Genomic DNA, 59,359 nt, shown 5'->3' on the forward strand with positions numbered 1-59,359 from the left:
CTCTGGCCGGCCGATAAAGGCAAGCCAGAGGTGGGGGTCCTGTCCTCGTCAGGCTTCACTCCGACCGGCCGGTGAAGGCAAGCCGGAGATGAAGACAGGGGCCTCCCCCGGGAGCACTCGGTTCCCGCGGGGTCGCTACTCCCCGACACCCCGCCACAAGGTGTCCTGCGGGTTGACTGATTGCACGGGTGGAATATCTATTGTCACGTAAACAATAGATATTCCAACCGTGGGCGATGGGGTCGTCACATCCCTACGCCCTAATTATAATTATAATATATGTAATTTTATATAAAAAAATGTGATATTGTATTGTTATGTATTATTTGTCAATACGATAAAAATATATGCACCTTCATAAACTTTATAACCATTGATTGTTTGCGTAGGTAACTTTAACTTCTTCAATGTCAACGTCTTCCATCACCACACTCTATAGTGTCAGAAGCGTAAAGATCTAATAATTAAAAGAACATTTAAAAATCCTTAAAAAATGTTAGTTTCTAATCTTATAAACCACGATCATGCATATTATGATATCATCTACTAAATAATATGTACTTACATCCAAACTCAAAACATTAAGCATAGCTTAATAATAGCTTATCAAGCAGTGGACAAAATCCCAAAATACTAACATTCTTACGCTTCAACTAACACACACTAACACGTCAAAGTTAGATTTACATCTACCCTCAATTTCCAAAAATAACTTTTAAACCTCGTCAATAAGGTGCATAATAGAAAATCAAGAATTTCAATTAGAAATACAGATTATCACTAATCGTCTGATGGATTTGTTTGATATCAGACCGTCTAGGCATCATCAGACGTCTGACCGACGCGATGGGATCCCTGTTTATTTTATTCATTAATTAAACACGGTTTAAACTTACATTATTCAATTGTGTTGAAAGATTCTAAAGTTGATCCTGATGACTTCAATTTTAAATACAGTAGAAAATATTGCGTTGCGAATACACGTCATATTATCACGCGTACCTACGGCGTAGGTCAAAGATGTTACAGCTTTTTCTATAACGTCGTGACATCAAATACATACATAAATACATTCAGTAAAAAATAAACACAGAGAGAAGGGAAGCGGTGATAATAAGGGCGGGAAGATGATAATAATATATGTGACAACTCCTACCCATAAATAATACAAAATTACATTGTCTATTGCCAAAGACTACAGAGGCCATAACCATAATCCACTTAAAAGTTCCATACTACCATTATTTTAATTACGAGCCTGCATATTAAATTAATTATCAACATAATAGTACGGGGAAAGTCATTACTCAACCCTTTGGAATAACACATTACGAAACTCGTAAACTGTAAACTGACTCTTAAATGAAGACAGGTATGCTATGTCCTATTTCTGTAGGAACTTTCTGATTACTGTATATTACACACATAACACGGGATTCTTACTGCTTATTGTGTATAAGAATTAAAATAAATATACAACATTTGTATTGTGAAGCGTAAAAAAAATCCAAAAAAACAGTATAAAATAACAAAAGAGCTAGAGGTATGTAGATTTTAAAAATACACAACATATTTTACGAGCTTTTTAATCGCCTATTTCTTATGTAAGAATGTAAACAATAAGTACATAATTATAAAAAAATACATTGATCGATAGTATCGAGGCATGAGCGTTTGGAAACACATGATTCAGATGTAATTATTCATAAATATCTAAGAGAGCTCTTAGATCTTTTTTTTATATTGTCCTAAAAATATGAATAAATATAGTATTGGAATCATTAACATACTTAATGATACGTAAAAATAAAAATTCTCATAAATATTTTTCATGTATTTCTACGGATTCAATACAATGTAATTACAAGAACATAGTAACATGTTATAATTTATAAATATAGAAATAACATAAAATATCCAAACTCGTCTTAATTCCAAACCGTCAAACTCCAAAAACCGAACCCTTCAAAAATAATTATTCAGAGCCTAATCAAACATTTACTTAAAATTTAAAGTACGGAGTTATAGTTTGGCGCAGATATCCCAAATCAACTAACCCCATTTCGGTAGTTGTCGCGTAATTTCATAAATTTAACAGTTTTGTTTACGTCTAAAGCCGTCTAAAACATTCGTTTGGTACGTCGGTTATAGGGTCATTAGAGCCTAATGTTCATGTGAGAGTAAACTATTGTCTTGGCTGAGATTGTCGTTTTGGAGATATTTATTACTTGCTATGTGTGTAATTTTCCACTTGTGTATTCTCTTTCGCGTCCTGGAACTGAAGATGTATTGTAATAATAAATGTTATGGACTAAATAAAATCTACTTCTCTTATTATTGATAAATGATTTTATTATTAAATGTGATGATGATGATGGCACTTGTTATGACAATATCTCGTGATATTCATTTAAATAACTTTCCATACACTATTTAACTCTATGTTTTTTTTCTTATAGAAAACAGCGTATATCCTTCTGCATAATTCTATTTATTTGTACTTATTTCCAAAATGATCTATTCACCCGCAATAACATGACAAAAAAAATAATTTCCATGTCTTATTATACTAGCGGTCCACCCCGGCTTCGCCCGTGGTACATATTTACGTTTTCTCTACATAAGAACCATCCTCGTACTTCAAGGAATATAATAAAAAAAAGAATTATAGAAATCGGTCCACCCGTTCACACGTGATGCCGTGACAACGCGAAACGGGTTTCATTTTTATGTACATATATGGATGTATGTATTACTAGTATTATATACTAGTCATGCTACTCCTACTACTCACATAACTTCATAAAATGTTCCTAAACACCTACGAATAGTTTTGATAGCAAATCTTACTTCTCGAATTCAACTTAGTATAATAATATCATAAATACAAAAGTGAGTATTATTTATATTGACCCAAAAATCTAGCCAACAAATAACAACCTATTCCCTTATTTCTGCGCTAAACCCGATACGATATTTTACAAAACTCGATTTCGCGGTATCGCTGACACCAGATGGCGTTTTCCACAGAGCCATTAGTAACCGACACTTATTTCATGATGCTCACAATATCGGAAAATTAATTTTTGCGGTTCGCAGCTTGGTCGCGCGGAAAATCGTTTATAAGTATTTCTGTTTATTTTATTATTCAATCCTTATTGTCGTAATTATTTTAATTAATAATTCGTTTGATTTAGAGTAATTTAATTGGACACAACCTGGACGCAACCGACTGATGACTTTGAAAATAATTACCTTAAAACATAACAAATAAGCTTTTCAAAATATAAATAATATTTATCCCAAGGACCAAAATAATATACAGTCTGCTAAATATTTGTAGGAACGTTGAAATTTCAATATAAAAAAAAATACTTATTTTAGGATTATGAGAGCCCAGGCGGGACTCGAAATTCAAATACATTTCAAATGTTCAGCCAGCATCAACATAATTTGCAAACTAGTCATGTGCTAAAACCTCCTAGCCCACAAGCGTACAGAGCATTGCCGCACCGCTCGGGCCCCTCTGCTGCTGCGTGCGGCGTTGTCAATTTGCACGTCTCCTGTGTTTACTACCTATAATGTATGTGCTGAAGCACAGACAATAGATCTTAATGTGTGCTGAAGCCTCCCAGTCCGCTAGCGCACCGCTCATTGCCGCACCGCCCCTCTGCTGCTGCGTGCGGCGTTGTCAGTTCGCTTGTCTTATTTGTTTTCTATACAAAATTTACTATTGCTTGCTATGTTCATGATATTCGATGTTTTGATATGAATTTGAAGAAGACGTTACAGGTAGGTACAATAAATTAGTTTTAAATCTCGTTAACCTGAGTAGGAGCAATTATGTGTATGTAGGTATGTTTATTTTCATAAATACGTTTAATATACGTTAAAAAAGGTTGTACAAATAAATAATCACAAAGGATAATTCAACCTCAAGTGACCCCACATAACGTAAGTAACCAAGCATTGCTCGTAACCAACCGTTCTGTGTCTAATGCACGCAGCGGGAACAATCTAACTGAGACAATTATGTTACGCACTCCGCATTTACTTAAGTCTGTTAAAAATTCGTTTATTTTTTTTCTTTGACATATTTGTGTAAATAAATAAAAAAATGGAAGCAAGCATTTTTTTAAGCCCGCACTGGTAATGGAAAAAATAATAATTCTTAAAAAGCGTCCGGATGAGTTCAACATCCTTTTCAGGATCATCTCTTAATTTAACCTGTTATATAACCTGAATGTTTACACTGTAAGGTCAGACTCACACAGTCGGAATGCATATCTTAATGCAGGTAACGCAGTCTTAATTGTCCGTATTTATGCAAAATGGAACCACTCGACAAATTTCGTTTTTTGATTTTATTGAAGAATACTCATCCAAAAGTGGTCTAAATTCTTATACAAACAAGAACCACATGATTTTTACGTTGGAAACAAGGTATACTAAAAGCAGAAAGGAACCACCAGCAACAACGAATAATACCATATTAAGCAAAACCGAACCAGAGCACCACGGGACTGTTTTGTTCAAACAAATAAACGATATTACTATCATGTCATTTTATACAAAACAGATCCACACCTACTTGGTACCATTATACATTACACATATTTCTATTAATAACAATTATTTTTAATACACAAAATGGAACCAGGTTTCTGTGGTATGGTTATGCGTAAAATAAATAAATAATTTAATTGTAATTTTTTATTGCAAAATAAAACCACAAGCATTCGGTTCTATTATGCATAAATAAATATTGTAAAACATTCTGAAAACCATCATCGCTATATGGAACCAAATGCCTTTACTTGTTACAATGCTTCTCATCTTTAAACAACGTATTTCATTACTTAAGTGCAAAACTCCGATTTTTTAAGTAAAACGTCGAATATCTGTCAATATAGGTGACATTCAGCGAAGTAGTTCGAATACGCGACGGTGTTTTTTTCCTCCGCGAAGTAAGTTCTATTGTTTTTGTTAATTACCTTTAAAATTAAATGTGAAAATGTTTAGTAATAAATAAATAAGCAAGCAATGGGTGAGAAAAGCATTGGAGACGAACACCGAAGATAATAATGAAGATACAACGGGTAAGTAGTTTTATTTAATGCATATAAGTACTTATTGAATCTGAGATGCAGGTACGCTTTATCCACTTTTGATTCATTCCCGATTGTGGTGTGATTTTAAGAAGATAGTTCATTAAGTAAGTACAAGAGGAATCCTCTGTGGATTTACGTATTTTAACGACAATGTCGTTGTTCACGAAGGCGAGTCGAATTAAGAGTCATTTTGTTACGATTCATCTGTCATTGTGAGATGAAACTACTAAAGTCTAAACCCTGTTTTAAAAATAACTGTCGATGATCTAGGTACCTACCTACTATTTTGGTAAAATACGTTTAGATGTATTTCTGATGCCGCTGTAACAACAAATACTAAAAAACAGAATAAAAAAAGACGTGTGGCACTCGGGGACTGCCGCGGTAAAGCTATTGCATAGCATGCCTTCAAGCCACACCTCCGAGCCCGTCGGAGTGAGGTTTTTTCGTAACGGAATTTCTCGATTCGGTCCCCGCGCTCAAGGCCCGCGATAGAAGCTATGCAATAGCTTAATAAATATTTAAGAAGCTCCCATACAATAAGCCGTGATTTTTTTGGCGTTTTTATAGATAATGGTACGGAACTCTTTATTGCGCGAGTCCGACTCGCACTTAGCCAGCTTTTTGTACATGGCGCATGTACATACAACATACTTAGTCGTCTAGTAGGGACACGGCTTTATAAGAACTAATAATATTTTGCTGTCGCCATATACCTACCTACGTATAAAAGCCACGCGGCTTTATTATTTTGATTTAAAGCTTTTTTCTTTTTATTACAGAAGATAACGAAGAACCTTATACGTCGCTGCCTCTGGAGAAGCTTTCTTCACCTTCTAGCGATATTCAGTGCATATTACATCTCATTCCACAAGATGCACAGTTTTTATAACGGTCTCATTAGTGATGATGCAATAGAAGACCACATAGATGGACTAGACACGGTGGATTTCGAAATCCAATTTGATGATAACGTCGAATAAACGTCCTATATAAGTATTATTTTATGTATTTTATTAATTAAAGCTTTAATTACGATATTATAAATACATAGTTTCATTTATATCATGAAATCCCTGGGATGTGGTTCCTTTTTGTATAAGAGAAAACCTATCAATTGATAAATGTTAAAAGGAACCACATGCACATTTTCTTAATTATCTAGAAAGTTTAAGAATATTCAGAGCAAATTTATATACACATACTTAAATAAGTAATTTATCAATGAATTTAAATAAAATAAATTTTAATTTTACTTCATCTAACAGAGCTGCAAATGTTTTTGTAAATCCTTTGATATCTCAGAAGTGCGTTTTTGCTGGGTGGTTCCTTTTTGCTTAAATACGGACAATTATTCAGAGTCTTAATTCAGAGCCTTAATTCAGAGTCTTAGTCCAGACTCTCAATTCAGTCTTAATCAAGAATTTAGAGCACTCATAAATATTTATTTACAATTTTATGTATCATTTCTTCATTTTTCAGATCTATCTGAGAAAATATTGTGCTGACGTGCATTTTCAGATTCTGAATTCAGAACGCACGTCTGTGAACATAACATTCACACCAGAACTAAGATTATGAATCGTGCTCCAAAATGTATAGCAGTAATGGCAATGGTTTTATTTTATTTTTTTATTTATTTACGTAGAGCTGCTTCGCGAAGCAATTGTTCCAAGAGACTGCTCGCTCTGCGGAGTGCAGAGACCCGCCTTTTCGCCATTTGAAATTGGATTAATCCTGTTGTTTTGTGTGTGTACTGAATAAATACGTATGTATGTAGAAGAAGATAGGGCAGATTCGGAAAAGAATGTCACTTCTACTCCTTGCACCTATTTCTCAGAAAGTGTACCTATCAAATAAATAAATAAACACTTTATTAATACAAACATTTATTCAAGGCGCCGCAAAATGAATATGAAAAAGTCTATACGCGCAATACTCCATCAGCGCCAAGCACAACGGATACGACACGCGTTTCGCTACAGTAGTAGTCACAAAATACGCCAACACGCCCGAGCCAGCTGTATACCAACCCCAAACCCTCTCATATTTGTGAGCATACATGCACAAAGACACGATATTACATGCTATAATCAGATTTCCAAGATGTACATTGTCGCTTCCCGCCAACGCCAGAGTGAACGGAATTAGACCAGAGACAAGATGGATGCTGCTGCTGTGGTCACCGCGATACAAGTCCGCGTTCAAACAAGGAAGTGCTAAATATTTGGACGCCGCGTAACTGAGAGCGTAGGCTGATTTGAAATCATTGTTGAACTTCCCGCCTGAAAAGTTTACCACATTTAAAAAACAGTTCTCTTTTCCTTCTATAACAAATAAGATAAACCGTAAACACTTAATTCTCAGTATGTTTACAAAAATTATATTGCCATACTAACTCTGGTAGTGTAAAAATCCCAATATCCCGTGTACGAAGAAGTTGGCGTGCATACCCGCGTGCGTGTAGCCTCCGGTATGCATGCGGCTAAGCCCTTGGCCGGCAACACAGCACAGCACAATATGCGCAATAGACGCGTTAACATCGTCATTATCACTCATTTCAAATATTCATCAATAAAAATTAAAGCACAGGGCTCTAAATTATAAAAAATAAAGTTAAAAAAATCATGACAATCTCATTAATTTTCAAATGGATTAAATGTCGAAATGTCGTTTTTTTTATCTCTACATATGACATAAATGACATAAATTTCAAAACGAACGATTTAACTTTCGAAAATCTTTTGAAAAGTGGATTAGAATTATTTTTAATATCTATTGAATTTTAAATATACATATTTCTATGTAATTATTATAATATCATTAATTACAGTAATTAAGAATGAAGGATAAAATCCTTCTAGCTAGATGTAGATTTAGAAAATACCGATATTTTTAATCTATAACATTGTCTATGATTTTATCGGAACTGTATGACATCTCTATTAAAAAAAGTAAACTGTCTATTCCATCGACAAAACAGGCTTCCATCAGCTTCCATTTTGCTGTTGAAGGCGTAAGAATTCTATGAAAATAACGAAATAAATATAATAAATTGCAGTGATATTCTACAAACGTGGTTTGAAAATAGATCATAAAACGCAGTAACAGTTAAATATGGCAGCCAGTGATTCCGGGACGGATGAGTCACTTTACCCCATTGCGGTTCTGATTGACGAGCTTAAAAATGAGGATGTGCAATTGCGTTTGAATTCAATAAAGAAGCTGTCGACTATCGCCCTCGCCCTTGGGGTAGAGAGAACTCGGTCTGAACTCATCCCCTTTCTAACTGAAACAATCTACGACGAAGATGAAGTCCTTTTGGCTCTGGCTGAACAGCTAGGTAAGTACAAGTACCTCCCGTATAAAAATACTTTTTGAATCCTTTGTCACGGAAAATTTAACTTTTACTCAATACGACTCGCACTCAAGGTTTGTGCTTTTGGGTCAATTACATGAACATGTAAATTGAATTGTATGTATCATTGGAATACTATTTCTAATGTAAACACAAAATTGTAATGGTAATGCAGATAAAACATCCATTTCAAAACATTCCTGTAATCAATGTAAACAAAGTTCAGTTTTTGACTGTCTTATCTAATATAGATTTTGAAAATCAATTTAAAAATGAACTAATTAAAATAATAGAACCAAGATATGCAATGTATAAATTAAAAATGTTCTTGATTTTCTAAACTAGTAACTACTCAATTAAAATAACTTGCACTTCTACATTATAACATTAACCAAAAATGAAAAATTTGTTTAGGGAAAGTTCTGTGTTATTGATGTTTACATTAGTCTATTTTAATCATAATTACATACCTAGTACAAGACAAAGTTGCCTGCACATGTCTGTCTGTCCCTATGTATCTGTTATAGTCAAAGTCCGATACACAGTCTCTTCGCGGAAGGACTGGTTTATCCTAGGTTTGGCCAAAGCCATCAGGCAATCCCCGAAATACATTTCAATTTCGCCCTTTGCCTGAAGTATTTTTAGTCAAATCCAGGAGCTCCTAACTTTTCAGTCAAACGTCGAAAGTAAATTATTCTGTTTCGGTTTTGGCCTAGTCAATCCTAGAAGCGACTGCAATACTCGGTCAAACGTTGATCTGAACATGTTTAAACAGGTTCATAATGTCTCTCGCGGACCGCGGTGTTCCGACTAGGAATGGGTCGTCGACGCATTTTTCATCAACGAGACTAGACCGTTAAATGTCGTTCATCAACTAGTCGATCAACTAGTTAAAATCTTCGACTAGTCGATGTGTAAACTGAAACGAATTGACACGGTCGTAAAAATGTTATTTTTTTATACTTAATCTTATACAAACTAACCTCCGTATATTTTCAAAGCATTTATTTATTTATTTTATACTTTACTAGCTTTCCGCCCGCGGCTTCGCCCGCGTTGTCTAAAACCTAATAAATTATATACTTAAACCTTCCTCTTGAATCACTCTATCTATTACAAAAAACCGCATCAAAATCCGTTGCGTAGTTTTAAAGATTTAAGCATTCATAGGGACATAGGGAAATAGGGACAGAAAAAGCGACTTTGTTTTATACTATGTAGTGATTGCACATCGTACAAAAGGTGGGCCTAATGCCACACGGCATTCTCTCAAAGCATCTCAAATATAAAAGTGAAAATCACGTAAGCTGACCAATCAGGTGTCAGAACTGGCAGAGTTAAGCGGTTCTTAAGACTTGAAAGCTGCTTAAATGATAAAATGCTTCCAAATATACGAAGATAAGACACTTCATACCTATATCGGAGTTTGACTCGTCAAACCCCGATTTAATAAAATTGTGTTTTGACGTTTGCCTGACCATATTAGTCTCTCCCAGGTTTGACGAAAATTGTTTAGTCAAAGGCCGAAAATTTACATTTGTTTGGGCTTTGACTAAGTCATTCAGTCTGACCTGAGGATTGACCAGTCCAACCTAAGAGCGCCGGAGCTTCGGAGTTTGCCTATAACATATCTATATAACTATGCAACAGATTAGATAGGTATCTATCTTTTAAAAAATGCATTTATATCTATCTGTTGACCATCTGGTACAAGAGGAAGATATAATAATTGTTAAATTTTAGACTTTGGAGGTGCAACTTAGTAATCTGTTATCCAACAAAAACTCCACATATCAACTACTGAGAAATAGGTAGAGGTAGTTTAGAAATAGCAATTTTTGAATGACCGTCAAGACAAATAACATCTCAGTCTCCCCGTGACCATGCTCACTGTAAAGTGTTTGAAATGTCGGGAAAATAATATAATAAATAAATCGCGTTTAAAATCCGTCAAAAAATCTTTAATTACTAAATGTCTATTATCACAAGATTAGGCATTGGTTCTTTGAATTTAAAGAAAGATAACTGAGAAGAAATTGAAATTGAAAAAAAACTTTTTATTCACCATCCACACCTCGACTCTAACCAAAAAAAAAATGTATGCGTGTACACACGTAAGAAGTGAAACTTCTTTATGACCTTAAAAATGTCACGAGTATGGCGTAACGCAAAAATGTCACGCGTACGGCGTAACGCAAAAATGTTACACTAAATTTTTGTCCAACCCCGATAAAGAAGTTATCACTTCAAAATTACAGGCAACTTCATAAGCCTTGTCGGCGGAGGTGAATTCGCCCACTGCCTGCTCCCGCCTCTAGAGTCGCTCGCTACTGTAGAAGAGACAGTGGTTCGCGATAAGTCTGTAGCCTCGCTCCGTGCGGTGGCAGCTCATCACTCGCCGCAAGCGCTGGAACAGCATTTCGTGCCGCTGGTGCAGAGATTGGCTGGCGGGGACTGGTTCACGTCGAGGGCCTCGGCGTGTGGACTGTTCAGGTGAGATAGTATAAGAATGTTGATGTTGTTTATGTATGTAAATGATTGATGGATTATTTCACTATTTAATAGTAAAGAAATGATTAAAGTCAATTTATAATAAATATTATAATTTGTACAATTTAGGGCCGATTTTTCAATGCTTGGATAAAACTTATCCGTCCAATAAAGTATTACACGATAATATTAAAATGTCAAGTAAACTGTCAAATACGGGCAATTATATATATAGGCCTTATAGACTACAAGCCCGCATATGAAAAAAATATGGGTCAAATGAACCACCAGGGGTCATATCCAGAACGAAAGAAGAGCAAAAAATAATAAGATTCATCACTATGCCGTCACTTGTAAGCTGTCCAACTGAGTGCAGATGAGAATTGAAAAGTACAGGTAGACTCGGTAAATTTTGGTCATATATTTTTGTACGGCATTCTTAACCATCGATGGATCCATTAAAATAATAAGAAACCGCTCAGTGCCGTACAAAAATGTTGGTCCACCAAGTCGGAATTTTAATTTCATTTCCGAGAGTTACCGGGGGTAAATTTAGTCATTTGACCATGTACGGCATCTGTGTCATACTATTGCTATACTGCTTTTAATCCATTATTCCGCAACGCCGTACAAAAATCATGGGGACAAGGGGAAAAAATCGAGAGTTGCAATCCCCTCTCTTTCCCCACTCCAGGGGGTCATTTGACTAAGTACGGCTTCGGTTCCAAAACATTATCTAGCACTCAAAAGTACTATTAAAAGCAATGCCGTCAAAAAATAATTGTTCTTTTAAATGTATACCAATAATCATCTTAATTTCATCGAATTCTTGATATAAAGAGCTGTAAGGTCATTTGACCCTGTACGGGAACTTTTTTTTTAACATGATATTGTAAAATTCAATTGTTGTATAGTATTGCCGTTCAAAAGAAACCGTTCTAAAAAAAGTTATAGAGAAATGCAAAACCAGAAATTTTGTTAAAGTTTAAACATCGCAGATTAATAAAATATAATAGTTTTCTACACTTTATTCGTTGTTTTAAATAGTATTAACATAGATAAATTAGGAAAAAACGATGCCGTACATTATTGTGCAGACCACATCTTTTAGGCTGATGAAAGCGACGAAAGCTACAATTTTAAGGGTGCTTTATGGCCATTTGATACAGTACGGCATCAACATATTTTTACCCAACTACGGCAAAGCAAAAGGAGGGTTATGGTTTTGACAGGTCATGTATGTATGTTCATCTATTCCCTCGTAACTTCTAAACTACTTATCAGAATTCGACAAATAACATATCATTAGAAGCATCTGAATTGTTCACTGGATAACCAGCGACCAGCTAGCTAAAGGCTATATGGGGTTTCACAAAATCTAATGTGGCGCCCTCTAGCGGACAAAACATACAGAGTAAAAAAATAAAGTTAAGATAAATATGCAGTGTTTGGTATCATTTGAAAGCGCTTTACTTGTACATTTTGAATATGTATATAATACTAGCATTTGCTTGTGATTTTACCTGTATTCATGGGCTGATTGCATATAATTCACATCTTTTCGTTCATAGCTTTTTTATTAGTTCATCAATTTAACGGAGTCCATTCCACTTGACTCCGACTTTCCAAGGTGATAATTAACCACCTCGAGCTTCTTAATATTAATGTATATTTATATTTTATTATCAAAATATAAAGCAAACATTTCGTTATATGGATTTTTTCTATTTCAGATTTTTCCCCTTTGAACCAACGAAAATGTACGGCACATGAAAAAATATTATCTATGCATAAAATACTTTAAAAATAAATTTATTTCGTGTTGTGTCAAATGACCCCCTGGAGTGGGGAAAGAGAGGGGATTACAACTCTCGATTTTTTCCCCTTGTCCCCATGATTTTTGTACGGCGTTGCGGAATAATGGATTAAAAGCAGTATAGCAATAGTATGACACAGATGCCGTACATGGTCAAATGACCAAATTTACCCCCGGTAACTCTCGGAAATGAAATTAAAATTCCGACTTGGTGGACCAACATTTTTGTACGGCACTGAGCGGTTTCTTATTATTTTTAATGGATCTATCGATGGTTAAGAATGCCGTACAAAAATATATGACCAAAATTTACCGAGTCTACCTGTACTTTTCAATTCTCATCTGCACTCAGTTGGACAGCTTACAAGTGACGGCATAGTGATGAATCTTATTATTTTTTGCTCTTCTTTCGTACTAGATATGTCCCGTGGTGGTTCATTTGACCCATATTTTTTTCATATGTGGGCTTGTAGTCTATTAAAAATATTTCTAAAAGTTTAAATCCTTATTATTTTGCTGTTTATGTCAATATTGTCCAGATAAAGTTACTCGTGGCTTCCTTGTGCTCTTATCTTGCTTATTATTGCACCAAGGAAATAGGAAAATAGCAATAACATTCACAAATGTACACATTGAAAATATTAAAAGTACATAATATGTCTGTATGAAGCAATACAGACATATTATTATAATTTTTGTTATTTTAATGAGTACTTTTTGTGTGATATATTGATAAAACATTTGACTTAATAATTAATGATGGTATATAGTTACTGCATTCAGTTTTTTTATGTTATTGTAATGATTTAAATGTTGTGTGCAGTTTTAATTGGGTTTTAATCTTAATATTGATTAATTTAGTAAGTTGATGTAAATGTTTTTGGATTATATCCTGTAACTGTGCCTTATATAAATAAAAAAAATAAAATAACTCAACCTACAGTGTGTGCTACCCGCGAGTATCGGTCCCTGTAAAGGCGGAACTACGTGAACATTTCCGCACACTGTGCCAAGACGACACGCCGATGGTGCGGCGTGCGGCCGCGTACAAGCTCGGCGAGTTTGCAAGAGTCGTGGAAGTCGAGTATGTAAAGAGCGACCTGATACCGATGTTCGTCAATTTGGCGCAGGTTAGTGACTGTGTGGTTTAGAAAAATTGTTCAGTTTTGCCTATCTATACATATAATAAAATCGTAGGAAAGTCAAAACTGTACATTGAATATTTTTTTAAAAGAATACATAATCCATGATCTATAATCGATATAGAAGCCAAAAACATAGTTTTTAGAATTTTTGTCTGTTTGTCTGTTTGTCGGTTTGTCTGTTTGTCTGTTTGTCTGTATGTTTGTCCAAGCTAATCTCGAAAAGTACTGCATAGATTGACTTCAAATTTTGCATGAATATTACTAACAGGTCGGGTGAGGCTTTTTTAGACATATTATCATGCTATCACCTCCAGGGGAGGAGCTGTGAACCTTTATTTTTCTTACGTATTCCGTGTATTACGACACCGTTCAATCTAAAGACTCATGTTTAAATGTTGTTTTTGAGTAATCCACGCTATTATCTAGCTTTATACTATAAAAACTACGTCATTTGCGTAATTTTGGCAGAGAAACAATTAAATAAATCTTAGTAGTATAAAGACAAATTTAAAACAGCGCCATCTATGAAGTGTTATAAAAATCATTGGAAATTAATAATAATCAAATGACGCATATAGAATTAATGTTGTTTAACAATATCTAGATTGACACTATAAAAATTATGCCATTTAATTTAGTAACTTGGGAAGAGAAACATGTAAGTTGTATAATGTTAATTTTGAAACAGCGCCATCTATGAGATTTCGTAAAAATCAAATCAATTTACATGTTAACACTACTGAATACACTGTTAAAAATTAATAATTTAAATATAATCATGTTATTTATTTAACTCTTTAACCCATATCTTCCCTTCCCTATAAGGTATATTTCGTGTAAAAAATAAATATACTACATTTTTTAAAGTGAGGGTAGATGTTTTATTTTAAGTAAAACCATGGTAAAACTAGACACCATTATCTACAGTTAATCTAATATTGATTATGTTCATTAGTTACAATTTTATAAAAAAACCGCATCAAAATCTGTTGCGTAGTTTTAAAGATTTAAGCATACAAAGGGACATAGGGACAGAGAAAGCGACTTTTTTATACTATGTAGTGATATTTATAATGCAATTGAATGCCATAAAACCATAAATATCAAATCCAATCTTTATGTTTTGTGAATTTTCACCATCATGCGTTCCCATAAAAGGTAAGTAGTTACTTATAGGTATTTATTTTTTATAATGATAGCAATTCATGTTTTTTGTTGGTATTATATTACACTTTTGACCGCCTCCTTGGTACAGTGGTTGACGCGTGAGCGTAGAACCGAGGGGTCCTGGGTTCGATTCCCGGTGGAGACGAAGAAAAAAAAAATGTCTCGGTCTGGCAGGACACAGAAGGTTGATCACCTACTTGTCCCTAAAGAAAATCGATCAGTGAAACAGATGTATGAATAATGCATCTGCCCCTTACCCCTCTAGGGGACACGGGACTTCACTTTCTACTATATTACACTTTTAGAATGAAATAATAAAATGAAGAATTCTTTTATATATGACTTTTACAAGATTTTGAGGTGCATTAAGAATAGTAGTTTTTGATAAAATTTTATTTGTAAGTAGCTTTTTTATAGATTTACAATTAACTTTTGATTTTTTTATTTACAGATTCAATGCTCATAAAATTATATCGCCTTTGGAAGACTATTTCTGCTGACAATTTTACAACACCACTTGAAAATTGATGATAAAGATAGTGGCAGCGAAGATTAAGTGGAAATTAGTAATCATCCGCTTCGTCAATTTTTGACTGAAGTTAATGTCCAACTTCCAATGGTTCAATCATTGGAAGTATCTCGGGAAATTTTGGAGGATATTTTTCAGGAAGGAGAGGAGGGGCAGCCAACCACATATCAAACTACTACGTTGTAGTACCGAAAAAAAATGTTATTCCAAATGAAACGTAAATTTTGCACTCACAACTGTACAAGTAATGTTTTTTTTTAATATTTATCGTTATGGCTATCGAGGTATCTACCTGCGACCGTACTGGGATCAGAGTACATGATATACAGTTCATCATCCAGGATTGCTAAGAGCATTTTCACACTGAAAAAGATGTTTTCTTTGAATCGTAGTTGCTTCATTTGTTTATTTTTAATCATTTTACATAAATGTTTTATATTTTATAAATATATCATTTTCATTATTTATAAATAAAATGGATTGCCGTCCTGAAATTTTAAAAAAATAATGTATACTTTTGCCAAAATATATATATATAAGCTCAAACTCATTTTTAGATAAAAATAACAAAAACAAATTATTTATTAAAATTTAGTAGATAAAATAAATTATGTAACGATTTTATAAGAAAACACAGAATATTTATTATGCGACGGTGATCTCTTCCAGAAAAAGATATTCATCAGCTCAATAAAATTGAATAGTATGTTGTTAGTTATTCTTTAGATTCACAATTGTAATGAGAATTTCCGCATTCAAGTTGTATCGTAGTTTAGATATATATCATAGTTTTGACACATTAAAGTTCCAACAAAACCCTCAAATTTTTGAGCAGAGTTGAGCAAGATAATTTGAAAAATGTGCCGGGTTAAGTATTATAGAAAAGGTTAATTCGTTGGTAATTATTATTTCTTCGTCATTTACATGTTGTTAGTAAAAATAAACTTCGACTACTGACGTCTGACGCGAAGTGGGGACAGCGACCAGCGTTGTCACTGTATCGCTCTTGCCACGCTGTTCAACAGACTTATTCGATAGTTCAATTTTATTTTAAGACCGCTGTGACAACCAACCCGTGAGACAACCAAACCCGGTCTCCCCTACTATCCCGAGAGACCGAAACCTTTACTGAGAGGGTATGACGTCTCACAGCTGATCGCAAACGGCATATTGTACTATCCCGTGAGACCGAAACCCTCACTGATAGGGAATTACGTCTCGATACTGATCACAACAGTCATATTTTATCTCGAGAATCTGAAACTTTACTCAATATGAAGACCGTTTGACAAATGATATAGGGTGCATCATACTATTTTGCGATCTCTTGAAGATGAACATGAACATAAGCAATGACTAGAGTAGGGACGCGAATATTACAATTATTTGAGACAAGAACGATTAATTAGTTTGTTTAATGAAAGATTAAGAATAATTGAAACTATTCGGTCTCTGGAAACGGACGAATAGCGAGAGGCCCGTCTTACTGCAGACAGATTTCGTCATAGTCTTAATAACTTAAAGGTAAACAATCTACGAATTCGGTGGTGCAAAATATAAAAGTGGGTTTGCTTATAACCTCACAATTTATTACAGATCATCTTCTGTATAGGCGATATTAACGTAGTATGTTCTTTTGTAATGCTTTAAAGTGGAGTAAGGAGTCGGCTTTCGTTTGAAGATACACTGGAACCTTTGAAATCACTACTTTTAGAGGAACATACTGTGCAATCTAAACTGTTATTAGACAATATTCGCTCTTATAGTAGTGCGTTTCAAATGATCAAAGGTGCTAAACAATTATCAGAGGGTTCTTTCATGCTTACTTTTAAGATACAAGGTCAAGTTTATTTGATAGGATCCCTTTTGCCTGAAGGCCAACCTAAGTTTGTTAAATATATTTTGTATTCGACTACAACGAATAGTAAAATACAAGAAATCAATATTTCTCAAATTTAAAACTGAACTCATTTCACAATTTTAGAACAGGTTAATTATTCGTATGTATGCAGTTTTAAATCGACATTAGAAGCTTTTCCTCAAGATGGTGATATCGGCACTCAGGAACTCCCTGGACATGTTATAACGCCCAGGCCACAGTATTACAATTTTTCTTACAGTAGAGCAACTTATTTTCGCATAGCAACGGAGGGGAACTCGCGGGGGGTCAAGTGACGCGGGCCACGTACCACAAACATGCTTAGTTTGTGGTACCGAGCGCGACAGAAAGTCATCGTGTTTTTAGTAAAGTTACTATCTAAACTAACGTAATTTAATACTTAGGTACATATTGTATAATGGTGCGCTCAAACTGTTAATCTACATTTAATTAAGATTATTATTTGAAATACTCAGTAATGTAGAATTTAAATCACATTCATTCATGTTTTCTTCAGATTTTTTCTTATCAGTGTTCAATTTTAATGTAGTTAAATTTTATAAGAGACAATAATTAAGATTATTCAAAAATAAAGTGTCACGTATTTTTTTTAAACGACGAATGACGAAAAACGACGTTATCGCGGACGAAGTCGCGGGCAACAGCTAGTTTAAAAATATAATTAACTAGTGGTCCGCTTCGGCTTCACCCGCGGTAAATGTTTCTGTTTTCTCTCCATAAGAACCATCCCTGTACTTGAAAGAATATTATAAAAAAAGAATTATCGAAATCGGTCCACCCGTTCATGCGTGATGCCGTGACCAAGGGAAATAGGGATTCATTTTAATATGTAGAGATGATAAATGTTTTTCTATACTTAAGTATAGAAAATTATACATTACTTAAGTAACGCATGTGAATTGTGTGATACTCATAAATTTTTGACTAAAGATCTATCCATATCTTGATACAGATTTTAATGATGTGGCTCAGATTAATGTGTAGGTTTGTTAAATTTATTTTTTATTACTCAGTGAAAGATGTCAAGATTACATAAACTTAGCGGCTATTCAACTACATAATAATCACACAATTGATTAATCATTCCAGGATGAACAAGACTCTGTCCGTCTACTGGCAGCGGAAGCCTGTGCAGTTGTAGCGGGTCTCCTTCCCCCCGAGGACATGGAACAGCTGGTGATGCCCACCGTGCGGGCTCGTGCCGGGGACACCTCGTGGCGGGTGCGGTACATGGTGGCCGACAAGTGAGTGCACACACACACACAAACACACACGCTCGCACACACACACACACAAACCCAATCCGCTGAGGAAGAAATCCAATGAAGTTGGTTGGAAAGTCAGTTCATTTGACCCCGAAATCTTCCAAATAACCCTTGAAGATCGACCTTTACAACCAGGGCATGCCTCAGAGAAGGTACGGGAAGTTGTCAAGAGGGTAACATCTGCATGTGATGCAACCATGCCCCGAAAACGAAGCAGGAACCATTTGCCACCGGTTTACTGGTGGAATGATAACATTGCGCAACTAAGGCAGAAGTGTATCCGTGCCAGAAGACTTTCCCAAAGATGCAGAAAGACACCCCACTTCGAGCAAATTTACAAAAAATATAAGGAAGCTCGCTTAGTCTTAAACAAAGCTATCAAGGAGAGCAAAAAGAACTGCTGGACAAAAATGCTTGAAGAAGTGGAAAGTGATCCCTGGGGTAGACCTTATAAAGTTGTCATGAAAAATCTTAAATATAATCGACTTACACCACCTACTGACCCAACCCTGCTGGAGAAAATTGTGACTGTGCTATTCCCGCAGCAAATTAAACTTAAGTATAAGATGGCACACAATAAGAAGGAAGTTATACCGCCTGTTACAGAGAAGGAATTATCAGACGCCTGTGGCAGAATAGGAAATACCAAAGCCCCTGGATTAGATGGCATACCCAACGTTGCTCTAAAGCAAGCGATAAAATCTGTACCAGGAATCTTTATAGACGCCTTCAACACTTGTCTCAAGGAAGGCTTTTTCCCCACAGTCTGGAAGAGGCAAAAATTAGTATTACTCCCGAAAGGTAATAAGCCTCCCTCTGAGGCGTCATCCTACCGCCCTCTCTGTATGTTGGATACAGTTGGAAAAATGCTGGAGAGGATAATTCACAATCGAATTGAAGAAGCAGTCGAACCCCTCTTGTCCAACTCCCAATACGGATTCCGAAAAGGCAGATCAACCTTAGATGCTATCGGACTAGTTATCGACACCGCAAGACAAGCTATTTCAGGGACGAGATGGAGAGGAGGCTCTAAGAACTATTGCCTCGTTGTAACTCTCGATATTAAAAATGCCTTCAATTCCGCAAGATGGGATGTGATAATGTCCGCTCTTTCAAACTTGAAAGTGCCAGATTACCTTAGGGATATAGTAGCTAGCTATTTTAAAAACAGGGTCTTCATATATGACACTGAAAGTGGACCTAAAGAATACAACGTCACCGGAGGAGTCCCACAAGGTTCAGTATTAGGTCCACTTCTATGGAATGTTATGTATGACGGACTGCTCAAATCGGAGATACCAAGAGAAACACAACTGGTGGCATTTGCTGATGACCTAGCAGTAGTAGTAGTAGCCAAATACTTGGAAGAACTGAATTGGGCTTTCGATAGGACCTTCCAAGTAATTAGTCAGTGGATGAAATCGGCCGGACTGCAGTTAGCTGAACACAAAACCGAGGCCGTACTTATTACTAGCAGGAAACGGATAGAAACAACCTCACTCAGAGTCGGTAATTACGAGATCGTAACGCAACCATACGTTCGCTACCTGGGAGTAATGCTGGACACACGCCTGAGCTTCAATAAGCATGCAGAACATGTCGCTACTAAAGCAGCAGTAGTTGCAACAACACTATCCCGACTAATGCCGAATATTGGAGGCCCTAAACAACAAAGGAGAAGGCTCTTAACATCGGTGACGACGTCAGTGCTCCTGTATGGCGCCCCACTTTGGTCAAATGCGCTGCAGCTGCAACAGCCTAAACGTCAAGTTGTATCGACGTACAGAGTTAGCGCACTACGCATTGCCAGCGCATTCCGCACTGTTTCTGTAGAGGCATCATGCGTCATCTCTGGAATGCTGCCAATCGAAGTCTTGACAGAAGAGCGAAAGAACCTTTACTATCGCCAGAAAAGCGGCACCGCACAAACAAAGACCGAGCTGAAAACTGAAGAAAGACGGAAGAGTTTAGAAAAGTGGCAACGGATATGGGACACCTCTACCAAGGGAAGATGGACCCATCGCCTCATTCCACGGATTGAACCATGGGTCAATCGTAAGCACGGTGAGGTTAACTACTATCTGACCCAAATGCTTTCTGGTCACGGTTGCTACCGAGAATACCTACATCGGTTTAAGCATGAAGATTCTCCAGAGTGCCCCACCTGTGGACAAGACGAAAATGCAGAACATGTTTTCTTTATATGTCCAGTATACAAAGAAGCCCGAGACACCTGGGAAACAACAATGGGAAGAAAAGTATGTCCTGAGAACATAATCGGAGTGATGTTGTCAAACAAAAAAACAAATCGTGGGAAGCAACGAGCGCTTATGCAACGGAGGTTCTGAAAGACTTACGAAAGAAAGAACGGATGCGAAAAGCTTGAAGGCATAGATCATTAGTGAGAAAAGCAGCAATGCTATACGTCCCCCCGCGAAGTAAAGCCTAACGGCCATCCCGCGGGGATATGGACGGGAGAAAGAGGGTTGTTTTAGTCGGTATGGACCATGAGACCATGATCGAGACCGACATACCAGGTCGCAGATCTTGACCTGAGATACTTAACAGTATTTTTTCCCTCTATAATAAAAAAAAAAAAAAAAAAAAAAAAAAACACACACACACATGGAGCAGCTGGTGTTGCCCACACACACACACACGGGCAAGCGTACCACCAAATAATACATAATATGGAAACATTAATCTATACTAATATTGTAAAGCTGAAGAGTTTGTTTGTTTGAACGCGCTAATCTCAGGAACTACGGGACCGATTTGAAAAATTCTTTCAGTGTTTGATAGCCCATTTATTAAAGCTATTTATATCATCACACTAAGACCAACAGGAGCGGAGCACTGTGGGTAAAACCGCGAGGCACAGCTAATTATACATAATATGGAATCATTAACGGAGCGTGTTGTTGAATGGATGTTGGTAAAAATTACGCCACACTCGAGAAAAGCCTCTATTTGGTCCAATGTTAATTTAATAGCTATTTTTTCTAATAATTATTTTTTCTTCAGGTTTGTGGAACTACAACAAGCTGTAGGCCCCGAGTTAGCTCGTCTCGACTTGGCGCAGATCTTCCAGGCATTGCTCAAGGATACTGAAGCAGAAGTTAGGGCTGCGGCCGCTGGCAAGGTTTGTACTGGAAATATTTACTTTTTCTAAGGGCCGATTTTTCAATGCTTGGATAAAACTTATCCGTCCAATAAAGAATTACACGATAATATTAAAATATCACGTAAACTATCAAATACGGGCAATTAGAATACGTTTTTAAAATGGTAGTTTTATACATTATTCGATAAATAAGTTTTAACCAAGGATTGAATAATTAGTGCAATATTAAATACTGAAATGAACTGTTAGTGAAATTTAAAAAAAAAATAAGAAATGCAATAAAATCAAGGCTTTATAAAAGGATGAAATGAATAATTATTGTGACTTTTGAATAAAAATTACATATTAGTAGTTACATAAAAATTAAAGTTAATATGTATTGAAATTCTTTGTTCTCTAGAAGTCAAAGACAGAGAAAGTGTTCTCTAGACTGTAAACATCATTTATTAATTATATGTTTGTATCAATCATTTACATAATTTGGTCAAGGCAAACTAATAATGAAAATCATTCCATTTACAGGTAAAGGATTTCTGCATGAACCTCGACAAAGCGCACCAAGAGCACATCATTATGAACATGATTCTGCCCCAGATCAAGGATTTAGTTTGCGATCCAAATCAGCATGTTAAATCAGCTCTAGCCTCCGTTATCATGGGACTGAGCCCTATTGTAGGACGGCAGAACACCATCGAACATCTTCTACCCTTATTCCTCACACAACTTAAAGATGAATGCCCGGAAGTCAGATTAAACATAATTTCCAACTTGGAATGTGTCAATGAAGTGATCGGAATACAGCAGTTGGTCCAATCCCTTCTACCGGCCATAGTCGAGCTGTCTGAAGACACAAAATGGAGGGTTCGCCTTGCTATAATAGAACACATGCCTTTATTGGCTGGACAGTTAGGCCAAGAGTTCTTCGATGAAAGACTCACAGGAATATGCCTATCCTGGTTATTTGATCATGTATACGCTATTCGTGAAGCAGCCACGTTGAATTTGAAGAAACTAGTCGAGCAATATGGTTCAGAATGGGCTGATAATAATGTCATTCCCAAAGTACTGGCAATGTCTCGTGAACAGAACTATTTGCACCGAATGACTTACCTGTTTTGTATCAATGTGCTCGCAGAGGTCTGCGATAAAGATATAACAACTAGAGTACTCTTGCCTTCAGTACTCGCTATGGCAGATGACAATGTTGCCAACGTTAGATTCAACGTGGCAAAAACATTGCAAAAGATGGCGCCATTTTTAGACCCAGCTGTCATTCAGCCACAAGTGAAACCGGTTTTGGAGAAATTAAACGTCGATCCTGATGTAGATGTCAAATATTTCGCTTCCGAAGCCATTGTTGGTATCGCCGGCTAATTAAGTGTTTTCTAGTATTTATTCCAATAATCTGGTGATCGTGGTTATTTCATTCCAGTGTTGAGATCCACATAGATGTCGCATTTATTGCACACGTAACATTGTAATAAAAATAAATAAATTTAAACGACAATTGTTGTTTTATTTTATTCCTAATATTTCCACCTAAATGCATGAATATTCATTATCATACATAGAACCAGAGTTTATTACATGGTTGAGAGCTTAGGTTGATAGGTTATATTACATTTCTAGCGCCCGGCAAACTTCTTGGTCAAAAAGTAGCGTGGTGAGGGAAGTTTGCGCACAGTTTGTTTTAGTACATTTTTATATGCACAAGCTTCCTCCACTACGTTAAAAAGTGGTCAAGTTACGTGCCGACAACTATATCTATCTATACTTGCAGTTATACTAGAGATATACAATGAGCAGCTTTATCGCTTGTGAGCATAGAATACAATATATATAAACCGACGTAGAAGCTGTATATGCGAACAAACTAGCATTTGAAGCCGTTATCGTTATCTACATAAGCATTCTAGACACAGTAACAAAGTAACGTACACATTCGCGTACTCTGTAGACAAAGATAGAATATACATTTAAACCATTAGCCGAAAAGAGCAACGTAACTGACTAAACGCAACCCGGCTAATTAGCTTACTTCAGACGAAACGTGTTGCCAGTTGCCACTTGTTGATAATTTATGTTTACGCGTATGCCGCTTCTACCTCAGTTTATATGCGTATTCTAAGTCGACTAAATTCTTCCAAGCAACCCAAAACAGTTCAAATAGGTTCATTATAAATAGTTCAAATAGGTAAGCGAGTTCAACAAATGGAAAGAAGAAAGAGTCAACATAGAAAATATGTAGGATCTCTTAGTGAGAAACTATAAATAATTGTAACCTTTGAGTTAATATATATATATCTTATATATAAAATTCTCGTGTCACAATGTTAGTCTGCATACTCCTCCGAAACGGGTGGACCGATTCTCATGAAATTTTCTGTGCATATCGGGTAAGTCTGAGAATCGGCCAACATCTATTTTTCATATGTACCACGGGCGAAGCCGGGGCGGACCGCTAGTATATATATATATATATATATATATATATATATATATATATATATATATATATATATATATGTACTAATTGTGACACACAATTCAATATCCAAATAAAAAAAATATGTGCGTGTACTAGTGTACACACGTAAGAAGTGAAACTTCTTTCTGACCTTATTTTTCAAAAAATAATTTACTATATGCAACTTTACAGAAATACGTCAATCACGCGTGGTAGGGATAAAAACAAGATGGCGCGTAACGGAAAAATGTTACACTTAATTTTTTTCCAACCCCGATAAAGAAGTTTCACTTCAAAAATGGCGCTATTTAAAAATGTTAATTGAGCTATTAACAGCAGCTGATCATTTTCCATTTTCATTAGAGACAATAAATTAATTAAATAGTTTGGAAAATCCAAAAGTGCACGCCTCATAATTTTTTTTAATAATATTATTTTTGTTTATTTAATAACAATTAAACCACATCGAATCAGACCCTGAAAAATGAAAGGGTTCTATTCCTGAGCATACTCAAGCGTAAGAGAAAAAAAAAGACTCGATTAGTAAAGTATTTCGGTCGCTATCGTGTTAACAAGAAAATCCTCCGCACATACAGACACACGGACGTCCAAGACAGAACTTTTTTAAACTGTTTTTTAACTAGTTTAAATAACAAAAATGACATCAAAAATATCATGAATGTTAAAAATAGTGTTTTTTCTTAATATGTGTGTGTATGTATTATCTTACAAGTGCAATGTATGATACATAAAGACATTTTAAGTTTGAAAAATCAGATGTTTTGCGCGAAGTGACAGTAGTACCCACCTCAACGCTTCGCTTATAAGGCGTGCAATATACTTAAGTAACTATGTACAATCTACATATTCCATTTATTTTATTTTTTTCTTATATATCGTGTTTAATACACGCTATGCTAATGTTTGAATTAAGTATAAACAAGAAATATTTATGTATAAAAAATATTATAACTAACTAAGCTTCACAGTGTACAGCAAAGGTGTAAGGCATACTTTCCGTAATCATAGTAATGGCTAGTGAGATTAGTGTTTGTTAAATAAAGCAATATTATCTGTAGTATAGTTGATAAATAGGTCTAGGACGTGATGCTTTATTATATACCTAAGTCGTTTTCAAAATAAGTGTACATTACTACTAAATGTTTGTCCCCATAAAAAATCTTCGAAAAAAATATGGTTACGACTGAAATAAATCATTGTTAACTTTTTACAGACTAAACTTAAGCATACTGCATATCATTTCTGAATTGCGGTTCAAATTCTTACATAAATTTAATGTGAAAATAAAGTAACAAAAAAAACACCATACATTTTTTATAGTATGTGGACGACAAAGAAAACCAATATTTTTATCAGAATTTTTGTACGAAACTTCCTATTTTTTTGTATCATAATTAAAAAGCAATGTTTGAAGTGTTATATCTGATAGATTAAACTATTTAAATTACCTTAAATAAACTAAGAATGAAATATTAAAAAATGTCCCTATCAAACGTTATTATTTCGTGACACTCATTTATTGACATAATTTACCAACTTTTTGTATCACAAAGAGTAGGAATCTAACTTTAATCACTGGCAACACTGGTCATGGTACGAAAAGTAAGGTCACATTGACACGCCGCCATTTCGTTCGTCGTCCAGACACGGAAAAAGTCTGGTGTGTTGTGCTAAAACTTTATTTACATTTTCCTAACGACATATTCTCAACAAAAGTAAGTACATTTAGTACATTTTCAAGAATTAACCTACCGTAATTGTAATATACTTAAATTATGACTACAGTAATAGATTACGCTTTCAATCTAATGGTAAATGTGATTATGTTTTGTGCAAAAGTATTTTTTAGGTTATTTTTTACATGTTACTGACGAACAATTTCTTGACATTTACTGACGTCAGGTAATTGTAGACGGTAAAGCTGTGGTCTCATGTGTAAAGTATGAAAATAAGATATTAAAATGTGTGTTAAAATGTAACGAATAAAAATAAAGGAGAAAAACAATAAATCCTTACAGATTATTTTTTGTAATATATACACATACTCCAGATAATTTTAAAGAAAACTGAATATCTTTATTAATAGCTATTAATAGGTTACCGCGCGCAAAATTAGATGAATAAAAAAATATTTGTCATGGTACAAAATGCTTTATTTTTTTTATTTAATGCTACACAAAAAGTCTAAATATTTATTCATTAAGTACTATTTGTTTTGATTTCATCTTCCTTATTCTAGTGGCGGCTCAGTAGCCTAGTGGGTAGTGCATCTGCCTGCGAACCTCGGGGTTGTGGGTTCGATTTCCACCCAGAGCAAACATTTATGTGATGAGCATTTGTGTTTGCCTTGTGTCTGAGTGTTATTTATCTATGTATGTACCTATTTATATATGTAAATATATCAGCTGATTGGTACCCATAGCACAAGCTTACTACAAGCTTAATTTGGGATCAGATGGCCGTGTGTGAAATGTCCCCATATATTATATTATTATGTCTCTCTCCATAATACACGGGTACCACCAGAAGGAAGATACCCGGTCCTTTGGAAGGCTTACGTGGGGACACAGGTCCAACACGCAGAGGCCCTTTAGAGAATTTAATGTGTTGTGGGACACCAGCCGCAGCCTGCCCATGTCTGCACTATAGAGATACAGCCCTGGGCAGTCCACGGCCAATGTAGGACTATTGCAGAAAAATGGAATGAACAAAACTGGGTTATGGAAGGGGGTGTTAGATGGACTGGTACATTGGTTCTATGGGGACTATGGACGTCTGCCTTTTCAATATTAAAAATTGGAAATAATGGCAGACGGTGACTCGCCAGTTCGGTCGATGGGCTCTCAAAAAGGTTACCTAGAATGGCAACAAGGGGGCAACATCAGCTGAACGGCTAGGGGTGTAGAGAGGTGCGGCACCGGTTTCACCATCGCGGGCCCGCGGGCCCGGAGCGGGTTTCCCCTCTATTACGCCATTAGACACTTCCACCCCCGAGCATATAGCTCTGGCGGCTCCACTCTGGACGGCCAACAAAGGCAAGCCAGAGGTGGGGGATCCTGAACCTTGTCATTGTTCACTCCGAACTGCCAATGGGACAGTCCGAAGGTGAGGACAAGGGCCTCCCCAGGGAGCGCTCGGTTCCCGCGGGGTCGCTTCTCCCCGACACCTCGCCACAAGGTGCCCTGCGGGGTGACTGACTGCACGGTTGGGGTTTAATCTTCTTCCCTTACCATATCAGCCAGACGGTCCGATGGACTTATTTGGGTAAAATTACGTTACAGAAGGTAGAATTCAATGTTACGACATGCAAATGTATGAAATGGACAGGCCATACTTTTTAAACAATGATGTAGAGTTAGTAAAGTCAGGGCTTAGGGACTTGACTTTTCCGGGGATCTGATTACAGCGCTTTTTTACAGTGAAAGCGGAGCAGTGAGTTTTGGCCTCCAATTTTACATGTGGTTTCTGATGGGACAACGCTTGCCTTCTTCTTGCCTTGCGATCCTTACTTTTATTTTTATTTTTATTAAAAATATATCTAACAGCTTCTTTTAGTTTCAGAATGCCGCTAACCGGTGCCGAACGGCAAAAAAAATACATTGAGGAACTAAAAAAGAATAACCCAGAAAAATATGAAGAGAAAAGGATAAAACATCTTGAAAAAGTAAAACAACGACAAAGAAAAATAACAGAACTAAATGATAGTGAAAAAGAAGCTCGAAGACAAAAATGGAAAGAAGCCAATCACAGAAGAAAAGAAAAGAAAAAGCAAACAGAAAAGCTAAAAAAGGAAGAAGATATAAGGCGAAAAAGAGAAATCTATGCAGCTAAACGAGTACTATACCTGAAAGCAGAAAATAGGAAACTTAGGCAGGAAAATGAAAAACTTCACGAAAAGGTAAACAGAATGATGAAAAGAATGGTTGTAATGAAAAAACGTATTTATAGAAACAAAATACAGTGTAAACTCTATATAACGACACTCCATTTAACGTCAAACTCCGTATAACGTCAAGATTTCTCGACTTTGGTTGGTTTATATTGTTGTCTATACAATAATACACTCCATATAGCATCACGCTCACTCTAATTAACGACCACAATAAGACATTACAACTAGGAACTAGGACTAGGAAGTACTGACTAAGTTGCCGAAATCAATGAAGATGTAGTTGTTTACATTCTTTTTTACTGACATACCGAAGATTCTCAGAAATGCAGTCGTAGAAAAATAAAGAAAAAATTCTGCATGCCAAAGAAGATGGACGATCTGCCAAAAAATTGAAGAAACCTCAATACGAAGACCTTGATCAAGCGATGATAACATGGTTTCATAGGCAATGTCAAAATAATATTCCTGTCTCGGGACCAATCATGCAATTTTCCCTTTCTCTCCATTTAACGACCACTCTCTATAACGTCGAAAAATGCACGGTCCCTTAAGTGACGTTATATAGAGTTTACACTGTATGTATAAATTTATAAAGACTAGAAAAAATTCGATCACGAGGCGGGACTCGAACCCGCATCCTTTCGCGCCATTCCGGGGCGGATGCCTGACCAACTCAGCCACTCGTGACCCGCCAAAACAATCGAATTTATTCTGTTCTTTCAGTTTTGTGTCCCAGGGACACACCGCGCGCCATCTATTGAAATGATTAACAACCATCTCAACCAATATGAAACACTTTTCAGTGAATACAATATTGTGACGATGGAACACGACCTTTATTTTGTTGAAATTGATATTTTGGCTTTATGAATGCTTTATATTTATAAAAATGCTTTATATTTATAAAGCATTTTAATGCCATAAAACCAAAATATCAATTTCAACAACAAAATATGTATTGAAGAACTCAAAGGTAAAAACTAAAAATCGAAATCTAGTCACAGCCACAGATAACCAGCCTAGCCTAGCCTGCACAAAGCAATATTCCTGAAGAAAAAGATAAAGCAACTCCAATGTCAAAAGCTAGCAGTTTTGTCGAAGAGATTTTTGTTAGAGAAGAGGATAAAGATACCACTGCAGACACAAACAACGAAAAAAGAATACTCAAAAAGGTGGTTGATAACGATCTTGTAAAGAAATATAGTTTTACTTCCAAACTAACAACAACTTTAGGATTAAAGGGACGAATTAGAAATGATGTTACAAAGAAAGAGGCCACAGAAAAAGACAATATAAAAAAAATTCAGGAGTTCTTTATACGCGACGACGTCAGCCGTGCCACCGCAGGCCGAAAAGAATGTAAAACCACAGGTAAAACGCTTAAAAAAGATAAACAACAGAAACGTTTTCTTTTAGATTCCATGAAAAACCTGCACGCCAAATATGTATAAATCGGAAGGTGGAAAAGACTACATTTACTCGGTATATGGTACGGGAGCTATTAACGTTGAAAAAGAAGTCATTTTAGTATAGTTGGTTTTTTGATATATTGTTCCTCTAGCTATTTCGGTTAGAGTCCGCGCAGTCTGGCTGGCCGGAGTGGTTGCGTTCAGTAGTGCGCATCTTATCTGCACAGGAAATTATCCTAAATTTAAAGTCATTTTTTAACGCGTAATTTTTAAACTTTTGCCTTTAGATAGATCCATCAATCATAATTTTTTTATTGCAAGACGTTTTTATCGTTGTTAAATAGGTGCCAGACGCAATTTTTAATTTCGTTTTTATAAAAAATTCAAATGATTTTAGAATGTCTGTAAATTTCATATTATGTTCTTCAAACATAATATAATCTAAAATTAATTAGCCAGACGCTAATTCGATTGTTAAGTATTAAAAAATGAGTATAAATAAAAAAAAGTAATTATGCATGCAGCTCATCAGCTAGTGTATTTTAATTATGCGACAGGAAATAATTGCAAGAATACAATATTATTTACACTTGTTCTTATAAATTAAAAAGTTAAAATGAAAAAAAAAACATAAAAGTGAAAAATAAATTAAAGTTACCATACATTAAAAAGAATGGAATAAAAACTATATCAATGAAGGTTAAACAATTACATTGTTAAATTTAAAAAGCCATCTTCATAATCATCATCATCATCATCTTCCCTCTCACTGTCAGAATTATTTATGTTATCGTCTAAGCCGTCTAAGGAATTGTTATAATTGTTTTCCAATATTCCATTATCTGTAACAAAAAAAATAATAATTCATTTATTCAAAGTAAAAAGATTTGTTCGTTATTATATAATAATTTAGTTTTTCTTGATTAATGTTCTATTCAATACTTACTTTGAATAATAACATCTACAACTGTGGAAGGTGATTGCTCTCCCTCAAACCAAACAAAATCGTATTTATCTTTGTTGATGGTCCAACCAGAAGCAACTGGAGATAAAGCTGTCGGTTGTTTTTGGTGTGCATTTCTCCATAGCTTAGTCACATAGCGAACCCTTAATAAATGTTGAAACAATTCAGCTTTACAGGGTGGTAAACTGGAAGAGTCGAAGTTTCGAAATTTTTTTGCAAAGTTTTCTTATGGTGTGCTATGGCTGGTGTGTAATCACACCCGGTGATCGCGTGGAAGCATGGCAAAGATTTACATAAAGATACTCCAAGTATTCGGTATATTTCATTAACGTTTATATATCGCTGATGATTTCCTACACCCATATCCATCCAGATTTTCAAAGATGATTTCAAGTCTAAAATCTATTTTTTAATGGCACTCATTTTTTAATTTTTACAAGTCAGTTCCTAGAACCATAAATAATCCGGAAAGTAGCTGACGTCTTACATGGAAAACTCCTACTACTCACACCTCTTTTGCTCATAAATTCTTCTCTTTCCTGGTTCCTTACTTATTTAATAAAATCAACATTAAATTAAATATTCTTAAAATGATTAGATGGAAATTAAAAAAGTCGAAGAGTTTTTGAAATTGGAAGCGAGACAACTAGAAAATTAGTTTCAATATTGATGTACACACATCCACATACACATACACAACACACACACACACACACACACACACACACACACACACACACACACACCAAACACGACACACACACGTGAACACACACACACTCGCATGTTTAAGTTTGTATTGAATTTAACTAAAGTAGTTAGCATGAATTTATATAGCTAGTATACTAGCGGTCCGCCCCGGCTTCACCGGCTTCACCCGTGGTACCTACATGTTTAAACTATCCTATCTCTCAAGTTGGATCGAACTGCACATGGTGTGCGAATTTTATTATAATCGGTTAAATGGTTTAGGAGTCCATTGAGGACAAACATTGTGACACGAGATTTATATATATACATATATTAGTATCAGCATCGCATCTGTGCGAAGCCAGGGCGGGTCGCTAGTTGAGTAATAAAAAAAATTGTTTTGTATAGAAGATTGTTGATGTACCCTTATAGTTTATTTTTAACCTAAGGAATAAAATGTACCAATGGAAGGTACTTATTCCCACAACACAGGGAATCCTAGAGTAGGAACAATTCAATTTCTATGCATCTTATATTTTCGAAAAAAAAAAGTTATTGTTTATTGTTATTTAATTTTCGCGGCCGACCCTTTCTATCTGTCTTGCACTTTAAACTATCTCTCCATATACACAATCATCAAATTGTTATACTTACCTACTTTCACTACGTTTTTATTTGTACATATTTAATACTTAACAATCGAATTAGCGTCTGGCTAATTAATTTTAGATTATATTATGTTTGAAGAACATAATATGAAATTTACAGACATTCTAAAATAATTTGAATTTTTTATAAAAACGAAATTAAAAATTGCGTCTGGCACCTATTTAACAACGAAAAAAACGTCTTGCAATAAAAAAATTATGATTGATGGATCTATCTAAAGGCAAAAGTTTAAAAATTACGCGTTAAAAAATGACTTTAAATTAAGGATAATTTCCTGTGCAGATAAGATGCGCACTACTGAACGCAACCACTCCGGCCAGCCAGACTGCGCGGACTCTAACCGAAATAGCAAGAGGAACAATATATCAAAAAACCAACTATACTAAAATTCTCACTTGTCAACGTTGGTAGCTCCTATACGAATAGACCATTTTAAGTCGTATAGTTCCATCCTTAAAAGCTGTACACATGTATTCTGATGGCCCCGCCACACAATACAAACAGAAAAAGAACTTTTATCTTTTTAGTAAAAAATTTGAAGATTTGGATTATGCTTCCTGGTCCTTTTTCGAAGCATCCAATGGGAAAGGGGCGGCAGATGGTGTTAGGGTTGTTGAGGATTCCTCTTCCGCTTCCTCATAATGCGGAAGTTCCGCAATATTTTGGGTTCCACAACCGTTACCGCATCCTCAAAAATAAAAATAAAAAATTCCTCTTCCGCTATCGCTTCCTCAAAATTTTGAGGAAAGTCATGAGGATGCCGTATCTATGGCAACGCACTCGCTACGCGCAGCGCTATGCCAGGCCAGTTCGATCGGGCGGTGAATATACAAAGCCTATACCTATGTATACTTTTGGAGTCACGAGCATATAACTCGACAAAACCTAATCTATCTAAAACTCGACTTGATTTTAATTTCCTATCATCCTCATCCGCTTCCTCTTCCGCTTCCTCATCCTCATCCTCTTCCTCAAAAAAATATCCTCATCCTCATCCGCATCCCCTAAATTTGCGTGTGAAAATTCCTCTTCCTCCTCCTCTTCCTCATAATCACTTCCTCAACAACCCAAGATGGTGTGGGGGGAGCAGTAAAAATAACTTTGGATAATCTTGTATCTCGTTAAAATTTAAATCGTCGATCGTTAAAATTTAAATAGGTATTATACTCACATATTAATGTGAGTATATATTTTTAAAGTACGAATAAGTATATGTTTTTAAGTGTTTGAATTATTAAATTAATTATGTAATTTATAAATGTTTAATAAATTATTGATATTTAATTATTATTAATTGAAATTAATAGATTTTGTTATTTAGAAGAGCGTTGTCATGTATTTAAAGGGAATTGAAAATAATTGTGGGTTGTAAAAAGAGTAGCTATACAATTTCAAACGTGACTGTATATTGAAATTCGCGGGTCTTCATTTTAGTACAGGAGACGGAAAAAAACTGGAGAGCCAATCGTGTTTTTGATTTTGTTTATTTTTATTTTTCAGGATAAGGATGATAGGGAATCAACAAGCAGCGAGCAAGATAACATTGTGCCTTCTTCTTTAGAGATTGAATATATCTCAATACCAAGGGAGGAACCAAGTGAAAGTACACAGCCTCCAGTTAAAAACGAGTCACGGCGGAAAAAAATCCGTTCGAGTGGAGAGCACAAATACTTACAAGAAGCTGTCAATAGAGATCTACCTGTAGAAGACAGATTTGATATTTTTGCAAAGAGCGTTGCAGTACAGTTAAGAGAATTATCCTTTGAGAGAAGTATGATTGCTCAAACAAGAATACAGAATATTTTGAGTGAGCTTGCGATCGAAAACTATGCATACAGTAATATGTCGGCTTCCAGTGAAACCGATAACCTCATCATCTAAATCGAGCGAGATTCCAACAGTGTTCTATTCATGTTTTGTCTGACCCCAATTTTTTAAGGATAATATTTATTTATGTAGGTACCAATGGCAATAGAGTGAAGTGACTGCATGTCGTGAATTCCTCGAGTCCGATTTTAAACCTAAATTAAAATGACTCCTACTACTTTTTCCCTACTACTACATAATATATTAACCCATTGAGCCCCGAACGGCCCGATCGGTCCACGACACAATAGATTTTCTATTGTGTCTGTGATTCCGGGGCCTGAGTTATATTGTTATAGGGTGGAATCGATCTTTTTTTTTTATATTTCAGATTTTTAGACTTTGATAACTATAGCTTTTATTGTGACGTGGTAATTAATAATCACGTAGTTGCGACAATAATGCTTGAATTTTAGTTCAATTACAAAGGAATAATCGAAGTTATTGACTTGTATGATTATGATGAAGAAAAACTGTTAATTTCTTTGATAGACCGGGAGACACTGACACAAAATATTCAATATTTTGTGTCAGTAACTCCCGGCCTATGGTACTGATGTAACTTTATTAAGGTATTATAGGTATAAGGTTGAAATAAAAACACCATTAAAACTTCTATAGTTTATTTCTTCAAACAACAGTATCCTAATTCACTTTAAATAGAATATGAAGCTTTGGAGTGAACATAGAACATGGAATGTAACATTTTGTTACTGCATATTATTTACACCGTCGAACGACATCACATATTTCTCTATTTGATAAATTTTACCGCACAGCGTTCCATATAATGATTTGTGCAAAAAAAACGAGCGAAAAATACTTTTATTTATTATGTATTTCATAATCTTCTAACAATATGGCTTTTTTCAACACGTTAAATTTTGTAATCGATATACACGACATTAACTATTAACAACTTAATAATACAATAATATCTTACAAGGATGGACGCGACGTTCCAACCTTCGGTTATCAAGAAACAAATCGAGTATAAACAATTATTTTATTGAAACAATAAATACACATTGCACACAGATTAAAACATAAATAATATTTAATCTAAGTATTTAATATACAATTTAAACATTGCACATGTGTAGTGTCTGTGAAGACGCGCGCGGCGTGACGTCATAGTGCATACGCATCATGAAAAGTCTGTCTGTCTCTCTCGCGCGCAGACTAGCTTATGAGGGTGAAGGGGACAATTATTGTTTTTATGTTGCAATTGTTTATAATTACAGGGTGATGTAATTTAAACAAAGACGTTCGGTATATCTACTATTAGTCAGTTCAATAAAGAAACGAATCTTCAATGGCGGCCAAAGCTGACTTTGACAGATGGTAGGATCATCAAAAAAGAAAATAAAAATAACGTAAATTGATAATTATTTTATTAATTATTTCAAATTGTTTGTTGACAAACTTTTTTGTTATTGTATTTGTGTATTTATATGAATTATCATATTTACGTATACAGAATGTAATAAAATCCCCATAATACTTGTAATAAGCCCATAAAACTGAACAACTTTTCCCAAAGAACATATTTTATCAAATTCCAATAAAACATTATTTACTTTCGCAAATGCATAATTGTCATTGTAAATTTATGATAAAAACTATTAAAGGGAAAATCAAATACATTTTAGTGATTTTATTTTTCCATTTTTTTTTTGCATACCGTACGGCCGTGTGTGAGCGAGAGGGAATGATAAGCGCCGCCATTGAAGATTCGTTTCTTTAAAGAACTAACTAATACTAACTATATTCGACGAGATACTTCGCGGCACGCGGATAAGAATATTTTTTTACTTTATCTAGGTTAATTAATTATGTAATCATTTTAATAAGTTTTGTAAACAAAATGTAAACGCCGTAAGTCAAAATTTTCATACATAGCTGAACAATACAGCTTTTATTGTAATGTAGCCTTATCTCTTACGTGCTAGGGTTTCGCTTGTATTGTTTCTTGTGAGTGAGCGCACGTGTTATTTGTATTGTTTATATCGTTATTTTGAATATGACATGAAATTTAATTATTATTTGATAATTGAATGATTATCAATATTACAATTGATTATGAGAATAAATAATTAAGTTCATCGATGAGTTACTTTTAAATTGTAATTTTACATGTAAATTATGAGAGCTTTCATAATTATATTTATCTACAACGCACTCATTTTACAATTCAAGTCTACAATAATTAAACTAGAGTCGCATTTATTTTTGAACATACTGTTTAGTAAAATTGCATATATGTGTGAGTACTGTGAAGATGCCAGCTTTCCTTAATCGGCCAGTAAATAATAAGGGAGATCATTGATATAATATACTAAGCACAAGAAGGGTCCTAAAATAGATCCCTGTGGAACACCAATGTTAATTGATGCACCGCTAGAACGTTCTCCATTAATGCTGGGGCCACACTAACGTCTAACGTCTAATGCCCTTTAAGCCTTTATGGCGATAATTATTCCGATAATTTTTAAGGCGTTAAGTGGGTGGCTACACTTGAACGGTCAACGTGAATGCCGATTGTTGGCGATAAAAACGGCGTTAATTTTACTAAAATTCTAGCAAGATGGACGTAGTGTGACCGCTTCATTGCGTTAATTCTCGCGATAAAGCTATCGCCTCGCCAAACGGCAATGTTAATGCCGTTGTTAAATAATACTGGCTACACCTAAAGTTAACGTCCATTATCGCGTTAATTAATGGCATTTCCCGTTAGTGTGGCCCTAGCATAACAACTACAGTTTGTATCCTATCATACAGGTATGAGGCTATGAGGTTCTGAGCTTGTCCTTTAATCCCATAGTGACTAAGTTTACACAATAAAGTACAATGTTCAACGCAGTCAAATGCCTTGGAGAGGGAGGAAACCAGAGGAAACAGTGACAACTATATTGACAACTACTCATCCACAAAAATATTAAATCAAAAGTTAACGTCTAACCTCCGTCTAACAATATAATATAATCTGTAGTATAGTTGATGAATAGTGCAAGTGACTTAGATCATTACTTAATGATCTAAGGCAAGTGAATAGAAATCGCTACTATATTTTACTAAGCGACAAGTCAACCTGACAGCCTGGCAAATGACAAGTTGGACTAACAAAGAGAATACAAAGGTTTATTCCCGTTTTATTCCTCTGAGACAAATACAGCCTAATGTTAGTGACAAGTTGTACTGGCAAGTGAAGGTACGTAGTTGGTAATTTAAACAGTAATTTACGTCATTATGGCTGCGGGAAAGTGGGATTCGGAAACAACTATGAAGTTCATCAAGGAATTTAAATCCTACGAATGTTTATGGAACCCAAAAACGGTTTTGTATAAACATAAACTCACTAGAAATGCCGCATATAAGAAAATAGTCACAGAGATGAACATTTCTGGATTCGGAGTGCCTGAGGCGAGAAAGAAAATGCGAACACTTAGGTCAACCTATTATCAGGAAAAGAAAAAGATTCAAAATTCAATGCGGTCAGGTCTAGGACGTGATGCTATTTATATACCAAATTTGAATTGGTACATGGAAATGGATAGTTTGTTGAGTGATATAAATGAAAGTCGCAGATCTATAGAAAATGTAAGTATCAATGAAGAGACGGCCGGCGAAAAACTAGTAGTAGAGCAGAGCGAAATGTGTCATGTGGAGGGGTCAGGGGATAGTTGCGCATGGGTACTGTCGCGCTCATAATAAAATAATTATGTACCTAGGTACATAAAAGGGTATTTAGATAATGGCTAAATAAATTTAATGAGATTGTTAAGTTTAGTACTCTAGCACAAAATATAATTGTGAGTTAAAATTTAAATAGGTATTATAGTTACTCACATATAATGGGAGTATATTTTAAAGTAGTTACTTACGAATAGGAATAAGTATATACCTAACTATTATGTTTTTAAGTGTTTGATTTATTTAATTAATTAGGTAATTTATAATTGTTTAGTAGTTATTGATATTTAATTATTATTAATTGAAATTAATAGATTTTGTTATTTAGAAGAGCGTTGTCATGTTTTATAGGGAATAGAAAATAATTGTGGGTTGTAAAAAGAGTAGCTATACAATTTCATACGTGACTGTACATTGAAATTCGAAGGTCTTCATTTTAGTACAGGAGATGGAAAAAAACTGGAGAGCCAATGATTTTTGTTTATTTTTATTTTTCAGGATAAGGATGATAGGGAATCAACAAGCAGCGGACAAGATAACATTGTACCTTCTTCTTTAGAGATTGAATATATCTCAATACCAAAGGAGGAACGAAGTGAAAGTACACAGCCTCCTGTTAAAAACGAGTCACGGCGGAAAAAATTCTGTTCGAGTGGAGAGCACAAATACTTACAAGAAGCTGTCAATAGAGATCTACCTGTAGAAGACAGATTTGATATTTTTGCAAAGAGCGTTGCAGTACAGTTAAGAGAATTATCCTTTGAGAGAAGTATGATTGCTCAAACAAGAATACAGAATATTTTGAGTGAGCTTGCGATCGAAAACTATAATGCATACAGTAATATGTCGGCTTCTAGTGAAACCGATAACCTCATCTAAATCAAGGGAGATTCCAACAGTGTTCTATTCATGTTTTGTCTGACCCCAATTTTTTAAGGATAATATTTATTTATGTAGGTACAAATGGTAATAGAGTGAAGTGACTGCATGTCGCGAATTCCTCGAGTCCGATTTTAAACCTAAATTAAAATGACTCCTACTACTTTTTCCCTACTGCTACATAATATATTAACCCATTGAGCCCCGAACAGCCCGATCGGTCCACCACACAATAGATTTTCTATTGTGTGATAAGTGATAACTATAGCTTTTATTGTGACGTGGTAATTAATAATCACGTAGTTGCGACAATAATGCTTGAATTTTAGTTCAATTACAAAGAGATTAATCGAAGTTATTGACTTGTATGATTATGATGAAGAAAAACTGTTAATTTCTTTGATAGACCGGGAGACACTGACACAAAATATTCAATATTTTGTGTCAGTAACTCCCGGCCTATGGTACTGATGTAACTTTATTATAATTGTGTGATAAATTCTAAGCAAGGTATTATAGGTATAAGGTTGAAATAAAAACACCATTAAAACTTCTATAGTTTATTTCTTCAAACAACAGTATCCTAATTCACTTTAAATAGAATATGAAGCTTTGGAGTGAACATAGAACATGGAATGTAACATTTTGTTACCGCATATTATTTACACCGTCGAACGACATCACATATTTCTCTATTTGATAAATTTTACCGCACAGCGTTCCATATAATGATTTGTGCAAAAAAACGAGCGAAAAATACTTTTATTTATTAGGTATTTCATAATCTTCTAACAATATGGCTTTAAATATCAACACGTTAAATTTTGTAATCGATATACACGACATTAACTATTAACAACTTACTAATACGATAATATCTTACAAGGATGGACGCGACGTTCCAACCTTCGGTTATCAAAAAACAAATCGAGTATAAACAATTATTTTTATTGAAACAATAAATAGACATTGCACACAGATTAAAACATAAATAATATTTAATATACAATTCATTTAAAATGCAGTCATCGGCCCTTCTCTGTAAAACAACTTGAAGGGGGTTAGAACATCGCATCCGGGGGGTAAAGGGGAGGATAGAGGGGGTAATTGGGGATGGGGAGGATTAATGGCGGGAATCTCTCGGGTAGAACTCCGCAAGCGTGGCCGCGGGAATACGCTTGAGCATCTCCTTGGGGAAGATACGCAGCAGCTGCCAGCCGATGTCCAGGGACTCGAACACTGTGCGGTTCTCGTAGTTACTCTGAAAGAGAGAAAAATTAATTTAAATTCATTTAAATTAGTTTATTTTCAAGGAACTCACTGATTATAAAAATAGGATATTATTTGTCATTTGATTTATTGATTTGTAAAAATGATTTATTTGATGATAATTGATAACCAACTATTGAATTGTTTGAAAATGATACCTATTACCTATGTTCTGAATTGTAATTAGTTACAAACTTAACAATATATTTACAAGAGTGAAGAAACTACAGTAGAAACATTTTATGATTAGAAAAAATTCTATCACAAAGCAGGATTTGATCAATCAAATTATAATTTTTTTCTATTCTTCAACAATTATCAGGTATTCTCTATTAGCTTTTTAAAACTATAAACTTCGGTTTATGTTCTTGTTAATGTTTTGACAATACTTCTTTCTGTTCATCTTCATCTACCCTCACTTTTTTTTAACTATGACATTTTCTAAACATCCCAAACTTTCTACTAAATCTTTTCCCACCACATTTGCCTCTTGAATAAAAAAAAATCAACGTCAATCAAAACTTTCATCACCACCACATCATCACTCTATTCTTTTTTTTAAATCTTTTTGATGCGCCCTCGCTTTTTACCAATGTCTTACATGTTCTTTATTTTTATGGTTGCCTGGAAGAGATTGCATTTAAGCAATAAGGCCGCCTATTGTACACTTTCCAATTTTATGTATTTATTTTAAATAATAAATTCCTGTTATAATATGTACAATAAAGTGTCATAAATAAAATAAATAAAAATCACTTATCACCAACTGACCTGCGTGATGAAGTTCTTCTCGAACTTGGTGAGGAACTCCAAGTACAGCAAGTCGTCTGGTGTGAGGGCCTCTTCACCGACCACGGCCTTCATCGCTTGCACGTCCTTGCCGATGGCGTAGCAGGCGTACTGCAAGTGTTATGTTATATTAGTATTTGTATAATAAATTAATTATTATTGATAATTTTTACCCGACTGCGAAATAATGTTTTTCGAGTTTGTTTATATTTCTTGGCACGTCCAACAGCTTTTTAGTTAACAAAAAATGTGTGCGTGTACTAGTGTACACACGTAAGAAGTGAAACTTCTTTATGACCTTATATTTAAAAAAATAATTTACTATATATGCAACCTTACAGAAATACGTCGAATCACGCGTGGTAGGGATAAAAAAAAGATGGCGCGTAACGGAAAAATGTCACGCGTAACGAAAAAATGTTACAGTAAATTTTTTTCCAACCCCGATAAAGAAGTTTCACTTCAATACAGAGGGTCGGGACAAACGTCAAAACGCAAAGGAATAGAATCCGCTATTTATTATTGACATAAGCATATTATGATGTATTGCTAAGGGTTTGGTCACCCTACCAACGACGACGACGACCACGAACAAAATTTTCATCCAGTCGAAATTTAACAAAATTATTGTGCTAAACACAATTACTTTAAAATAAAATTTCCTGACGTTCTGGTGATTGGCAATTATTTTTTGAGATCAATTAATGAAAAAATAGGATTTTCGTAGAAACGGTGGCTCCTAGAAAAAAATGTATTTAACATTTTTTTATAGATAATTTTATGGTCTACAATTTTGGTCTCACGTGATTATATGAAAAACTAACCGCCTCAGCGGAAATCGCAAAAAAACCTATTTTTTAATTAATTGACCTATATTTAACCTATTTTTGAACAAATTTCGGCTGGATGGGAATTTTGGTCTTTGTCGTCGTCATCGTTGGTAGTGTGACCAAACCATTACCAAAATGCCATGAGCTTATGTCAATAAAATTAGCGATAGCAATTTCTATTCCTTAGCGTTATTCTATTAGTCTGCAATTTATCTCAGGCTGCTGTTCAGTTACAAGTGATAACAAAATTTAAATTTATAATTGGGATAAATTTTCATTGTTATTTTTAGCAGATAAAAGCATATACCTTTTGTAAATAAATTGGCTGTTGTTTTAATAAAAAAATAAAGCGCTTCTTCTCGTTTTAACACATTCGCATATATGCGTACGTGTAGGTGTATTTGTTTTTAATATTTGCGTATGTATTTGTGTGTGTTCGTCTGTCTGTCCCCACTCACCAGCTGGTTGGACACGTCCGAGTGGTCCTTGCGCGTCATGCCCTCACCAATGGCGGACTTCATGAGACGAGACAGAGATGGCAATACATTCACTGGAGGGTAGATCTGACGGTTGTGGAGCTGACGGTCTACGTAGATCTGAGGGAGATATAGTTATTATTTAGTGTGTGAAAAATGGGTAAAATCACTACATAGTAAACAAATGGGTAAAATCCCTACATAGTATAAAACAAAGTCGTTATATCTGTTCCTGTGTCCCTATGTATGCTTAAATCTTTTTCTATTTTATTATTTAAATTTTGATGCAGTTTTTTTAAATAGATAGACTGATTCAAGAGGGAGGTTTTAGTATATAATTTATTAGGTTTAAGACAAAGCAGGCGAAGCCGCGGGCGGAAAGGTAGTAAGTTATAATTTAAATAAATAAATTTTATAATGTAATATTGTGTGCGTTTTTACATTAATTATTATCACCCCGACCATAAGCAATAATATTATAATAATGGTTATTTTTATTGGTACATAATTAGTATAAATAAAATGTTTATTAGTTACTTAAAAACGTGATAATGTTCTTCAACAATTAATTTAATTATGCAAGTAGATAATTAAATGGTTTTAATAGTTTATAAGTACTTTTTTTGTGCAACATGTTTGACCGCCCGGCACGCTCGTAGATCATAGTTATGTTATCATCAGGCATCGCATCGTGGGTATGGGGATCAAAAGACTCCCATCCGGCAATTAACTATCTGCCTAGCCCATTTGCAAACACTTACTTGTAGTATTATAACCCGTTAAATCGGGGATGGAATCCGTGATATCGTCGTTAGACATCATCAGGATGAGGATGAAAAGGTTCCTTTAAGTTCAGCTCCTCTCCTCACTCCTGGCCCTAAACTCAATCAATTCAACTATCCGCCTAGCCCGTTAGCACTTACCTGTCCCTGAGTAATACATCCCGTTAGATTCAGTATGGATAATATCGTCGTTAAGCATAGTGAGGATGGGGATCAAAAGTCTAGGGAAGTATCTTGATTTCCAAGAGTCCATATCAATAATTATCTGCCTAGGCTTTTCATCAAACGTCACACACTCACCTGTCCCTCAGTAATATAACCCGTTAAATCGGGGATGGGATGCGTGATATCGTCGTTAGGCATAGTGAGGATGGGGATCTGTGTGATCGAACCGTTGCGGCCCTCAACACGACCCGCACGCTCGTAGATTGTGGCCAAATCCGTGTACATGTAACCTGGGGATGAATCAATAAATTAATCAATGAAAATTAAAAAAAAACACTCATATTTGGATAATATAAAATAACAATGTAATTTTTTTTTCTTTATTCATACATAATATGGTTACTTGCAATCAAACATGCAACTTGAAGACATTGGTAGAATATGTTGATAGATAAAGAATTGATAATGCGATTTCTTTTTTAAACCGAAAAACAATACAACATTAATATTTTGCAGTAAACATTTGTTTAGTAACTATGTTTACATGATATGCATTATATGCATGCATGCATATAATATGCATTACATATAATTAAACTTGAGAATTAAGTCATTATATAGTAGTGTGTAATGTAATGTAATGTATGTTATGTATGTGTGCGTCAAACTATATAGTCCTGTTGTTCTTCAGATTTATCACCATATTACCACCGATTCGGAAAACATTATCTATGGAGAAGAACGGGCAAGAAACCTCATAAATGTGTGCACATATTTGCATGTTTGTATGTCTGTATGTACGTACCGGGGAAACCACGACGTCCGGGCACCTCCTCACGGGCGGCGGACACTTCACGCAAAGCCTCCGCGTACGAAGACATGTCGGTTAAGATTACCAGCACGTGTTTCTGTGTAAATATATGGAAAATATTATTATTTCGGTATCACTTCACTACATAGTATAAAACAAAGTCGCTTTCTCTGTCCCTATGTCCCTTTGTATGCTTAAATCTTTAAAACTACGCAACGGATTTTGATGCGGTTTTTTTTAATAGATAGAGTGATTCAAGAGGAAGGTTTTAGTTTATAATTTATTAGGTTTTAGACAAAGCAGGCGGAAAGCTAGTGTAGTATAATTATAGGAAATGGGAGTTGTATTTTGAAGCTCATTAGTAGCAGATGTCATTTTTTATTTATTTTTTAAAAGAGCCACGAGTTTCAGGCAATCTTTTATTGAAACTAGAAAAATAGTTAAATAATACAGAATAATTTGTTTTGCATAAAATTGAATAAAAATGTACACTCATACAATCATGCACTTTTATTGAAAGCTTCTTGAATAAAGAAACATTTGTTTAGATTGCCATATTATTGCAGTTGATAATAAATAGCAATTTAATATTTAAATGCCTTTATTGCCACATTGATTCAGTGATATATTTACGATAACTAAATCCAACCAACATAACACACCAAATATTTCGACAAACTGTCCTCCCAAATGTTTTGTTCAACTTAGGGCGTTTGTCCACTACAAGGAATTTTACGGTCCGGCATTCCGATTTTTTACGGTCCGGTATGGCACGCCATTAATCTATATACTAGCTTGTGCACTATACGTAATTTTACCGTCCGACATTTTACTTTTCCCTATTCCGGATGGTTTTTTGTGTCTACGAGTCGCTGTAGGTATAATTGTTTTCGAATGCCCACTTGCTTGGATTTTACTGTTTTTACTGCATATGCCAATTGAAAGCAAGCTCTTGTTTTACTTTCTTTTAGTTGGCAATGAGATTTGAGAAGTCGGTATTGTTATTTTATATACATTGACCAAGCATTGACCTATAATTATTATCTAAGTAAGTGTTGGTAAGTTAAAGTTCAAGTGGGAATAGCTTTAGCTCCTCGTCACCGATTAAAATAAATAAGTGAAACACGCATTTTAAATCTCTTACGGAACTTAACTTTTTATTATAACGAAATAATATAATATTTCACCTTCTATATTTTTTACTCGTTTCTTGTAAAATGCAAAAACAATCATTTATGATAGCATTATACCGCCAAACTTCCTTGAACTGTACCGCACTGATCCGAGTAAAGACGGACAGGTGCACAAGCAATTCATCGGCTTTTTCATGCCACACCGGACCGTAAAAAATCGGAATGCCGGACGGTAAAATTCCTTGTAGTGCACAAGCGCCCTTACCCTACCAAATGTTTTTCTAACTACCCTCTCAAACATTTTGTCCAACTACTCTACCAAATGTTTTGTCCAACTACCTTCCCAAATGCTTTATCAATCTACCCTACCAAATGTTTTGTCCAACTACCCTCTCAAACGTTATGTCCAACTACTCTACCAAATGTTTTGTCCAACTACCCTACCAAATGCTTTATCAATCTACCCTCAAACGTTTTGTTCAATTACCCTACCAAATGCTTTATCAATCTACCCTCTCAAACGTTATATCCAATTACCCTACCAAATGCTTTATCAATGTACCCTCAAACGTTTTGTTCAACTACCCTCCCAAATGCTTTATCAATCTACCCTACCAAACATTTTGTCCAACTACCCTACCAAATCTATAGCCAAACACAAAACCCACCTCGCACTGATAAGCCAAGAACTCAGCGGCAGTGAGAGCCAGACGTGGTGTGATGATCCTCTCGATGGTTGGATCGTTGGCCAGGTTAAGGAAGAGGCAGACGTTCTCCATGGAACCGTTCTCCTCGAAGTCCTGCTTGAAGAACCTGGCCGTTTCCATGTTCACACCCATGGCTGCAAAGACAATGGCGAAGTTGTCCTCGTGATCGTCGAGCACGGATTTGCCGGGCACCTGAAGAAAACATAATACAATTAATTTTAATAAAATGATAATGTAATTATAGACGAATTTTCTACTTTAAAATGGTAATAATGTAGTCAATGGTAAAATGTTTTTTATTAGTAAATTGGTTGCTTATTGAGATAAACTCAAACAGTATAGCATAAATTTTTATTTTGTTTTCATAAATAATTCAATGAATGGTTCTTGTGGAAGGTTTACGACCTATATAAAATAATGTTTAGAATAATGTTTAGTTGTTATATAAATACTAAACCTAACGGAAAGCTAGTTACAAATAAAAATCAGATATTCCCATACAAAAAATAATAATTTTATCAAATAATTAAAGTACAAATATAATAATAAAAAACTAACCTTAACAAGACCAGCCTGCCTACAGATCTGGGCAGCAATTTCGTTGTGGGGCAGACCGGCAGCCGAGAAGATGGGGATCTTCTGACCACGGGCGATGGAGTTCATCACGTCAATGGCGGAGATACCTGAATAACAATATCATGATTAATCAATATATATAAAACTCAAAGGTGACTAATATAGTGATCTATCAACGCACAGCCCAAACCACTGGACGTATCGGGCTGAAATTTGGCATGCAGGTAGATGTTAGGACATAGGCATCCGCTAAGAAAGGATTTCCCGAAATTCTTGCGGGAACGGGGTAAAACGGGGATGCACGTACAAAGTCGTGGGCGGAAGCTAGTTAAAAAATAATAATGGTAATTGAAAAAAGTTAAGCAAACATGCAGTTCTAACAAAACGAAAAAATATATCATTTTATGCTGTCGTTACAAGGTTACATTGTTGAATTATGTTGAACTGTCAAATGTTGCCTATTAAAATGACTCTACTATAATAGGTATGAAACAAACTTTTTAATGGATAAAAAGAACATATTAAATGAAAAAAAAGACGGGTTGCGCTCTGGGAGTGCCGGCAGAAGTGAAAACTTGATTATTAATGTTGAGCATGTTTGATATCCATCCGTCTTACGCTTTTTCGATCAGGTCACGTGTCCTGACGAGAGTTTAAGATTTTATACCCAACGCCACTAAAGAAGTTTTCACTTCAATATGTGAATAAGTTATTTATAATAATAATGAAATGCACTTACCAGTCTGAATCATTTCCTCTGGGTAGATACGGGACCAGGGGTTAATGGGCTGACCCTGAATGTCGAGGTAGGCCTCGGCAAGGATCGGGGGACCCTTGTCGATGGGCTTGCCGGAGCCGTTGAACACACGGCCTGTGAGTAGGAATAAATATTGATGTTATGAAAAAATTTAATTTAGAAACTTACCAAATTTATTAACAGGTTTTTAACGATCAATAAAAAAAAACTTATAAATTCATTGAATGTATTCGTAATGTTTTCAAAAATGTATTAAAAAAATCTTGTGTTCTAAAATTTTAAATTTAAAAAATTTTACTTTTTCAACTAAGGTAAGAACTACTATCTACTATGCAACACAAATATCACCATACCCAAATCAAATTAAACATGTTTCTTGTATTTTTTTTATCTAATCTATTAACATCTAAATAATCCTGAGTTATACAAGTGGAGTAAGTTTTTTATATTTATTAAGCTAATACAATAAACACAAATAGACATAAAATATTAAATACTAACCCAACATATCTTCAGACACGGGCGTACGCAGGATATCGCCGGTGAACTCACAGAGTGTGTTTTTAGCGTCAATACCCGAGGTACCCTCGAACACCTGTACAACAGCTTTCGAGCCGCTGACTTCCAACACCTGTGGGCAAAATAAACTCAGGCCCCGGAATCACAGACACAATAGAAAATCTATTGTGTCGTGGACAGATCGGGCCGTTCGAGGCTCAATGGGTTAAAATGACAATAAAACCGTCTTCATCGCAAATATTTGTATATTGAAGGAATTTTTTTGAACTTGTATATGGTACAAAATTCAGGGTTTGGACATTTTCTCAACACTGAATTTTTTTTCTAAACGTCTGCTTATAGTTTTGAATATATGTACGTGCAAATGTGAGTGACCATAATACAGAGAATAACAATCGTAATATAATATTACATATATTATAATATAATATTATATAATATTCATTTCATTTCATTTTGTTATTCTCTGTAGCTGCTAGGCTGGTGAAATATTGTTGTATTACTTGATATTTAGAAGTAATAAGTTAAAGATTGTACGTAGATTATATAAATAATCTTGTTAATGACTTAAATATTACATTGCATGTATTGGAAACATCATTTTTGCCCAAGTTGTAATATTTACAAAAACTCAAGACATATTTTGGAAACAACTACTTTGATTGAACAACCAGAGAAAACAGGCTACACAAGACATCTTTAGTTATATGGTTGTACCTTATCTTTAAATATGCTTGTAAAATATCATAAATAATATAAAATTAGACTGGTTCTGTCTTACCACAAAAAACTTTAGACAGGGTTTAACATTAAGCGTGGGTTCTCTTTAATCTGGTTTTGTCGTATTTCACATAGACAACTATTAAAGTGACAGATCCCTGGTTTAAAGTTAGACTGTGTTTAAATTGTCTTGTGGTAAGACCAGTTATTCAAAATTACCTGTCCAGATCGTAGGGTGCCATCAGCGAGCTTCAGTTGTACAATCTCGGAGAATTTGGGGAATTTCACCTCATCGAGGATTACGAGGGGCCCGTTTACACCTGACACTGTTTTGTATGCTGTGGACAAAATAATGTTGCAAATAAATAATTTATAGTTAAATTTTTTTTAATTATCTATACATATAATAAAATCGTAGGAAAGTCAAAACTGAAACTTTTTTTAAAGGATTCTTGAGGCGTGATCTACAATGGATATCGAACCAAAAATATAGTTTTTAGAATTTTTGTCTGTATATATGTCCAGGCTAATCTCAAAAAGTACAGCATGGATTTACTTCAAATTTGGTACAGAGACAGCTTATCAGGTCTTAAGCTGTAGAAGGTGTGGAAGGACATAAGATAGGTTTTATCTCAGAAATCCCACGGGAATGGGCACTATGCAAGTTTTTCTTTGAGTATGCGGATGAAGCCGCTGACGGAAAGCTAGTAAACTCATAAAATTATTGTATTGTTAAAAAAGTGTCCAAAGTTTGAATGAAATCTGTCCGTTTAAAGGGGTCAAATCAAGTCTTAAGAAGTTTGTTGCATACCAACATGAAGCTTATTAATTTGTATAAGGGCTGATTTTTCAATCCTTGGTTAAAACTTATTTGTATATTGTATTCTAATTATAATTGTATTTGACAGTTTACGTGACATTTTAATATTATTGTGTAATACTTTATTGGACGGATAAGTTTTTGAAAAATCGGCCCTAAAAGTAGTAATATTTTATCAGTAGTACACAGATGGCGTATGATAAGACCTATTCAGATAAAATGTACATGAATTTTTTTGTAATAATTTTAAATACTTCTTTGTATATATCAGCTAAAGGACCATGCAAAAAAATGTATGGGCAGTGTCCCATCCCATCAACAGACATGGGACAAGTTTCAATATCATTATTACGTCCCATGAAAAGTCAGTACCAATTTTTAGTTCGGAATTCGACGGGGTTTTTTTTTTAAAAAGACTTTTGACAAAAATAAAGTATTTTTATTTTAAAATAAAAAATTACATTTTAGACGATAATTACAAAAAGCAATTGTTCAACTAGACATTTTAAGTATTAATAACACAAAAACAATTGTGCAAGTAGACACTTAATAACAACAGAACTATTATCCAGACAAAAATAACGTTATATTATTCATCTATTATAATAGTCGATAACATTGCCGCTGGTAGATTAAAGTTGATATGTCGACCTTTGCCCATATACCATATAATTGATATTATATGGGCACAACTTCCAACCGTACGCGCCCCTGTTAGGCATGTGCAATACCACTGTTCAATAGCACGTCTGCCAGTTTCACTTCGGTTTATTAATATGTAACAATAATAAACGCGCGATCTAACGTGTCGAGATTGTATTCGTCCTCTAATTAACCAGTATAAGTATAAGTATAACATATTTTTTTTTATTGCACGATAACCCCATATCCTACAGTGATGTCGCCATAGTAAAAAATAATCATAATGTCGAGATGTATTTAATGAGATATGTTTGGCATCTGTTGATGATATGGGACGATTTTTTTAAAACTGTATAAGTATAACATATTTTTTTTTATTGCACGATAACCCCATATCCTACAGTGATGTCGCCATAGTAAAAAATAATCATAATGTCGAATGTATTTAATGAGATATGTTTGGCATCTGTTGATGATATGGGACGATTTTTTGCATAGTCCTTTAATAGGGACAAAGGAGAGAAAAATGCTTTTATTATTCAAGTTATTTAAACTTCATTCATTCATTTATTGATTCAATCATGTTGTAATATTATTTTATTTCACTATTCAAAATTAAACTATTAATAACTCAGGCCCCGGAATCACAGACACAATAGAAAATCTATTGTGTCGTGGACCGATCGGGCCGTTCAGGGCTCAATGGGTTAATGATTCTTCATTATATTTTGAACAGAGTTAAAAGTAAAGAGAGTATGTAAGTATGACCCAAAAAGTAATTTTTGCAAGTTATTGTTAAATTAGTACAGAGATTATGTTGCTATTATTCATAATCAAATAGGACATTTTTTATGAATTTAGTAGCTAGATATTTAACTTATTAACTTATTTGCCATGTATGTGTGTCTGTTTGTTTATAATAAATCATGTGACAATCAGCTGATTGTCATTTGAATGTTAAAAAAAATATTTATGAGAATGTGAAGATATGGATTTTGGCGTTAAAATAATAATAATATTTCATTTAAACGAATGAAGCCAATTAGTATTTAGTACTCCAATAATCATCACTTCAGAAGCATCACATGACTGTGGTATTCATTGTCATTATAATGCAAAATACATAATTATTATATTTAAAATAAATAATAGTGAGCTATTCCTTTATGGAATTAATGATTTCATGTACAAATGGGCAATTATAGAGCATTATAGATAATTAGGAAGTCATATAGAAAAAAAACATAAGTCGAAGGGCGTGTGAACATCACGAGTTTTGACTATTACAAAGTTGAAAAGCATGAATATTATTGAAATAAACCAAATTAAAGAGTAACTTCTAACCAAATCATTGGAGAAACACCTATATTACGTATTAAAAGCCTACGATTGTAATCTTATAAGATTATGATGACGATACGTAAAATGGATCCCTTGTAATAAATTTCGACATCCTTGACATTATTTACTTAGTTTTAAAGGCTTTGAATTACCTAATATAATTAAATTTAAGACCTTAGATAAAAACAAATCAAAGTAATAATGGAAAAATCAATAATCTGACATATATTATGTCGCCCCAACTAGGCGAATGTACAAAATTAGAAGCCATATAAATCAGTTACTTACTCAGACGGGGCTGGGAAATGAAATCCCTGGATACAACAAGGGCATGCTCCTTGTTTGCCTGGGTTAGGGAGATGGTTTTGGCCATGATTCTGTTTTCTAAAGGCAGGCCGCTCAATAAAACACCAAACTGCGCTGCCTCTTCACCCGAAAACTGACGAATGGAGGAATTGTCTATGCAGTTTCACGTGCCGTCACGTGATCTATCACAAGGTGAACTTTGCCAGAACAAAAAATAATAAAAAATTTAATAGAGAAAAAATTTAAATTACATATTTATAAAGATTATTTAAATTGTTAAAACCACATTCTGTTATTAATAATAAGTTAATTCAATACTTGATTCAATACATCGATGAAGTGGTAACAATAGCATGTGGTTTGATTAATTTACAAAGTTCCATAATTTCCTTAGTAAAAAATTGTTAAAACCACATTCTATTATTAATAATAAGTTAATTCAACAGATAGATGAAGTGTGGATGAAGTGGTGACCATAGTATGTGGTTTGATTAATTTATAAAGTTCTATAGTAAATATAAATAATGAATAGGCTGTAAAAATAATTTTAAACAGTGTCATTTCTGTATGTAAGGACATTTAGATTAAATTGACTTTAGAAATTATTAAGTTCAAACTTAAGCGTCGTATTCACGGTCCATCTTGACGTACGTCCCGCCAAGGTCATACACGATGCACGACGCAAAACGACAGTGAATAGTGTTGACGTACGTCAATAATTATTATTATTATCTTGCTGGATGTGCACGACCAACTTTTCATCCAGCGAGCACCCCCACCACCGCGAACGTCGTGCAGATGGACAGTGAATAGCGCGGACGTACAGCAGATTAGTGTTGCCAACAGAAATTAATGTAAATACTTGGAAACGTGGCCTATTGATATGATTTTTTTGTGATAACTTAGTGAGTTCATGAGCAAGCAAGAAACGGTTATTTTATATTTTTATGTACACAGGAAATCCCAATTATCATTACTTTTGGATCAACCTAGTACATATGGACAGTTTATATTCAGAAGTTATTATTTTAAAAGAACTCCAAGGCGAATTGTTGAATAACACAGATTTTATGCAAAAGTCCACTGCAGAAAAATGGCAATTTATTTAAAAAAAATATCTTGACGAATTTGTTTGTTTAAAAAAAAATGATTAGCGATATGCTCTCTGTTCCCGCCACTTCAGCATTTACTGAAAGAGTCTTTTCGGTCATGAATGTGAATTGGCGGGAAGAGAGAAACCGAGCTTCATTAAAAATTAATTAAAAATGAGCTCTTGAAATATATAAATTTAGATTTGGAATGTTTGGATTCATTTAATTCATTTAAAAATAATGAAAAATTCTTAGTTACTGCAAAAAGTACAAAAAAATACATTTTTAAAAATATTTATTTACTCTTTATTTACCTCCTTTAAAATCAGATATACTCTATTTCTTCAAATAAAAGTTGGCAACCCTAGCCATGCTTGATGCGCGCACGATCGTCAGTAGGATACATCCAGCACCGCGGCCTTGAGCTGACGTACGTCGGGGATGGACCGTGAATAAGACGCTTTATACCTAGTATATTATTATTAGTCTGTGCTTATACTTATGTATATGTATGTATGTAGTTTTGTAAAATACTTATTTTATTTAATCTTAATATGCCTATGATTTTCATAATTTCCTATAAATAAAAGACTGTTTTTTTTTTAAGTTCTATTTATTTAACACTTTCCAATATTTTTGGGAAAATATATGTTTGCCAGAAATTTTCAGCACCCCTTAACAAATGTTGCATATATTCATCATCATAAAGGATCCAGTATTTGTGAATGATTTTGTTTTGTTCAAAATGTGGATCAGCTACACAAAATAATCCTTTATTCTTTTTAGCAGCAAACATCTGGAGCTTAATTTGTGCTTTAAATTTATCTTTTATTTCATTTTCGTTTAAGTACCTTTTCATTGCTTTTTGACTCATTGGACTTTTCACTTCAATGACAAAGTCCTTGCAAATGCCATCTGGGGATACTCCAATTATAGGGGATAGTAAAATTAAGCCCTGTTTCTCAATGTGGATATTTAATTGTATTTCAAGCTCCTGTATAACTAGATTTTCCAATGTTTTGCCTCTTTTAATAGCTTGCGTCTCTGGCACTTTATATCCTCCTAAAATACTGTTGACTAATGCACCATCTGTAGTTTTGCATTTCACTGCCTCATAAATTTTGGAACCAGTCACTACCCTGACGCATTGCATGCTAAAATTTAGAGTCAGCCTGATTTTTAGTTTTTTCAGCTATTTGGTTTTTGAGGTTGTCTGTAATGATGTTTTCATACCATGATTTAAATCAATCAGTGCAGGCTGCTGTTCTTGGCAATAATTTAAAATCATTCCTTCAGATATATTGCGCAGATTACACTCATTAGTAAATGTGGATAATGTTACATTCACATTTATATCTTCAGGAACTTTCCTTTTTCTTCCCAAATTTTTGGCCAAAACAAACTGCTTATCTGCGGCAAGTCTGGGTTTAGTCCAATAGCAAACAGTTGATGTAACCGATGGCTCATCTGATCGTTTAACAAGCCAAATTACAAAACAAATGGCGTGTTTGCACCCTCCTGCTGCTGCTGCGCAGTCGTTACATTCAACTTTTATGATTTTTTCTGCAGTCTCATCTATTGTAGCAGACACGACGTATAGTTTCCCTTTGTGTTCTGGTGTTACACGGCATTTAATTATACACAAATTTCCTTCCCGCTTAACTTCGACGTATCCTACTGCTGTTTCGACGTAAGATTCACGAGATGCAAGTAATGCCTTAGCACTACGAGTTTCCGCAGCATTGTAGCAATCGTTTTCATACATGTATTCCATTATCATCAGATAACTAACTGAAGGTAGGTTTCTATTATCAGCAGACTGAAATCCTTCGGTAACTTTCATTGTGTAGTAGAAAATTACAACAATCTATGTTAGGTACCTATCGAAATTTAAGATACTCGAAAATACTTGCAAATAACGGTGTTTATTTAATTACAACACATGTCAAGTGTCAACTGTCGAGTTTTTTTTTAAATCTAAATTACGTCGCAAAGGAAATATTCCATTGAAAAGTTACATTTGGGGTTGCATTTTTTAGAGGACGCAATTTTATTTTTTTGATGTGTAGGGGGCTCGGAGCAATTAACAAGCCTGGAGAAGTAACAATTAATTGAACGTTTCTTATATAGTGGCTCTCTTTTATTCAATACCCTAATTAATGCGATAGAAAGAGACAACACACTGTTATCGGCTTGGCATTCAAATCCACATGTAGCCACTTTTTGTTCTAAAAAGGTAGTGCTTGCCACTTTATCGAATACTAAAATATCGATAAATAAAAAAATTAAGTTATAAAATTGCTTGAAGATAATTTAAGATTCTTTTAATTTTGAATTATGGATAGGTAATTCCAAATTTTAAGATTCGTTTAATTTGGAATTATTCATTTACGATGCGTATTGACTGCCTTGCATTGTATGGTAGTGGTATTTATAAAAAAATATTATGTATTAGGTATTTCGGTTTAGGTTGTTTTTTATGGTTTCGTAAAAAGGTACGTATTTTTTCCTGTTTTCATAGAATTATACGGAACCCTTCGTGCGCGAATCTGACTACCACCTGGTTGATCTTTTTACAAATCAATAATCGTATCCTACAAATATTATAAAAGCAAAAATATATAAGAATGGACATTTGTTATTCTTTCACGAAAAAACTACTGAATGAGTTTTTATGGAACTTTACAATTATACATATTATAGATTAAACATCAGAATAACATATAGGCTACAATTTACCGCGGGAAAATAACTCATTCCCACAGGAAAAAATTGGTAAAAGTTTAAAATAAATTGCTTCAAATAAAACAAATAAAATTTAAATTTTTTTCTTACAACATTTTATTTCGATACTTAATTAACAAATTACAATATTTATTATTTAAAATAGATACCATCTTAAACTTGTGGCACAGCATCTCTGCAAAGCACTTTACTTTTCTTCCCGTCTGATTCGAAATGATTTGAACAAGGCCGAGAATGTTTTGAAGGCTTCCAATTTTCCCTGTGCTATAGCTTTAACCCAAACATCTTTTAATTTTTCTCAAGCCAGAAACCTGCAAATAACAATAAAATCCATACTTAAATACCTTTTTTTTCTCCTAACCTAAAGCAGTCATTATCAATGAAGTACTTCGTACCTACTCAAGTATCGATAATTGCACAACACTATGGAAGTAATATTTTGCATTTTTTCTAAAAACTAAGCTGATTATGATTTCATTTCAATGATTACGGTTAGATAAAACATAGATGATTATGAAAATAACGTAAATTAACTTATTTATAATACAATTAACAAAAAAATTGATCAAAACACTAACCTGTGAAAAGACAAATTCCAATCTTCATCCGATTTCCCAGTACTACGGCTTTTACAGCCGTGAACAACACAAGCCATGTAATCTTTAGTAAATTATCTTTTCAGAAAATAACATAAGAAACTAGAAAACACGTTTTTCACTTCAAAAACAATAATTAAAATCACCATGCGTTAGTGACCAGACTGGTCACTAAAACAAATTGAAATGGCTACATGTCATTTCAAACTGTCGAACTGACATATATCTGTCCTCTTTTTTCGCATGACATTTTGCCATAAGCCAAAAAGGCCAAACTAGTCCTTTGTTGTTCAATTAATTGTTACTTCTCCAGGCTTGATAATTGCTCCGAGGTAGGGGGGTTCAGTGTGAAGCTATCACCAAGTTTGTGGGGTCGCCACCCTTGTCCCACGGCCGCCATCTTGAAAATTGCGGTTGATATGGTTTTTTCGATATATCTCTTTAACTATTTATTTGATAAAAAAAATTGTTAACATTGTTTGTTGCAAATTAAATTCTCTACAACTTTGGTCCAGTAACTTTTTGTCGTAGAACTATAAATAAAAAAGTTATAAGCGAAAATGTTCAGAAATTAGAGATATTTATATTTTTCAATAAAACTTTTTTTTATCATTTTACGAAGAAATGATATCAGACCATTATTGTAGATTGTTTTTTGAGGAACAACTTTTATATACAACATTTTTTCATTAAGTAAATAGCTAAGATTTTACAGCGCTCCGAAGTGAGTACTATTTTTCAGTACTCTTAACTATACAGTATACATATATTATGTGTGTACTAATAATAATTTGTCATCAGTAATTGTTTTTAATATTTTTAATAATTAATAATTAATTTTGCAATATTATTAATAATTAATTATTGACTGAACTGACTTGAAGTCTGGAAGCGCGTTTTTTTTACGTCGAAAAGCAGGGCTGAAATGTTCTGCAGTGTGCTTCCATTGTTCTGGAGTCTGGGAAAAGAGCCAATAGCCATTATATGTATAGTTAGGAGTACTGAAAAATAGTACTCACTTCAGAGCGCTGTAAAACCTTAGCTATTGACGTAATGAAAAAATGTTGTATATAAAAGTTGTTCCTCGAAAAACAATCTACAAAAATGGTCTGATATCATTTCTTCGTAAAATGATAAAAAAAAGTTTTATTGAAAAATATAAAAAGCTCTAATTTCTGAACGTTTTCGCTTATAACTTTTTTATTTATAGTTCTACGACAAAAAGTTACTGGACAAAAGTTGTAGAAAATTTAATTTGCAACAAATAATGCTAACAATTTTTTTTATCAGATAAATAGTTTAAGAGATATACCGTAAAAACCATTTCAACCGCTATTTTCAAGATGGCGGCCGTGGGACAAGGGTGGCAACTCCACAAACTTGGTTTTAGCTACTCACTGACCCCCCCTACACATCAAAAACATAAAATTGCGTCCTCTAAAAATGCAAGGTTAGGCCTAAAAAATGTAACATTTCAATGGAGTAAAAAAATTGTGGAAAAAATCTATTCCTCCCACAGAACAGTTGTGATTCCTCCGTATGTATGACGTCATTTGGCGCTTACGACATTTTAGAATGAGATGATTTTCAAACTCAAAAAGATGAATGAAAACTTTAATATTTTGAAAAAGGAAAAAATACATGTACACATCGAGATATATATCTCGATGCATGTACAATAATTTTTGATCTAGTTTTGATTAAAATAAAAAAATAATTAGGTTAAAATTTTGAAATGTTGTCAAATTCGACCTTATATATTTTGCACGCCTCATAAGCGAAGCGTTGAGGTGGGTACTACTGTCACTTCGCGCAAAACATCTGATTTTTCAAACTTAAAATGTCTTTATGTATCATACATTGCACTTGTAAGATAATACATACACACACATATAAAGAAAAAACACTATTTTTAACGTTCATGATATTTTTGATGTCATTTTTGTTATTTAAACTAGTTAAAAAACAGTTTAAAAAAGTTCTGTCTTGGACGTCCGTGTGTCTGTATGTGCGGATCCTTTTTCTTGTTAACACGATAGCGACCGAAATACTTTACTAATCGAGTCTTTTTTTTTCTCTTACGCTTGAGTATGCTCAGGAATAGAACCCTTTCATTTTTCAGGGTCTGATTCGATGTGGTTTAATTGTTATTAAATAAACAAAAATAATAATTAATAAATATTTATTTAAAAAAAATTATGAGGCGTGCACTTTTGGATTTTCCAAATTATTTTAAGCTATTGCATAGCTTCTATCGCGGGCCTTGAGCGCGGGGACCGAATCGAGAAAATCCGTTACGAAAAAAACCTCACGCTACCCACTCCGACGGGCTCGGAGGTGTGGCTTGAAGGCATGCTATGCAATAGCTTTACCGCGGCAGTCCCCACTCCCCGATTGCCACACGTCTTTTTTTAGGGTTCCGTAGCCAAAATGGCAAAAACGGAACCCTTATAGTTTCGTCATGTCCGTCTGTCCGTCTGTCCGTCTGTCCGTCTGTCACAGCCGATTTACTCGGAAACTATAAGTACTACAGTGATGAAATTTGATGGGAATATGTGTTGTATGAACCGCTACAAAAATATGACACTAAATAGTAAAAAAAAGAATTGGGGGTGGGGCCCCCCATACATGTAACTGAGGGATGAAATTTTTTTTTTCGATGTACATACCCGTGTGGGGTATCAATGGAAAGGTCTTTTAAAATGATATAAAGTTTTCTAAAAAACATTTTTCTTAAAGTGAACGGTTTTTGAGATATCAGCTCTCAAAGTCGTAAAAAGTATGTCCCCCCCCCTCTATTTTTATAACTACGGGGTATAAAATTCTAAAAAAAATAGAGGTGATGCATGCTAATTAACTCTTTCAACGATTTTTGGTTTGATCAAAGTATCTCTTATAGTTTTTGAGATAGGTTGATTTAACTGTAATTTATTATATTTGCTGCTACGGAACCCTTTGTGCGCGAGCCCGACTCGCACTTGGCCGGTTTTATTTATTGTTATTTCTAGCTATGATATGATAAAACATATTGGCTCACGCTCGGGGCTCACGAGCGGTATGTTGCCATATTATATTCATCTCCCTAATATATTTTCTATAAAGTACCAATGTATAGAACGCATATTATTCTATAAAATGAAATCATTTTATTTTCACGAGCAAAAATGTTGATAATTGATGACGTATAGTGCTGAGTGCAGAGGTATAATAAGAAAGCTGCTCATTCCATACACTAAAACTTTAGTAATGAGCATATTTTAGACTTTGCAGTTTGCACTCATTGCACTCGCGGAGATAGTTACCGGAATCGGATTCTTTCTACCAGTTATTTATCATGGAAATATTTAAACAAATATACAACTGCTTCAATAGTAAGTTGCGTCTTTATTCTTTAAAATCCCCACAACTTTCGAAATTATAATATTAGTAGGATTTCATACATTACAAATTTATTCTCAATTGCTCTTTTTATTACTTTAACTTATATGATTTTTTTTAAATTTCCTTTTTGCTATGGCCGCCGCCCGCCACTGATAATACATATTATACGTGTTACATAATTTGAATACTAAAAATTCTTCACTGTCAAATAATGTGTAGAATATTATATTATGATATCTATACACATATTCTATACTTAGCAAATTATATTTCTATACAAAATGTCTTACATTTTTTTCCCTATTTACATGTTTCATAATTTATATAATATGTGGCAACACGAACAAAAGGGCAAGGCGCGCGGGGCGTAGCAGCGGGCCGCGGGGCCGGTGCCCCCTGCGGCTTGTCCAATGCCCGTCGGCCGTTGCCGTCGCGTCAATTTTAGTTT

General features: G+C 34.5%; 5 protein-coding genes across 5 annotated transcripts; 3 read left to right on the forward strand and 2 right to left on the reverse strand.

Moving 5' to 3' along the window:
- Positions 1–6,476: 6,476 nt before the first annotated feature.
- LOC149898085 (uncharacterized) lies at positions 6,477–8,056 on the reverse strand. Its single transcript, XM_090115338.1, has 2 exons — positions 7,511–8,056; positions 6,477–7,396 (listed from the first exon to the last, which is right to left on the reverse strand). The coding sequence occupies exons 1-2, from the start codon at positions 7,668–7,670 to the stop codon at positions 7,005–7,007; spliced, it is 552 nt and encodes a 183-aa protein (XP_089971464.1). The 5' UTR covers positions 7,671–8,056; the 3' UTR covers positions 6,477–7,004.
- Positions 8,057–8,110: 54 nt separating this feature from the next.
- On the forward strand, positions 8,111–23,412 carry Pp2A-29B (Protein phosphatase PP2A regulatory subunit A). The gene is made up of 6 exons (XM_090115340.1): positions 8,111–8,454; positions 10,728–10,962; positions 13,719–13,905; positions 18,606–18,760; positions 21,806–21,923; positions 22,428–23,412. The coding sequence occupies exons 1-6, from the start codon at positions 8,229–8,231 to the stop codon at positions 23,277–23,279; spliced, it is 1,773 nt and encodes a 590-aa protein (XP_089971466.1). The 5' UTR covers positions 8,111–8,228; the 3' UTR covers positions 23,280–23,412.
- Positions 23,413–26,033: 2,621 nt separating this feature from the next.
- On the forward strand, positions 26,034–34,668 carry LOC149898087 (uncharacterized). The gene is made up of 3 exons (XM_090115499.1): positions 26,034–26,108; positions 27,949–28,291; positions 33,518–34,668. The coding sequence occupies exons 2-3, from the start codon at positions 27,956–27,958 to the stop codon at positions 33,896–33,898; spliced, it is 717 nt and encodes a 238-aa protein (XP_089971625.1). The 5' UTR covers positions 26,034–26,108; positions 27,949–27,955; the 3' UTR covers positions 33,899–34,668.
- A 2,386-nt stretch (positions 34,669–37,054) lies between these two features.
- Positions 37,055–38,704, forward strand: LOC149898088 (uncharacterized). The gene is made up of 2 exons (XM_090115296.1): positions 37,055–37,483; positions 38,075–38,704. Exons 1-2 carry the CDS (start codon positions 37,133–37,135, stop codon positions 38,453–38,455), a joined length of 732 nt encoding a protein of 243 aa, XP_089971422.1. The 5' UTR covers positions 37,055–37,132; the 3' UTR covers positions 38,456–38,704.
- Positions 38,705–38,999: 295 nt separating this feature from the next.
- On the reverse strand, positions 39,000–51,250 carry Vha55 (V-type proton ATPase subunit Vha55). Its single transcript, XM_090115297.1, has 11 exons — positions 51,081–51,250; positions 48,209–48,327; positions 47,252–47,381; positions 46,733–46,864; positions 45,976–46,100; positions 45,379–45,609; positions 43,572–43,674; positions 42,902–43,056; positions 41,802–41,939; positions 40,496–40,624; positions 39,000–39,716 (listed from the first exon to the last, which is right to left on the reverse strand). The coding sequence occupies exons 1-11, from the start codon at positions 51,163–51,165 to the stop codon at positions 39,579–39,581; spliced, it is 1,485 nt and encodes a 494-aa protein (XP_089971423.1). The 5' UTR covers positions 51,166–51,250; the 3' UTR covers positions 39,000–39,578.
- Between the last annotated feature and the right edge of the window lie 8,109 nt (positions 51,251–59,359).

This window comes from Colias eurytheme, chromosome 23, assembly GCF_061535395.1.
Source record: "Colias eurytheme isolate Ceu_HAF_F1 chromosome 23, ilColEury1 Martin Lab GWU primary, whole genome shotgun sequence".
Lineage (NCBI taxonomy): Eukaryota > Metazoa > Arthropoda > Insecta > Lepidoptera > Pieridae > Colias > Colias eurytheme.

Coding starts and splice junctions, on each gene's coding strand:
- LOC149898087 (XM_090115499.1), top strand. CDS start 27,956: ATGCCGCTAACCGGTGCCGAACGGCAAAAAAAATACATTGAGGAACTA. Junction 28,292..33,517: donor ATGAAAAACTTCACGAAAAG/GTAAACAGAATG, acceptor TTTATTTTTCAG/GATAAGGATGATAGGGAATC.
- LOC149898085 (XM_090115338.1), bottom strand. CDS start 7,670: ATGAGTGATAATGACGATGTTAACGCGTCTATTGCGCATATTGTGCTG. Junction 7,397..7,510: donor GGGATTTTTACACTACCAGA/GTTAGTATGGCA, acceptor TAAACTTTTCAG/GCGGGAAGTTCAACAATGAT.
- Pp2A-29B (XM_090115340.1), top strand. CDS start 8,229: ATGGCAGCCAGTGATTCCGGGACGGATGAGTCACTTTACCCCATTGCG. Junction 10,963..13,718: donor TCGGCGTGTGGACTGTTCAG/GTGAGATAGTAT, acceptor CTCAACCTACAG/TGTGTGCTACCCGCGAGTAT. Junction 21,924..22,427: donor GGGCTGCGGCCGCTGGCAAG/GTTTGTACTGGA, acceptor TTCCATTTACAG/GTAAAGGATTTCTGCATGAA.
- LOC149898088 (XM_090115296.1), top strand. CDS start 37,133: ATGGCTGCGGGAAAGTGGGATTCGGAAACAACTATGAAGTTCATCAAG. Junction 37,484..38,074: donor GTCGCAGATCTATAGAAAAT/GTAAGTATCAAT, acceptor TTTATTTTTCAG/GATAAGGATGATAGGGAATC.
- Vha55 (XM_090115297.1), bottom strand. CDS start 51,165: ATGGCCAAAACCATCTCCCTAACCCAGGCAAACAAGGAGCATGCCCTT. Junction 46,865..47,251: donor CGTGTCTGAAGATATGTTGG/GTTAGTATTTAA, acceptor TCCTACTCACAG/GCCGTGTGTTCAACGGCTCC. Junction 45,610..45,975: donor GGCAGGCTGGTCTTGTTAAG/GTTAGTTTTTTA, acceptor TGTTTTCTTCAG/GTGCCCGGCAAATCCGTGCT.